At 44.9% G+C, this 71112-nt stretch overlaps 5 protein-coding genes across 7 annotated transcripts; 3 read left to right on the top strand and 2 right to left on the bottom strand.

The window, feature by feature from the left end:
• Positions 1–34958: 34958 nt before the first annotated feature.
• LOC109738994 (F-box protein At1g47340-like) lies at positions 34959–36068 on the bottom strand. Its single transcript, XM_020298078.1, has one exon. It carries the CDS (start codon positions 36066–36068, stop codon positions 34959–34961), a length of 1110 nt encoding a protein of 369 aa, XP_020153667.1.
• A 4133-nt stretch (positions 36069–40201) lies between these two features.
• Positions 40202–41272, top strand: LOC141042675 (uncharacterized). Its single transcript, XM_073511551.1, has one exon. The coding sequence runs from the start codon at positions 40202–40204 to the stop codon at positions 41270–41272; it is 1071 nt and encodes a 356-aa protein (XP_073367652.1).
• A 12052-nt stretch (positions 41273–53324) lies between these two features.
• On the top strand, positions 53325–58365 carry LOC109738997 (uncharacterized). Its single transcript, XM_020298082.4, has 6 exons — positions 53325–53483; positions 53561–53970; positions 54106–54399; positions 54886–55089; positions 55171–57248; positions 57497–58365. The coding sequence occupies exons 1-6, from the start codon at positions 53408–53410 to the stop codon at positions 58008–58010; spliced, it is 3576 nt and encodes a 1191-aa protein (XP_020153671.1). The 5' UTR covers positions 53325–53407; the 3' UTR covers positions 58011–58365.
• A 6-nt stretch (positions 58366–58371) lies between these two features.
• LOC109738995 (uncharacterized) lies at positions 58372–62978 on the top strand. 2 transcript variants are annotated; one of them, XM_040403378.3, is made up of 12 exons: positions 58372–58755; positions 58839–58991; positions 59524–59641; positions 59795–59922; positions 60036–60186; positions 60501–60679; positions 60920–61157; positions 61252–61341; positions 61469–61614; positions 61711–61818; positions 61928–62016; positions 62182–62978. In XM_040403378.3, exons 1-12 carry the CDS (start codon positions 58687–58689, stop codon positions 62753–62755), a joined length of 2043 nt encoding a protein of 680 aa, XP_040259312.1. In that variant the 5' UTR covers positions 58372–58686; the 3' UTR covers positions 62756–62978. The 2 variants fall into 2 exon arrangements, with proteins under 2 accessions (XP_040259312.1, XP_020153668.1); XM_020298079.4 differs by lacking the exon at positions 58839–58991 and having other exon boundaries at positions 58565–58755.
• Positions 62899–66463, bottom strand: LOC109738996 (C-type lectin receptor-like tyrosine-protein kinase At1g52310). Of its 2 annotated transcripts, none has more exons than XM_020298080.4 (4): positions 66183–66463; positions 65038–65466; positions 64374–64944; positions 62899–63825 (listed from the first exon to the last, which is right to left on the bottom strand). In XM_020298080.4, the coding sequence occupies exons 1-4, from the start codon at positions 66253–66255 to the stop codon at positions 63243–63245; spliced, it is 1656 nt and encodes a 551-aa protein (XP_020153669.1). In that variant the 5' UTR covers positions 66256–66463; the 3' UTR covers positions 62899–63242. The 2 variants fall into 2 exon arrangements, with proteins under 2 accessions (XP_020153669.1, XP_020153670.1); XM_020298081.4 differs by having other exon boundaries at positions 64374–64941; positions 66183–66459.
• Between the last annotated feature and the right edge of the window lie 4649 nt (positions 66464–71112).

The raw sequence follows: 71112 nt of genomic DNA, 5'->3' as shown, positions 1-71112 counted from the left end.
GACAACCTAGTTGTTTATCCTTGGTAGCCTCTCTTATGGGGAAATATAGTCTTGTGCTTCCATGAGCCATAGTAGTCCGCTACAGCCCGGTTCACCGGAGTCCTGCTAGCCCAGCACTACTGCTCCGGAACACTTGACTGGCCGGCATGTGATTCACTTCGTTCCTGTGTCTGTCCCTTCGGGGAAATGTCACGCGGTGACATCCGGAGTCCTGCCTAGCCTGCTACAGCCCGGTTCACCGGAGTCCTGTTAGCCCAGTGCTATAGCCCAGATTCGCACGCTGCTGACCGACATGCTCGATGTTGATTCATGTATGCCTGTCCCTGTAAGTTAGTGCCACTTTGGGTTCACGACTAGTCATGTCGGCCCAGGTTCTCTGTCATATGGATGCTAGCGACACTATCATCTACGTGAGCCAAAAGGCACAAACGGTCCCGGTCCATGGTAAGGCGACACCCATGGGAATACCGTGCGTGAGGCCGCAAAGTGATATGAGGTGTTACCGGCTAGATCGATGTGACTTGGAATCGGGGTCCTGACAGCTTTGGTATCAGAGCCTGACTGCCTGTAGGATTACCAAACCAAACTGGTCGAAGTTGAGTCTAGAAATGCTTTAGTTATATAAGGGAATTGATTGTGGAAGGGAACGTAAGGCTCTTTTTACTCCTTTACCTTATGCCCTTATGATCTGAGTCATCCTCTTCTCTTCTACGGGGATTAAGAACTAGGCTTCTCGTCTATCTATCAGGATCACGTCTTACTAATACGTAGACTTATAGGATTGATGTTTTCAAGCCTCAGTTCAGTTCCTACTACTTTTGTATGTTGACCATTGATCTCGGAACCTTGCTATTGTGATGTTAAGTGGCTATGCCACCATTTTGCAGGATGTCTCAAACCCTTTTTGAGCATTTACAGTCGTTATGCTATCCGAGTCATCCCAGGTTTCTAAATAGTCTGATGCATTTGCAAATCCCTTCTTTCCGTTCTCGATGTTCCTTTGGGCCAGATTGATCACACTAATCACCGAGTTGAGGTACCCCGTTGCCTCGGCATATATGTTGAAGCCATTATTATGACCCTATGCATCTTAGAGGATCACCTAGTAATCTAGCCATGCTTTGTATTCCCAGTGTGAGAAATTCTGGCCATTATTCTCGAAAGCATCCTGTGATGTTATCTAGGTAGTAGGTATTCCATTTCTGGGTTCTTGAACCCAAGATCCACTCCACTTACCTCATGTTGATAGTGTTTTCTAGTTCCTTTAGGGTATTAGTAACCTTTGTGATAGTCCTCGAGGTTCGTGGTATTTCCTTCTTCCAAATACCATGAACTACTTATGGCAGAAGTTCTTTTGAACCAAAAGATCAAAACCAGAGTACTCTTGATGAGTTCTCCATTCTACATTGTGAATCTGCCAGTTTTACCTTTCTACATGGGTTATCCAGAAGAAATATGTTGAACTCGTTCGACATGCTAATCTATGCATCCACAACTCAGAAAATTGTATGTTCCTTGAGTTGTCTCTCTTTAGCTGTATTCTGACCTCCATCTATCAATTGAGAGTCAAGAGTATGTGTGCATTCGTGTTCATCGATGCCTATTATTCTTGTAGTCCGTCAAGTCGTTCTATTCCGGTATGACTAGGAGAAACAAACTCCAGTACCCTATCCTTTTCTAGGATTGGATCAAAGTAGTTGTATTCCGCAGGTCAAATGCTAAACCAGCTTTTGTTCTGTTCTACCTTGGAGTATTACCCTATTTATGTCAAGAATATCATAGGAATTGCACCAACTCTTACGAATTATTGACGCAGTGATACTTCTTGCCATTATCATTCGTTCCTCAGTTTTCCGTGTTTTTGTATCCGGAATACTGACAAGCGAATTGTGATGTGTGAAATCAGTACTGCTAGCAACCCCGTTGCTTGGTAGATAATGGACAATAATTTCATTCTTAGCGTGCTGGTTATTGAATCATTATTCTAAGATTGATTGAGCTACCTGGTCCATATTCTTGGTGCACCCTTTGATCAATGAGTTAGGATTGTATCAATCCCTCGCTCTTTTGTTCATATCATCTTGCCTGGAAGGCAAGATTGTTCTCGAGCTTCATAACATATCGGTGGTTCGTGATTTTCCGGATATCTTCTCGGAAGTATTACCAGGTTTTCCCCTGACTGTTATGTTGAGCTCGTGATCAAGTTGGTTTTCTTATAAGCCACCCCTTCTCCAAGAACCTGTGTTGGATACCCTGAGCTAGTTGGTTAAGCTAAACAACAACTTGGAGAGTTGGAAGATAAAAGCTTGCCTAACTTAGTCCATTTAAAGGGATGTCTTGTGTTGTGTGTGTGTTGAAGAAAGATGATATCTTCATCGATTGGTCCTCGGGATCAATTGTTGGAGCTATTGTCTTGTCCATACTTTGATTTGAGCATGGGCTATCATCAAATCAAATCAGAACCAATGATGTTCGTAATATTGTCTTACTCGTGGTTGATCCCTCGAGCATACACCATTACATCTTTTGGTCTGACCAATGCTATCACCGTGTTCACTTAATCGTGAAACTCCATTTATATGGAAAACTGGATGAATTGTTGTTGAGCCCATCGGCAACATAATTATCATCTCCATGATTTGCGCTGAACATTAAAGCTAGTGTTGGAAACTTTGTAAGCAATGCCTTTGTGTTCCGTTCATGAAGCATATGTTGGATGAAAGAAGTGACTTTTTCTGATTCATGTGCATTTGGTGCAAGTTGCCGCCATGAGTTCGAGAAAGATTGTTTTTGCCTCCTCCGGAATCATCCCAAGTCAGCCATGCATGTGCAAAGTATTCTGTGGTCTGTTGACTGATCATCTTCGTTCCATATGAATTCCATAGCACACCAAGCCACTGACTGATCTGTTCTAGGAAAAGGAGTTAAGTGCTAATCCATGGTAAGGCACAAGACTTCGATATCCTCGATGATGTTTCCCCACCTGAACTCGGTAGTGTTTTGTTGTAAGACTACTGTGTGGTCATGCTTGTTCTGGACAACGTGTTCACATGCATGTAGCAGAACCAACTCATGTTTTGGAGCTTGCTATCGTAGTTCATTCCCGAGAATCTCGCAACGTCATCTTGTCGATTTGTGTTGCAACTCTTCTTTTCAGACATGTTGAGTCTGAAGCATCCTGTTTCTAACCAGATCTGAATCTCAGGCAGATATGATGGTTGGAACATTCCCAACATTTGCATTTTGTTCCCAGCTTGCACCCCGTCGTGCCAATTTCCCATGGACTACCCTTCTCGGTAATTTCTGGTCAGGATCATCCTTGAAAGTGGTCCTACCATGGGTCCCATCCATTTCCGATGATAAGCAAAATCATCCATTGCGTTGTCTTCAACAAGGTAGTCCACATCATCCATTCTAGTCTGGGTATGCCATCCCTTCTTACTACGCCAAATAATTGTGGTGATTTGCCTTAGGTTGGTATAAGAGTTTCAATGATCTCTGAATCAAAAGTAATTCTTTTTCCACTTAAGGGAATATTTCTGCAAGTCACCTTCCCTAAGGTGCCATTTTGGAATCATGGCAGATAACTCCTCGTCATCTTGAAATCATGCACCATCTTACTCAAGCGTGGAATTCTTGCCAACCAAATTAAACCTTCGTCATCAGATACTTACCGTCATCTCTGATGTGTGTTCTGTGTCTCAGCTCAAGAGATGTTCAACGCCTCATTCCGTGAGTTGATCGTGAGTTGCTCGATCTTTAAGAAGATCGATTCCTGTAGAGTTTCTTCTGTCGTCACTGTGTTGGACAAAGATCTCGAAAGCAAGGATGTCAAGATCAACATGATGAAAGCAGTCAACATTCTTATGAAGTGCAGGTGGATCATGAAGATTGTGTTAGTTTGTGTCCCCTTTGTCCTCTTACCTCACGTCTTGAATCTCGGGACGAGATTCTTGTTTAGTGGGGGTCAGTTGTCACATCCCTAGCCTTGCTATGCACTTGGACTAGCTTGGTTGTTGCATCATGTCTAAATTTATTTGAAAGTTGAAATGGGGATTGCTCAAACCCTAGCACCAGATCAAATCAACTAGGTTCAAATAAAAATATTCTCAATGAACCCAAAATGCCCTTCAGAAAAGTTCATCATTTTTGGATTGGTTTAAAACCTCTGCCAAAAAAGGTGCACATATTTCTAGGTCCATTTTGGATTTTCGAATTAATTCATAAAGTATTTGAATTTGGGCATTTAAATGCTATAAATAATTTAAATGCTCAAATAATTCTGAAACTAAATGAGGGTTGTTGCATATATTTCAAATAGTGCCCAAAATTATTTTCAGGATTTTACAAATGAGTTAGTATTTTTACTAATTCAAAACAGATCAAATAAATAGAAAACAGAAACAAATTGGCAGAGAGAGAAGAGAGAGAACTTACCTGGCTTACATGCAGCCCACCTGGCCTGGCACTGCTGGCCCAGCCCACCAGGCCCTCCACTGTCTTCAACCTCCTGCCAGTGGGCAGGAGGGCATGTGCCCGCCGTGCGCGCACACACGTGCGCCACCTCCTGCTTGGTTGGCCTCCCTGACCCATCTGGACGACGCCACGCGCCACCCCGGGCCCCTCTCACTCCTCCCCCGTGCTCATCCCCTCCCCTGTCCCTCTCGCGCGCACCACCGAGCGTTGCCGTCGTCGCCGCTTGCTACCACCACGACCACCTCCGTCCCTTGCCTTGTGGTCGTGTCCCCGAGCTCCGCCCAGACTCCAGCTACCTCTCCGCCAACCCACGCAAGCTCGGATGACTCCAAGACAACGCCGGGAGCCCTGCATAGCCGCCCACGCCGTCTTCCCCATCTCCGGCCGCCCGAGATCGCCGGCTTCGCTACGTCGCCGTCCGACCTCCCCCGAGCTCGCCGTCTACTCCAACCGACTCGCCGTGAGCCCCTACCTCCTCTCCCCTTGCTCCCGAGCTCCTTTTCTCGCCATGGCCACCATTCCGCCGGTGACCGATTCGCGCCGCCGCCTGAGCTCCTCGCCACCGTGGCCAGAGGCCATGTTCGTCGCTCCTAGGCACGTGGACGTGCTCCAGACCTCGCCAGGAACCCAACCCGCACCCCAACTCGCTCTCTCGAGCGCTGCAGCCGCGTCCCCGCACCCGGCCGAACTTTGGCCGCCGCCCAACTCACCGCCCCCGCTGTAGGACGCCACCCCAGCGCCGCCCGAGGCCACCAACGGACGTGCCTCGTTGCGCCGCTTCCAACGCGCCCGGCCGTGTGACCTGTCGTCGCCGGAGTTGGCCGGACGAGCAACCTCGTCGTGCTCTGTTTACGCCGGTGGTTAAACGCCGGCGATGATGATGTGGCGCCATCATTAGCAGCTAACACCACTAATTAACCCCACTCTCTAGACAATGACAGTGGGCCCTGCTGCCTAATTAAGCCGCTACTAGATTTCAGTTAGATTATTTAACAAAACCCGCGGATCCACGCGTCAGGGCTGACTTGCTGACGTGGCCATTGACCCGACCCCACCTGTCGGTGACCCAGACAGCACTGTGTGACTGACCAGTGGACCCCACTGGTCAGGTTTGAGCTGGTCAGCCACAGTTGACTTGCTGACGTCACAGTGACGCAATGCTGACGCGGTAAATATTTTCTTGGATTTTAAATAAATCAGAGATGATTTATTTATTTCAGAAAATACCCCAAACTTCTAAAATTCATAGAAAATAATCTATGACTCCAAATGGAATAAATTATATATTAAAAATTATCAGAAAAATTCAAGGAATCTGTTTATGGCATTTGCATGCATGTTTGAACAACCTAAGGTTGCTGTATATGGCAATTTGCATGAATGCCATTTAAATAACCACATGTGGAGTTTGAATTTGAACCTTGGGTTCAAACCAACTTCATTTAATTGTGTTGCTAGTTGCATTAGCTCAATGAACATCATATTGCCATGTCACATTCATGCATCATATTGTTGCATTGCATTGATTGTGTTCCCTCTTATTTGCCGGTGGTTGTCCCCTCTCAGTAGACGTTGTTCCGACGATGAGTTCGATGACACCGATGAAGAGCTATGCTATCTTCAGAAGTGCCAGGCAAGCAAAACCCCCTTGTTCATTCTGATACAACCCCACTCTCTCGCTCCTGCTCTCTTTTACTGCATTAGGACAACAACGTTTCAACTGTTACATGCTGTGGTAGTTGAACCCCTTTCCTCTGCATGACCTGTCATTGCCACAGTAAATAGATGAAACCCACTAGCATGAGTAGGAATTGTTTGAGCCCTAATGTGCCTACTCATTCATGCTTGTTTGTCATGCCTGCTATTGCTTAGAGTTGTGTCAGGTCTGACTCATCGGGGATGAATTGGAATGTGGTGAACATGTCCTACTGTTGAGAGCTAAGTGTGTGAACACGATTTGGTAAAGGTAGCGGTGAGAGGCCATGTAGGAGTACATGGTGGGTTGTCTCATTGCAGCCGTCCTCAGGAACTAAGTTATGTGTTTGTGATCCATGAACAGTTGCTACCACACATTGGGTTCCGGTAACTCGACCCCTCTCGGCTTATTAATCAACTCGATCTCTGTCCAAGAGTTGCAACTAGTTTCTGGTGTTTGTAGGTAGTGTTAGTAGTCTACCAAGTGGCATCCGGTACAGGTGGGCTTGCGACAGACTAGGCACAGTGGCACGGTGTACCAAGTGGCACCCGGATGGTGGGCTTGGGAACCCTGCTCACATCGTTTGGGGCCGTGAGCGACACCCCGACCGGATCTCCTTGCGGATGGAACCCGAATAGGCGATAAACCTGGACTACAAACTTGTGTGGTTAGTCAGGTCGTGGCCGACTCCCTCGTCAGGCTTCCGCTTGAAGGTTGCCGAGATACACGACGTGTACATGGTGGTAAGTAGCGAGAGCGTGTGTGAAGAAGTACACCCCTGCAGGGTTAACATGATCTATTCGAATAGCCGTGTCCGCGGTAAAGGACTTCTGGGTTGCCTGTACAGTTCATAGATAACTTGAAGTGGATACTCTAAAACTCGCAAGATAAGCGTGAGTGCTATGGATGGCCTTCTCGTAGGGAGACGGGAGCGTATCCATAGTGGTGTATTGATATGGTGAATATGTGGACTCGTGTGCGCCACCTCAAAAGAGTTACTTGCAGTCGTAGTTCAAGATAGCCACCGAGTCAAAGCTGGCTTGCTGCAGTTAAACTCCACCATCCCCTTTGATACTGATGCATATGTAGTTAGTTCTGATGTAAGTCTTGCTGGGTACATTTGTACTCACGGTTGTCTATTTTATGTATTTGCAGAGAGACGTCAGTCTCACTAGTAGTTCCGCGTGGACTTCGACATTTAGCTTGTTACCTCAGCTACGATCTTGTACCCTTGGGAGGGTCTTGTAGATAGTCAGGCTTCTCGGCTTATTTTCATTTGTAGTTGTCTGTACTCAGACAAGTTTTGCTTCCGCTTGTTGCTTGTATGCTCTGTATGTGGGGTCATGAGACCCGTGTTTGTAATACTTGGCCCCTCGGAGCCTAATGAATAAATACTTGAGTCGTAGAGTTATGTTGTGATGCCATGTTGTATTTACACATATCGAGCATATTGTGTGTATGATTGAAATGCTTGGTATGTGTGGGATCCGACAACCTAGTTGTTTATCCTTGGTAGCCTCTCTTATGGGGAAATGTAGTCTTGTGCTTCCATGAGCCATAGTAGTCCGCTACAGCCCGGTTCACCGCAGTCCTGCTAGCCCAGCACTACTGCTCCGGAATACTGGACTGGCCGGCATGTGATTCACTTTGTTCCTGTGTCTGTCCCTTCGGGGAAATGTCACGCGGTGACATCCGGAGTCCTGCCTAGCCTGCTACAGCCTGGTTCACCGGAGTCCTGTTAGCCCAGTGCTACAGCCCGGATTCGCACACTGCTGACCGACATGCTCAATGTTGATTCATGTATGCCTCTCCCCGTAAGTTAGTGCCACTTTGAGTTCACGACTTGTCATGTCGGCTCGGGGTCTCTGTCATATGGATGCTAGCAACACTATCATATGCATGAGCCAAAAGGCGCAAATGGTCCTGGGCCATGGTAAGGCGGCACCCGTGGGAATACCGTGCGTGAGGCCGCAAAGTGATATGAGGTGTTACCGGCTAGATCGATGTGACTTGGAATCGGGGTCCTGACAGCTTTGCCCTTAGCCGCCGCCCCCGTGGCCTGTAACGCGGACGCCGCCGCGTCCTGTGGTCGCCGGTGACGACCTCGCCGGCCTGATGTGCGGGCCCGGCTTGCCAGGTGATTAGCTTAAGGCTAATCACCACTTAACTAAACCCTGACACTCACAGTGGGCCCCTGCGCCCTAATCCTTAATTAGATTAGTAATAACCCCCGTGTTTAACACTATGACACTGACGTGTGGACCCCACACGTCAGGTTTGACCTGGTCAGCCACGTTTGACTCGCTGACGTCATGCCACTGTCATGCTGACGCAGTATTTGACTTTCTGGATTTAAAATAATTCAGAAATTCCAGAAAATGTTCAAAATTCAAAAATCACAGAAATTCAACCGTAGCTCAGATTGAAATAATTTATATATGAAAAATTATCAGAAAAATTCAATCTATCCATCTGTACCAGTTTCATGCATGACAAACCAACTTATACATGATGTATATGAGAAAACACATTTATGGCATTTTAAGAGACTTAATTTAGAGTTGCATTTGAACCCTTGGTTCAAATGGACCTCTTCCAAGTAGAATGCTAGATGCATTAACACAAACAACATCACATCTTCATGTCATGTTCATGCATCATATTGTTGCATATGATTGTGTATTGATTGTCGACACCGTTCGTTCTCGATAGGTCCTGCTCCGGAGAGTGCTCCAGGGTACCTGTCTGTGGAGCAGTGCCCCCCTGTTGATCTACCAGGCAAGCAAACCCCCTTGTTCATTCCGATACAATCCCACTCTCTCGCTCCTGCTCTCTTTTATTGCATTAGGACAACAACGATTCAACTGTTACTTTATGCTGCGATAGTTGAACCTATTCCTCTGCATCACCTATCATTGCCACAGTAAATAGTTGAAACTCACTAGCATGTGTAGGAGTTGATTGAGCCATGTTGTGTTCCTACCATGCCATGCCTGCTATTGCTTAGAGTTGTGTCAGGTCTGATTCATTGGGAATGGATTGGAGTGTTATGATATGTTCTGATGCTGAGAGTTAAGTGTGTGAACATGATTTGGTAAAGGTAGCGGTGAGAGGCCATGTAGGAGTGCATGGTGGGTTGTCTCACTGGAACCGTCCTTAAGAACGGAGTTCTGTGTATGTTGTCCAATGACTAGTTACTACCACACATTAGGTTCCGGTAACTCGACCCCTCTCGGCTTATTAATCACCTCGATCTCTGTCCAGGAGTTGCAACTAGTTTCTGGTGTTTGTAGGTAGTGCTATTTTTCTACCGAGTGGTACCCGACAGGGTGGGCTTGGGAAAGACTAGGCACAGGTGGCACGGTCCACCAAGTGGCACCCGGATGGTGGGCTTGGGAACCCTGCTCACATCGTTTGGGCCGTGAGCGACACCCCGGTCGGATCTCCTTGTGGATGGAACCCGAATAGGCGATAAACCCGGACTAGAGTCTTGTGTGGTTAGTTAGGTCGTGGCCGACACCCTCGCCAGGCTTCCGCTTGAAGGTTGCCGAGATACATGACGTGTACATGGCGGTAAGTGGCGAGAGCGTGTGTGAAGAAGCACACCCCTGCAGGGTTAACAATGATCTATTCGAATAGCCACGTCTGCGGATATGGACCTCTTGGATGCTTACGTGGTACATAGACAACTTAAAGTGGATACTCTAAAATGCTCAAGACAAGTGTGAGTGCCATGGATGGCCTTCTCGTAGGAAGACGGGAATGAATCCATAGTGGTGTATTGATGTGGTGATTAGTGGACTCGTGTGCGCATTCTTACCTCAAAGAAGTTACTCGTAGTCGTAGAATAGGTTAGCCACTGAGTCAAAGCTGGCTTGCTGCAACTGAACCCCACATTGCCTCCTTGATACTAATGCATGTATGATAGGATCTGATGTAAGTCTTGCTGAGTACCTTTGTACTCACCTTTGCTTTATTTATGTTTTGCAGATGAGACATCTATCTCACTAGTAGTTCCGCTTGGACTTCGACGAGTAGCTTGTTACCTCAGCTACGATCTTGTACCCTAGGGAGGGTCTTGTAGATAGTCAGGCTTCTCAGCCTTTTTCTTTTGTAGTTGTCTGTACCCAGACATGTAATGCTTCCATTGCTTGTATGCTCTGAATGATGAGTCATGAGACCCCTGTTTGTATTAAATGTTATGTAGCTCTTTTGGGCCTTTATCTATATGAGTTTGAGTTATGTTGTGATGCCATGTTGTACATCACATACTTGCATGTTATGCGTACGTGTGACGTGTATTGCTATGTGTGGGATCCGACAACCTAGTTGTCTATCCTTGGTAGCCTCTCTTATGGGGAAATGTAGTCTGGTGCTTCCACTGAGCCATGGTAGTCCGCTACAGCCCGGTTTACCGGAGTCCTGCTAGCCCAGCACTACTGCTCCGGAACACTTAGACTGGCCAGCATGTGATTCACTTCATTCATGTGTCTGTCCCTTCGAGGAAATGTCACGCGGTGACATCCGGAGTCCTGCCTAGCCTGCTACAGCCCGGGTTCCCGGAGTCCTGTTAGCCCAGTTGCTACAGCCCGGATTCACACGCTGCTGACCGACATGCTCGATGTTGTTTCATGCATGCCTGTCCCCGTAAGTTAGTGCCACTTTGGGTTCACGACTAGCCATGTCGGGCCGGGTTCTCTGTCATATGGATGCTAGCGACACTATCATATACGTGATCCAAAAGGCGCAAACGGTCCCGGGCCATGGTAAGGCGACACCCGTGGGAATACCGTGCGTGAGGCCGCAAAGTGATATGAGGTGTTATATGCTAGATCGGTGTGACTTAGAATCGGGGTCCTGACAGCTTTTAACCTGACCACGGCAGAAGATAGAGAGAGAATGGAAGTCATTCCCTATGCCTCAACCATAGGTTCTATAAAGTATGCCATGCTATGTACCAGACCTATTGTATACCCTGCCTGTGTTTCGCAAGGGAGTACAATAGTGATCTAGGAGTAGATCACTGGACATTGGTCAAAATTATCCTTAGAGGACTAAGGAAATATTTCTCGGTTATGGAGGTGATAAAGAGTTCGTCGTAAAGAGTTACGTCGATGCAAGCTTTTACACCGATCCGGATGACTCTGAGTCTCAATCTGGATACATATTGAAAGTGGGAGCAATTAGTTAGAGTAGCTCCGTGCAAAGCATTGTAGACATAGATATTTGCAAAATACATACAGATCTGAATGTTGCAGACCCGTAGACTAAAATTTATCTCACAAGCAAAACATGATCACACCTTAGTGCTCTTGGGTGTTAATCACATAAAGATGTGAACTAGATTATTGACTCTAGTAAACCCTTTGGGTGTTGGTCACATGACGATGTGAACTATGGGTGTTAATCACATGGTGATGTGAACTATTGGTGTTAAATCACATGGCGATGTGAACTAGATTATTGACTCTAGTGCAAGTGGGAGACTGAAGGACATATGCCCTAGAGGCAATAATAAAGTTGTTATTTATATTTCCTTATATCATGATAAATGTTTATTATTCATGCTAGAATTGTATTAACCGGAAACTTAGTACATGTGTGAATACATAGACAAACAGAGTGTCACTAGTATGCCTCTACTTAACTAGCTCGTTAATCAAAGATGGTTAAGTTTCCTAGCCATAGACATCAGTTGTCATTTGATGAACGGGATCACAACATTAGAGAATGATGTAATTGACTTGGCCCATTCCGTTAGCTTAGCACTTGATCGTTTAGTATGTTGCTATTGCTTTCTTCATGACTTATACATGTTCCTATGACTATGAGATTATGCAACTCCCGAATACCGGAGGAACACTTTGTGTGCTACCAAACGTCACAACGTAACTGGGTGATTATAAAGGTGCTCTACAGGTGTCTCTGATGGTGTTTGTTGAGTTGGCATAGATCGAGATTAGGATTTGTCACTCCGATTGTCGGAGAGGTATCTCTGGGCCCTCTCGGTAATGCACATCACTATAAGCCTTGCAAGCAATGTGACTAATGAGTTAGTTGCGGGATGATGCATTACGGAACGAGTAAAGAGACTTGCCGGTAACAAGATTGAACTAGGTATTGAGATACCGATGATCGAATCTCGGGCAAGTAACATACCGATGACAAAGGGAACAACGTATGTTGTTATGCGGTTTGACTGATAAAGATCTTCGTAGAATATGTGGGAGCCAATATGAGCATCCAGGTTCCGCTATTGGTTATTGACCGGAGACGTGTCTCGGTCATGTCTGCATAGTTCTCGAACCAGTAGGGTCCGCACGCTTAACGTTCGGTGATGATCGGTATTATGAGTTTATGTGTTTTGATGTACCAAAGATAGTTCGGAGTCCCGGATATGATCACGGACATGACGAGGAGTCTCGAAATGGTCGAGACATAAAGATTGATATATTGGACGGCTATATTCGGACACCGGAAGTGTTCCGGGTGATTTCGGAGAAAACCGGAGTGCGGGAGGGTTACCGGAACCCCCCCCCCCCGGGAAGTTATTGGGCCCTTAGTGAGCTTTAGGGGAGAGAGAGGGCAGCATCCAGGAGGTGCCCCCCCAAGGGAGTCCGAATTGGACTAGGGGAGGGGGGTGCGGCCCCTCTTTCCCTCTCCCTTCCCCTCTCTTTCCTTCCCCCTTCCTCCTCCTAGTTGGACTAGGAAAGGGGGAGTCCTACTCCTACTAGGAGGAGGACTCCTCCCCTCCTTGGCGCACCCCAAGGGCCGGCGCTCCTTTATATACGGGGGCAGGGGCACCCTAGGACACACAACAGACATTGTCCTAGCCGTGTGCGGTGCCCCCCTCCACCATAATCCACCTCGGTCATATCGTTGCAGTGCGTAGGTGAAGCCCTGCGCCGGTAGCTTCATCATCACCGTCATCACGCCGTCGTGCTGACGAAGCTCTCCCTCGACACTCAGCTGGATCGAGAGTTCGTGGGACGTCACCGAGCCGAATGTGTGCAGATCGCGGAGGTGCCGTACTTTCGGTACTAGGATCGGTCGGATCGTGAAGACGTATGACTACATCAACCGCGTTGTCATAACGCTTCCGCTTACGGTCTACGAGGGTATGTAGACAACACTCTCCCGCTCGTTGCTATGCATCACCATGATCTTGCGTCTGCGTAGGAAATTTTTTGAAATTACTGCGTTCCCCAACAGAGTCCTACTCCCACCGGGAGTAGGATTCCCCCCTTCCAAGTAGGAGTAGGAGAAGAAGGAAGGAGGAGAGAGGCAGGAAGGAAAGGGGGGCCGGCCCCCTTCCCAATTTGGATTGGGCTTGGGGGGCGCCCCCTCCTAGGCCGCCTCCTCCTCTCTCCCACTAAGGCCCAATAAGGCCCATACACTCCCCGGGGGGTTCCGGTAACCTCCCGGTACTCCGGTAAATGCCCGAACTCACCCGGAACAGTTCTGATGTCCAAACATAGCCATCCAATATATCGATCTTTATGTCTCGACAATTTTGAGACTCCTCGTCATGTCCGTGATCACATCCGGGACTCCAAACAACCTTCGGTACATCAAAACACATAAACTCATAATACCGATCGTCAACGAACGTTAAGCGTGCGGACCCTACGGGTTCGAGAACTATGTAGACATGACCGAGACACGTCTCCGGTCAATAACCAATAGCGGAACCTGGATGCTCATATTGGCTCCCACATATTCTACGAAGATCTTTATCGGTCAAACCGGATAACAACATACGTTGTTCCCTTTGTCATCAGTATGTTACTTGCCCGAGATTCGATCGTCGGTATCTCAATACCTAGTTCAATCTCGTTACCGGCAAGTCTCTTTACTCGTTCCGTAATGCATCATCCCGCAACTAACTCATTAGTCACATTGCTTGCAAGGCTTATAGTGATGTGCATTACCGAGAGGGCCAAGAGATACCTCTCCGACAATCGGAGTGACAAATCCTAATCTCGATCTATGCCAACTCAACAAACACCATCGGAGACACCTGTAGAGCACCTTTATAATCACCCAGTTATGTTGTGACGCTTGGTAGCACACAAAGTGTTCCTCCGGTATTCGGGAGTTGCATAATCTCATAGTCATAGGAACATGTATAAGTCATGAAGAAAGCAATAGCAACATACTAAACGATCAAGTGCTAAGCTAACAGAATGGGTCAGGTCAATCACATCATTCTCTAATGATGTTACCCCGTTAATCAAATGACAACTCATGTCTATGGCTAGGAAACTTAACTATCTTTGATTAACGAGCTAGTCAAGTAGAGGCATACTAGTGACACTTTGTTTGTCTATGTATTCACACATGTACTAAGTTCCCGGTTAATACAATTCTAGCATGAATAATAAACATTTATCATGATATAAGGAAATATAAATAACAACTTTATTATTGCCTCTAGGGCATATTTCCTTCATCTACATCAACATTGTTGCCCCTCCAATGATGTGTGAGTAGTTCCTACAGGACCTATGGGCACATAGTGATTAGCTATCTCTCTCTCTCTCTCTCATTCGTTATGATCTTCAATACAATGTTCTCTTCGGAGATCAATATGATGTAATTCTTTTGTGTAGTGCATTTGTTGGGATCCGATGAATTGTGGGTTCATGATCAGATTATTCATTGAAAGTAATTAAGTCTTTTCTGAACTTTATTATGTATGATTGTTATAGCTATGTAATGTTTTCCTATCTATGAGTTGTCTTTGGCCAAGTTAATGAGTAGATCTTTAGTGGAAGTGGTGCATAGTAGTAGGTTCAATCTTGCGGTGTCCTCACCTCGTGACAGAAGGGGTAGCGAGGCACATATTTGTATTGTTGATACTAAGAATAAAATGATGGGGTTAGGTCATATTAGTTGATCTTATTTTGTCTACATTATGTCATCATATTCCATACATTACTCTGTTTGTTATGAACTTAATACATAGAGATGCAAGCATAAAAGCGCTCTCAAAGTGGAGTAATAGTAGTAGATGCAGAATCGTTTCGGTCTTCTTGTCACGGACGTAATGCTTGTATACATGATCATGCCATGAATAACATTATAACTATGCGCTTTTCCATTAATTGCCCAACAACGGTTTGTTTACCCACTGTATGCTATCTTAATTAGAGAGATGCCTCTAGTGAAGACTATGGCCCCCGGGTCTATTTTAATCATATTACAAAAACCAAAAATACCTTGCCGCAATTTATTTTACTTTGTTATTTATCCATCGCCTACTATCAGATTTGATCCTTGTAGTTAACGAGTATAAGGGGATTGACAACCCTCTTGCCCGCGTTGGATGCAAGTATTTGCTCTTGTGTGTGTAAGTACCCTCTTGCCCGCCGTCGCCGTCCATGCACATGCTGCCTAGCTGAAGCAATACTAGTCTCCCTACATCTACGTCGCCAAGCAACTCGGCCGGAAGTCCCCGACCTCCGCCATTGGGGGCATGCGCCGTATTTGCGTCAACGTCAAACCGACACCGCTCCATTTCGCGGACTCGCCATTGTCGCAGCTTGTCCAAGCATGTATACCAGGTGTGGCTCAGCTCAATGCCCGCTCTCTATTCATGGGTATGTCTTCACCGAGGGAGACGGATTATGACAACAAAGACATGCGGCTATTGGAGATGGTCCACGACGACGGAGGCTGCTACGAGGACAAGCAAGTGGATGACTCGGAGCCGGCGGTGCACCCACAGTAGCATGGCGCGTACACCCAACCGGATTCGTACACTGGCTAGCAGAAGCAGGATAGCGACGGTGACCTTGATCCAGAGGTATGGCCGACCGATCAAAGAAGGGGGTAGAGGAGAAAACTGCAACATGAGGGAGGACGAATTGTTGTGCATGCGTGGTTGGCCTCCTGTGCATGCAACTTGTTCTTGAAGGTGGAGAAGAAGAACTATGTTCTCATGCATTGCTCGTTGAAGTTTAATGGGGCACTCAAGTGGCAACTATCCATTGCCAACTCTACCAAGACCACTAGCATCGGTTGTTGGGAAACATGGTAGACAACAAAATAAATCATACTACGATCGTGATCCCAAGAACATTAGGAAAATGCACTAGAGATTTAGATCAAATTGTTACCAACTTCGAGTTGCAGCGGAAGAATGGTTGGTGTAGATTATTGATTAAGTCCCTCGAATCGTTCAAGAACGATCCCTCGAATCAAAGATCGAAAGCACGACCTCTCCACGGATTACACGCGTTCGGGCAGTCCGATCCGGCAACGCTTCGATGTGCAGATCTAATCGGTGTTGCATAGTTAGAGGAGGGAGAAGAGAACCTCATGAGGCTTCTCTATTATGAGGATTAGAGGGAACTGGAACTATCACTAATCTAGATCAAGTCTAAATTAGAACTAGATCAACTAGAGCGAAAACTTCTATATGCAAAGGCCAAAAACCTCTAGTATATATAGGTGTAAGGGAGAGGGGGAGAGTGGCCTACTTGGGGAAGGGGCACCCCTCCTCCTGCGCCGGCAAGGAAGGAGGCGTAGTCCAACTCCACCTCCTAATTTGGCCTCCCCTAGGGCTGTAAATGTTTTGCTTTATTTGGTCCACTATACAGAAATCATAAAAATGTCATGCCAATGGAAAAAAATACCATGCCAAAAAGTAAAATTGTTATCTTCTTAATAATAAAACCTCCATCCTGTTCAAAATAAAAATGCCTTGCAAATAATAATAATAATTCCATGATCTCAATAATAAACTGCAATCATATTAACAATAAAATTGTCACCCTCCTAATAATAAAATGCCATGTTATTAAAAGAAAAATGCCATGCTTTTAATCATAAAAATTGTCATCCTCTTAGTAATAGAAAATGCCATGTTACTAGTAAAAAAATGTCATGCTCGTAATAATAAAACTGAAGGAAATATGCCCTAGAGGCAATAATAAAGTTGTTATTTATATTTCCTTATATCATGATAAATGTTTATTATTCATACTAGAATTGTATTAACCGAAAACTTAGTACATGTGTGAATACATAGACAAAACAGAGTGTCCCTAGTATGCCTCTACTTGACTAGCTCGTTGATTAAAGATGGTTATGTTTCCTAGCCATAGACATGTGTTGTCATTTGATGAACGGGATCACATCATTAGAGAATGATGTGATGGACAAGACCCATCCGTTAGCTTAGCATAATGATCGTTTAGTTTTATTCCTATTGCTTTCTTCATGTTATACATGTTCCTCTGACTATGAGATTATGCAACTCCCGAATACCGGAGGAACACTTTGTGTGCTATAAAACGTCACAACGTAACTAGGTGATTATAAATATGCTCTACAGGTGTCTCCGAAGGTGTTTGTTGGGTTGGCATAGATCAAGATTAGGATTTGTCACTCCGTGTATCGAAGAGGTATCTATGGGCCCTCTCGGTAATGCACATCACTATAAGACTTGCAAGCAATATGACTAATGAGTTAGTTACGTGATGATGCATTACGGAGCGAGTAAAGAGACTTACCGGTAACGAGATTGAACTAGGTATGATGATACCGACGATCGAATCTCGGGCAAGTAACATACCGATGACAAAGGGAACAATGTATGTTGTTATGCGGTTTGACCAAGAAAGATCTTCGTAGAATATGTAGGAGCCAATATGAGCATCCAGGTTCCGCTATTGGTTATTGACCGGAGATGTGTCTCGGTCATGTCTACATAGTTCTCGAACCCGTAGGGTCCACACGCTTAACGTTCGATGACAATTTGTATTATGAGTTATGTGTTTTGGTGACCGAAGTTTGTTCGGAGTCCTAGATGAGATCACGGACATGACAAGGAGTCTCGAAATGGTCGAGAGGTAAAGGTTGATATATTGGAAGGCTATATACGAACACCAGAATGGTTCCGAAGAAGATCGGGGATTTTTCGGAGTACCGGGAGGTTACCGGAACCCCCCGGGAATGTTAATGGGCCTATTGGGCCATAGTGGAGGAGAGGAGGCAGGCCACAAGAGTTGGCGCGCACCCCCCTTGCCCCAACCCGAATTGGACAAGGGGAGGGGGCACGGCCCCCCTCTTTCCTTCTCCCTCTCTCCCTTCCCCTTTCCCCTCTCCGTTAGATGGAAGGAGGGGAGGCCGAATCCTACTAGGAACAGAGTCCTAGTAGGACTCCCCCATCATGGCGCGCCCCCCTTGGGCCGGCCTCCTCCTCCCCCTCCTTTGTATACGTGGGCAGGGGGGCACCCTAAAGACACACAATTGTTTTTAGCCGTGTGCGGTGCCCCCCTCCATAGTTTACCACCTTGGTCATATTGTCGTAGTGCTTACGCGAAGGCCTGCGCGGATCACATCACCAACACAGTCGCCATGCCGTCGTGCTGACGGAACTCTCCCTCGACCCTCTACTACATCAAGAGCTCGAGGGACGTCATCATGCTGAACGTGTGCTGAACATGGAGGCGCCGTACGTTCGGTACTTGGATCGGTTGGATCGTGAAGACGTTCGACTACATCAGCCGCATTACTAAACGCTTCCGCTTTCGGTCTACGAGGGTACGTGGACACACTCTTCCCTCTCGTTGCTATGCATCTCCTAGATAGATCTTGCGTGATCGTAGGAATTTTTTTGAATTACTACGTTCCCCAACAGTGGCATCCGAGCCAGGTCTATGTGTAGATGATATATGCACGAGTACAACACAATAAGTTGTGGGCGATAATAGTCATACTTTGATTCGGCGGTATTGTTGGATGAAGCGGCCCAGACCGACATTACATGACCGCGTTCATGAGACTGGTTCTACCGATGTGCTTCGCACACAGGTGGCTAGCGGGTGTGTGTTTCTCCAACTTTAGTTGAATCAAATTTGATTACGGCCGGTCCTTGTTGAAGGTTAAAACAGCACACTTGACGAAAAATCATTGTGGTTTTGATGCGTAGGTAAGAACGGTTCTTGCTAGAAGCCCGTAGCAGCCACGTAAAACTTGCAACAACAAAGTAGAGGACGTCTAACTTGTTTTTGCAGGGCATGTTGTGATGTGATATGGTCAAGACATGATGAGATATAAATTGTTGTATGAGATGATCATGTTTTGTAAAAGTTATCGGCAACTGGCAGGAGCCTTATGGTTGTCACTTTATTGTATGAAATGCAATGGTCATGTAATTGCTTTACTTTATCACTAAGCGGTAGCGATAGTCGTAGAAGCAATAGTTGGCGAGACGACAACGATGCTACGATGGAGATCAAGGTGTCAAGCCGGTGACGATGGAGATCATGACGGTGCTTTGGAGATGGAGATAAAAGGCACAAGATGATGATGGCCATATCATGTCACATATTTTGATTGCATGTGATGTTTATATTTTATGCATCTTATTTTGCTTAGTACGGCGGTAGCATTATAAGATGATCCCTCACTAAATTCCAAGGTATAAGTGTTCTACCTGAGTATGCACCGTTGCTACAGTTCGTCGTGCCGAGACACCACGTGATGATCGGGTGTGATAAGCTCTATGTTCACATACAACGGGTGCAAGCCAGTTTTGCACGTGCAGAATACTCGGGTTAAACTTGACGAGCCTAGCATATGCAGATATGGCCTCGGAACACTGAGACCGAAAGGTCGAACGTGAATCATATAGTAGATATGATCAACATAGTGATGTTCACCATTGAAAACTACTCCATCTCACGTGATGATCGGACATGGTTTAGTTGATATGGATCGCGTGATCATCTAGATGTCTAGAGGGATGTCTACTAAGTGGGAGTTCTTAAGTAATATGATTAATTGAACTTAAATTTATCATGAACTTAGTACCTCATAGTTTTTGCATGTCTATGTTGTTGTAGATCAATGGCCCGTGCTACCGTTCCCTTGAATTTTAATGCGTTCCTAAAGAAAGCTAAGTTGAAATATGATGGTAGCAACTACATGGACTGGGTCCGTAACTTGAGGATTATCCTCATTGCTGCACAGAAGAATTATGTCCTGGAAGCACCGCTAGGTGCAAGACCCGCTGCAGGAGCAACTCCGGACGTTATGAACGTATGGTAGAGCAAAGCTGATGACTACTCGATAGTTCAGTGTGCCATGCTTTACGGCTTAGAATCGGGACTTCGAAGACGTTTTGAACATCATGGAGCATATGAGATGTTCCAGGAGTTGAAGTTAATATTTCAAGCAAATGCCCGAGTTGAGAGATATGAAGTCTCCAACAAGTTCTATAGCTGCAAGATGGAGGAGAATAGTTCTGTCAGTGAACATATACTCAAAATGTCTGGGTATCATAACCACTTGACTCAGCTGGGAGTTAATCTCCCTGATGATAGTGTCATTGACAGAGTTCTTCAATCACTGCCACCAAGCTTTAAAGGCTTGGTGATGAACTATAATATGCAATTGATGGAGAAGACTATTCCCGAGCTCTTCGCAATGCTAAAAGCCGCGGAGGTAGAAATCAAGAAGGAGCATCAAGTGTTGATGGTTAACAAGACCACTAGTTTCAAGAAAAAGGGCAAAGGGAAGAAGGGGGACTTCAAGAAGAATAGCAAGCAAGTTGCGACTCCCGAGAAGAAGCCCAAGTCTGGACCTAAGCCTGAAACTAAGTGCTTCTACTGCAAAGGGAGTGGTCAGTGGAAGCGGAACTGCCCCAAGTATTTGGCGGATAAGAAGGATGGCAAAGTGAAAGGTATATTTGATATACATGTTATTGATGGGTACCTTACTAATGCTCGTAGTAGCGCCTGGGTATTTGATACCGGTTCTGTTGCTCATATTTGCAACTCGAAACAGGGGCTACGGATTAAACGAAGATTGGCTAAGGACGCGGTGACGATGCGCGTGGGAAATGGTTCCAAAGTCAATGTGATCGTCGTCGGCACGCTACCTCTACATCTACCGCTGGGATTAGTTTTAGACCTGAATAATTGTTATTTGGTGCCAGCGTTGAGCATGAACATTATATCTGGATCTTGTTTGATGCGAGACGGTTATTCATTTAAATCAGAGAATAATGGTTGTTCTATTTATATGATTAATATCTTTTATGGTCATGGACCCTTGATGAGTGGTCTATTTCTGTTGAATCTTGATTGTAGTGATACACATATTCATAATATTGAAGCCAAAAGATGCAAAGTTAATAATGATAGTGGAACTTATTTGCGGCACTGTCGTTTAGGTCATATTGGTGTAAAGCGCATGAAGAAACTCCATGCTGATGGGATTTTGGAATCACTTGATTATGAATTACTTGATGCTTGCGAACCATGCCCGATGGGCAAGATGACTAAGACTCCGTTCTCCGGAACAATGGAGCGAGCAACTGACTTATTGGAAATAATACATACTGATGTATGCGGTCCAATGAGTGTTGAGGCTCACGGCGGGTATCATTATTTTCTGACCTTCACAGATGATTTGAGCAGATATGGGTATATCTACTTAATGGAACATAAGTCTGAAACATTTGAAAAGTTCAAAGAATTTCATAGTGAAGTGGAAAATCATCGTAACAAGAAAATAAAGTTTCCACGATCTGATCGTGGAGGTGAATATTTGAGTTATGAGTTTGGTCTTCATTTGAAACAATGTGGAATAGTTTTGCAACTCACGCCACCTGGAACACCACAGCGTAATGGTGTGTCCGAATATCGTAATCGTATTTTATTAGATATGGTACGATCTATGATGTCTCTTACTGATTTACGGCTATCGTTTTGGGGTTATGCTTTAGAGACGGCTGCATTCACGTTAAATAGGGCACCATCTAAATCCGTTGAGACGACACCATATGAACTGTGGTTTGGCAAGAAACCCAAGTTGTCGTTTCTTAAAGTTTGGGGATGCGATGCTTATGTGAAAAAGCTTCAACCTGATAAGCTCGAACCCAGAGGAGACTGTTGGGTACACCTTCTATCACAGATCCGAGGGCAAGATATTCGTTGCTAAGAATGCATCCTTTCTAGAGAAGGAGTTTCTCTCGAAAGAAGTGAGTGGGAGGAATGTAGAACTTGATGAGGTAATTGTACCTTCTCTTGAATTGGAAAGTAGTTCATCACAGAAATCAGTTCCAGTGATTGCTACACCAATCGGTGAGGAAGCTAATGATGATGATAATGAAACTTTAGATCAAGTTACTACCGAACCTCGTAGGTCAACCAGAGTACAATCTGCACCAGAGTGGTACGGTAATCCTATTCTGGAAGTCATGTTACTAGACCATGAAGAACCTACGAACTATGAGGAAGCGATGATGAGCCCAGATTCCGCGAAATGGCTTGAGGCCATGAAATCTGAGATGGGATCCATGTATGAGAACAAAGTATGGACTTTGGTTGACTTGCCCGATGATTGGCAAGCCATCGATAATAAATGGATCTTCAAGAAGAAGACTGACGCTGACGGTAATGTTACTATCTATAAAGCTCGACTTGTTGCGAAAGGTTTTCGACAAGTTCAAGGAGTTGACTACGATGAGACCTTCTCACCCGTAGCGATGCTTAAGTCTGTCCGAATCATGTTAGCAATTGCCACATTTTATGATTATGAAATCTGTCAAATGGATGTCAAAACTGAATTCCTTAATGGATATCTTAAAGAAGAGTTGTATATGATGCAAACAGAAGGTTTTGTCGATCCTAAAGGTGCTAACAAAGTGTGCAAGCTCCAGCGATCCATTTATGGACTGGTACAAGTCTCTCGGAGTTGGAATATACACTTTGATAGTGTGATCAAAGCATATGGTTTTATACAGACTTTTGGAGAAGCCTGTATTTACAAGAAAGTGAGTGGGAGCTCTGTAGCATTTCTAATATTATATGTGGATGACATATTGTTGATTGGAAATAATACATAATTTCTGGATATCATAAAAGGATATTTGAATAAGAATTTTTCAATGAAAGACCTCGGTGAAGCTACTTATATATTGGGCATCAAGATCTATAGAGACAGATCAAGACGCTTAATTGGACTTTCACAAAGCACATACCTTGATAGTTTTGAAGAAGTTCAAAATGGATCAGTCAAAGAAAGGGTTCTTGCCTGTGTTACAAGGTGTGAAGTTGAGTCAGACTCAATGCCCGACCACTGCAGAAGATAGAGAGAAAATGAAAGTCATTCCCTATGCCTCAGCCATAGGTTCTATCATGTATGCAATGTTGTGTACCAGACCTGATGTGTGCCTTGCTATAAGTATAGCAGGGAGGTACCAAAGTAATCCAGGAGTGGATCACTGGACAACGGTCAAGAACATCCTGAAATACCTGAAAAGGACTAAGGATATGTTTCTCATTTATGGAGGTGACAAAGAGCTCTTTGTAAATGGTTACGTCGATGCAAGCTTTGACACTGATCCGGATGACTCTAAGTCGCAAACCGGATACATATTTATATTGAATGGTGGAGCTGTTAGTTGGTGCAGTTCCAAGCAGAGTGTCGTGGCGGGATCTACGTGTGAAGCGGAGTACATAGCTGCTTCGGAAGCAGCAAATGAAGGAGTCTTGATGAAGGAGTTCATATCCGATCTAGGTGTAATACCTAGTGCATTAGGTCGAATGAAAATCTTTTGTGACAATACTGGAGCAATAGCCTTGGCGAAGGAATCCAGATTTCACAAGAGAACCAAACACATCAAGAGACGCTTCAATTCCATCCGCGATCTAGTCAAGGAGGGAGACATAGAGATTTGCAAAATACATACGGATCTGAATGATGCAGACCCGTTGACTAAGCCTCTTCCACGAGCAAAACATGATCAGCACCAAGACTCCATGGGTGTTAGAATCATTACTATGTAATCTAGATTATTGACTGTAATGCAAGTGGGAGACTGAAGGAAATATGCCGTAGAGGCAATAATAAAGTTGTTATTTATATTTCCTTATAGCATGATAAATGTTTATTATTCATGCTAGAATTGTATTAACCGGAAACTTAGTACATGTGTGAATACATAGACAAAACAGAGTGTCCCTAGTATGCCTCTACTTGACTAGCTCGTTGATCAAAGATGGTTATGTTTCCTGACCATAGACATGTGTTGTCATTTGATGAACGGGATCACATCATTAGAGAATGATGTGATGGACAAGACCCATCCGTTAGCTTAGCATAATGATCGTTTAGTTTTATTGCTATTGCTTTCTTCATGACTTATACATGTTCCTCTGACTATGAGATTATGCAACTCACGAATACCGGAGGAACACTTTGTGTGCTATCAAACGTCACAACGTAACTAGGTGATTATAAAGATGCTCTATAGGTGTCTCCGAAGGTGTTTGTTGGGTTGGCATAGATCAAGATTAGGATTTGTCACTCCATGTATCGGAGAGGTATCTCTGGGCCCTCTCGATAATGCACATCACTATAAGCCTTGCAAGCAATGTGACTAATGAGTTGGTTACGGGATGATGTATTACGGAACGAGTAAATAGACTTGCCGGTAACGAGATTGAACTAGGTATGATGATACCGACGATCGAATCTCGGGCAAGTAACATACCGATGACAAAGGGAACAACGTATGTTGTTATGCGGTTTGACCGATAAAGATCTTCGTAGAATATGTGGGAGCCAATATGAACATCCAGGTTCCGCTATTGGTTATTGACCGGAGATGTGTCTCGGTCATGTCTACATAGTTCTCGAACCCGTAGGGTCCGCACGCTTAACGTTCGATGATGATTTGTATTATGAGTCATGTGTTTTGGTGACCGAAGTTTGTTCGGAGTCCCAGATGAGATCACGGACATGATGAGGAGTCTCGAAATGGTCAAGAGGTAAAGATTGATATATTGGAAGGCTATATACGGACACCGGAATGGTTCCGAAGAAGACCGGGGATTTTTTGAAGTACCGGGAGGTTACCGGAACCTCGCGGGAAAGTTAATGGGCCTATTGGGCCATAGTGGAGGAGAGGAGGCAGGCCACAGGAGGTGGCGCCCCCCCCCCCCCCTCTCCTTCTCCCTCTCTCCCTTCCCCTTTCCCCTCTCCATTAGATGGAAGGAGGGGGACCAAATCCTACTAGGAACAGAGTCCTAGTAGGACTCCTCCCTCATGGCGCCCTTGGGCCGGATTCCTCCCCCCCCCTCCTTTAGATACGTGGGCAGGGGGGCACCCCAAAGACACACAATTGTTTTTAGCCGTGTGCGGTGCCCCCCTCCACAGTTTACCACCTCGGGCATATTGTCGTAGTGCTTAGGCGAAGCCCTGCGCGAATCACATCACCAACACCGTCGCCACGCCGTCGTGCTGACGGAACTCTCCCTCGACCCTCTACTGGATCAAGAGCTCGAGGGACGTCATCGTGTTGAACGTGTGCTGAACACGGAGGTGCCGTACGTTCGGTACTTGGATCGGTTGGATCGTGAAGACGTTCGACTACATCAATCGCGTTACTAAACGCTTCCGCTTTCGGTCTACGAGGGTACGTGGACACACTATTCCCTCTCGTTGCAATGCATCTCCTAGATAGATCTTGCATGATCATAGGAATTTTTTTGAATTACTACTTTCCCCAACAAAAAATTTCATCCTCTTAATAATAAAAATGTCATGTAGTGATTATAAAAACTTCCATGCTCTAAAAAACACTGCCACTTGAGAAATTTAAAAAATATAGAAATTGCCATGCTACATATAGGATGCACATAGCAAGTAGGAAAAAAGTCTCTAAAAATAAGGTTTTTTGTTCTTTTAAAAGTGGAAAATTCAAGATTTTTTAAGAAAATAAATAATAATAATAATCAAAATCACGAAAAAATATCTTTAAATACACGTAGAAGTATAGTGGTAAGTGCACCTGCCCTCTCTACGAGAGGTGGTGAGTTCGAACCCCATCTAGCACACCTTCATCATGGAATTTTTGGAGAAAAAACACCTTTGGCCAGGAAGCAGCTGATAGGTAACGACTCTAACAATAATATGTGGCGTTCACTAGGGTTGTCCTCTTTGCGAACATTTTTTAATACATGATAAAAAATCATCATTTTTTAATACATGGTCAACAATTTTATAAACATTATAAACATTTCTTAAATTCTTGATTAACATTTTTCAATTACTTATCCACTATTTTTCAGATGCTTGATTACATTTTTCAAATGCATGATTATATTTTTCAAAGATACCAAGTTTTGAAAAAGTGAACATGATTGAAACACTAACCTTTTTCAAAACTCTAAATATTTTATGAAAACACAAAGATTTTTCAATAAGTTTACGAATTTTGTGTTGAAATGTCAAACATTTTTTATTTTTTTACATTACAGCATTTTTTAAAAATTGTGAACAATTTTTGAAAAACACAAAAAAAATTTGGAATTGTGATTTTTTTTCAAATCTCAAACATTACTTGAAAATTGTGAAAACAAATTAAATAATAAAAAAGTTTTGTTAATTTATTTGGAAAACACATATAAACTTAAATTCCAAAAATTAATGCAAAATGTGAATTAAATATGGAAAATACGAACATTTTCAGAAAACATGAACATTTTTTCTTAAATCTGAAACATTTTACAAAAAAATATTTTTTAAAAAATACAAGAAAATAAGAAAGAGACGGATAAAATGAAAAACAAAACCCACTAAAACCTAGTGGAAAAAACTTTAGAAAATAAATAAACAACAACTGCTCAGGACCCTTCGACAGAGTTGAAAGTTCCCAAAACCGGATAAACATTGTGTCCTGCAGTGAGTCTTGTTTGCAGTTCCGTCCATTAGCACAGTTAAAATAATTGAGTAGAGATAAAGGGACCGTGCAGGATTTGTTCCTAGGACCTCCTGGTTATAGCGCAGTGCTACTCTATTATTCTAATAGGGGGCAACCAACTTGAACAAAAAGACACGGGTTTTCACATGCTTTCTAGGGCTTCTTGTTTTTCTCCAGTTTTTCTTCCTTTCTTTCTCCCTTTTTACTGATTTCTTTCTTTCTTTCTCGGGTTTCAATAGCTTTTTTCGTTTCTTTTTATTTTTCTTCGGTTTTGTTTGTTTCTTTTTTGTTTTTTTATCTGACTTTCTTTTTTGTTTTTCCTCGGTTTTCATTCTTTCTCTACATATTTTTGGTGCATATGTAATATATTTTTCTAATACATGTTTAACATTTTTTAAATACCTGGTCAATATTATTTGAATACATGGTCGATATTTTTTCATACACATTTAACTTTTTTAAATGCTTTATTAACATTTTTAAAGTATTTTTTCAACATTTTTCTCCAATGCTTGATTAACAATATTATGTACATGATAAAAAATTATTAGTTTTTAATACACGGTCTATATTTTTGGTGTACATATTTAACATTTTTCACCCTCGCATTTTTTCAAATGCTTGATTAACATTTTTTAAATAGCTGTTTCACATTTTTTTTCAAATGCTTGATTAAAATTTTTATATACATGATCAAGTTCTTTAATACATGGTCAAATATTTTCATATGCACATTTAACATTTTTTTAAATGCTTGAGTACATTTTTCCAAATACTATTCCACATTTTTTCAAATTATTGATTAACATTTTTGAATACATTATTAAAGAATATCATTTTTAGTACATGGTCAACAATTTTATAAACATTATTAACAGTTTTTAAATGCTTGATTAACATTTTTCTATTAATTATTCAACATTTTTCAAATGCTTGATTGCATTTTTCAAAGACAAGTTTAATTTTTTTCTCAATACATGATCAACATTTCTTGTATAGAGATTCAATATTTTTCAAGTGCAAGTTAATATTTTGAATACATGGTGAACATTTTTTATTTACACATTTAACAATTTTTAAATACAAGTTTATCATTTTCTGAGCACTTGTTCTTCAAATGCTTGGATTAACATCTTTTAAATACATGGTCTACATTTTTCTATACACATTTCACATTGTATTTTTTTCTATGCATGAGAAACAGTTTTTCTATACACATTAGACATCTTTTAAATGTTTGGTTAACATTTTTTGAAATTTTTGGAATATAGAATATCTGGAAATATAAATAATGTAAACAAAAACAAAAAAGTAAAAAATGAGAATATGGCATGTGGCCTGTGATTAGTGGCGCGATGGGCCGGCCCAATATGGAGCTCGCCTTCAGCGAGACTTCCTCTCATCTCGCTGTAGGCGAGACATATCAGCGCCCAGGATTCACCCCATGCCTTGTATGTATATGACTTGGACTTGTACTTTGATGGGTTGCTCGTACGAGAGTCTCATCTAGACGAGGAGAAATCGATCGACATGGTTTCGATAGGAAGGAGAATGCAATTCCCTCGTACTTGGGAAACACAGTAGAAAACAAAAATAATCGTCATACGATCACGATCCCAGGAATACTATGAAGATGCATTAGAGGTTTAGAACGGATTGTTACCAATTTCGAGTTGCAGCGGAAGAATAGTTGGTGTAGATTGTTGATGAAATCCCTCGAACCGTTCACGAACGATCCCTCCAATCAAAGATCAAAAGCACAACCTCTCTACGGATTACACGCGTTCAGGCTGTCCGATCCGGCGGCGCTTCGCCGTTCAGAGCTAATCGTCATTGCATAATTAGAGAAGGGAGAAGTGAACCTCATGGGGCTTCTCTATTATGAGGATTAGAGGGAACTAGAACTTGCACTAATCTAGATCAAGTCTAAATTAGAACTAGATTAATTAGAGAGAAAACTTATATCTGCAAAGGCCAAAAACCTCTAGTATATATAGCTGTAAGGGAGAGGGGGAGGGGTGGCTGAATTGCGGAAAGGGCACCCCTCGTCCAGCGTCGGCCAGGGAAGGAGGCGGAGTCCAACTCCACCTCCCAATCCGGCCTTCCCTAGGGCTGTAATTGTTTTGCTTTATTTGGTCCACCGTGCAAAAGTCATGTCAATGGGGAAAAAATACCATGCCAAAAAGTAAACTTGCTATCCTCTTAATAATAAAATCACCATCACGGAGAGCAGCAAAAGGGCGGACGAGCTCGCCTGATCCTGTTATTGTGGATCAATAGCACAACGTCTTTGATGGATCAGCATTTATTGCAGGGGGGAGTCCTGGCGAGTATACGAGGCAATGGAACGGTGCATTGCCGTGACGGCGTGGAGATGGACCACGGTGCAGGATGTAGGTGTGAAGAAAGGACCGGCACAGATGGAACACGGCATCAGCGGGCGTGCCAGCCAAGTGCTACCGTACTGGATTCAGGTCATCGTTTTCTCACGCTGACAGAAATACCTCCTTCCAACTAAAGAAAGACAGAAATACCTGGTAAACATTTAATGAAACGGTGGACCAATGATGCCAGAGACGTGCTCCCGATGTACTTGCAAAAGTATCATATTTTCCGGGGATGACGTTTTGGCTCCGGGAGCATTTGCCCCACATGAACAATAAAATTGAAAAAAACTAGCAAATATTTTCAAAAATTCTGATACTTTTGGTAGACATTCTTATTAGTGCCGTAAGCATGGCCAATAATCTTCATGTGAAACGGAGCAGTAGTGTTTCCTCAGCGAAACACAAATTTGGGTGTAACATTTGGTGTTTGATTTTTTTCTGCATTCCAAAATGCTTGACCTTTTTACATAAAAAAAATACTGCAGGTAGCATTTGTGTGCGACTATGAACACATAAATTTTTTGTTGGGATTTTTTTTGACATTTCAAAAATCATTTTCTGTATGTAGGAGCACGATGCACGCGGGAGCCGAATTGGATTTCCGCATTTTCCCTATGGTTCAGGTAGGGCATCTTGGAAGCTGGCCCTATAACGGACACCACATTCGTCCACGGACCGGGGGTGACTAGTCCGCGGACACTGATGCGGGGCGGCCGGCCCCGCGTATAATTTAAATTGTATTTCAACAAACCTGCAAATAAGACGGAATTCACTTAAGTTTGATCATAATTTACATAAGACGGATGATATTTCGTCGTCGCCATGGCTATATAGTAATCTAAAGAAACTACATGCAATTGCTATGGTCCAGTACAAGGCAATATGTACATTAAGTTGCCATGGCTATAGATGTAACTTAAGTGCCATGTGGCAACAGAAATTAAGTTGCCATGGCACCGAAGTTTTAAGTTGTCGCTAAAACTCATGCAAAGTTGAAAAAGGTTGTAAAATTAAAAAGTTTCCATGATGGTAAACAATAAAGTGGCTATGCCATAAATGGTCAAATTGCTATGATCCAAAAATAAATAAAAATGCAATACTTTATTTAACAATATTTCCATGCTCTAAAATAACTATCATGTGATTTAAGTTATCATGGTGATATATTTTATAGTTGCCATGGTACAGTGCCAAAAAACACATGCATTATGTGTTAATTTCTTGCACCGCCCAACAAATCACCATGGATTCTGGGAAAAAATCAATCCGGGCTTGCTAGATCGCATCTACCTCTCCTCACGAGAAACTCGTCCCACGACAAGGGTCTTCTTGCCTCCCGGCACAGTGGACCTCGGCCCTCGCCGGTGGGAGGGCTCATGCTCCATTTTTAGGTTTTTTTAGGGTTGATTAGGGTTTGTGTCCTACTCAAGGAGACGGCGGCGACTCCATGTAGTTAGAATAAGGTCCTTCCCGCCTAGTCATTGTTTCGGCGTTGCGTACAACATTGTCGGAAGGCGTGTCGAGGTGTGTCTTCGGTGGATCTTGTGGGATTCGATCGGTGTTGGTCTTCGGTTGATCTCCATGGATCCAACATTGGTGCATCTACGTTCGCGTGTCTGCACGTTGAATTCTTCTGATCTACACTTCTATTCATCAGTGGCGGTTGCTATTTTGGTGCGCTAGTCCTATGAGGCCTTAGCACGATGACTTCCCGACTGTCTATTACAATGAGTTTTACCCGGTTCTGATAAAGGAGGACCGATGACGGCGGCGCGCTTCGACTCGCTTCAGTGGTTGTAGTTGTCGCCAGGTGGTCAATTGACCTAGATGTACTTTTTATTATTTCTAGTGTTCTTTGTACTGCCATGACAGTTGATGAATGGATTGAAAGTTTTCTTGAAAAAAAACACATACATTATAGAAAATTAGAAAGTAGCATGGTCCGATGATAACTGTAAGAAAAAAATGTTCTCTAGATAATGGCAAGTTTAGAAAATTTTGTAGTGTGCAAATGGCAAACTTATATAGAAGGAAAAAGTAGCTCGTTGGTGCACGGAGATGCGACAATGGGATCGGTGGCTGGCACCGTGTGTGCGATCAGTGATCAGGTGCGTACGCATGTCATTACGATAGCAGTACTGGCCGTGGTAGAAAACGGAGCTGGCCGTCAGGTCCAGCACCGAAGCGACGACGTTACCGCGCATGGTGGGCCAACTGGATGCAGCATTAATCAAGCTCTGCACCTGTGTCGGATCCATATGACAAAGGACGGTGCAAGACACCGAGACCAGGCGAGGACGAGCGCTCCTGTGTATTTTCGCACCATCATGTTCAAAACTAAAATGATAATAAAAAATCCATGATCTCAGTAATAAACCCCCATCATATTAATAATAAAACTGTCACCCTCCTAATAATAAAATGCCATGTTATTAAAAGAAAAATGCCATGCTCTTAATCGTAAGATTGTCATACTCTTAGTAATAGAAAATGTCATGTTACTAATAACAAAAATGCCATGCTCTTAACAATAAAACTCTCATCCTCTTCATAATAAAAATGCCATATACTGATTATAAAAATTCCATGCTCTAAAAATAAAACTTCCATTGAGAAAATAAAAAACCTAGAAATTGCCATGCTACATATAATAAAAATGCACATATCAAGTAGGAAAACCACCCTCTAAAAATAAGGATTTGTTCTTTTAAAAATGAAAAAACAAGATTTTTGAAGGAAATAAATCAATAATAATAATAATAATAATAATAATAATAATAATAATAATAATAATAATCAAAATCAAAATCAAAATCAAAATCAGAACAAAATTATTCTTTAAATACATATAGAAGTTTAATCGCACTTGTTCACAACCATCCACTTAGTATAGTGGTAAGTGCACCCGCCCTCTCTACTAGAGGTAGTAAGCTCGAACCCCATCTAGCACACCTTCATCATGGAACTTTTGGAGAAAAAACACCTTTGGCCAGGAAGCAGCTAACAGGTAACGACTCTAGCAATAATATGTGGCGTCGGCTCTGCACCGAGATTCGTGCAGCGGCAGGGAAGCCATTCATCGGGGTTGGCCTCCTTGCAAACGACCACCAGATAGCATTCCTAATTATAAAAGTTCACTGAAAGTACAAAACATCTTATCTTAAATCTTAAACATAATAAAAAAATAGATCGAGATTCTCTACTACCGCTAGAACGAGCCTCCAACGCTTCGCTCTCGTCGCTCCTCTGCCGGAGTCGGCTTGACTTTGTTGATGACACTCGAGAAGTCTTCGTGCACGTGCCCTAAGGACCAGCGCCTTGGAACCGCAGTTGTGACCGTTGAACTATTGCATAGATCTGAAGCACCTGACACCAAAATTCGCCACATGACGAGAAACCCTAACCTCATCGCCATAAGGAGATGGCAGAAATCTACATCAAAGCTCGGTCAACTACGTCCACACAGGAGAACTCGAGGAGGATCAGAATCCGGAAGACAAACTCAAAGCTAAAGCGCCGCCATTCGTCCAAGCGTCGCACTTGCAAGGACTTAAAAAGTCCTAACCTAAAGTAATAACCAGAGTGGAGGCACCGAGATTTCCCTCCATGCCATCGGCCGCTGGAGCGACAAGCAGAGGGGAGACGAATCCACATGCTCGACGATGAAGCCTAGAGGGGAGAGTTTGCCCTAGCCGCTTAGGGTTAGGGAGGAAACAAGAGGAAGTCTTCAACAGGGCGCCCGACCTTGGCTAGCCCATTCGATCCTCACTACGGGAAGTAGCGTACACCGTTTCTGTTTTCTTTTCCAGCATATTCGTTGGTTTTTAATCAGTGTAGAGTGACCCTTCTAGCAGTGGTTTTCTGAAAATATGATTTTTTTTTTAACCTGAGAGCAACCTTTGAAAAAGTGAACATGATTGAAACACTAACATTTTTTTTTCAAAATTCTGAACATTTTACGAAAACACAAATATTTTATAAATGTTATTTTGAAATTTCAAACATTTTTGAACAATTTGTTACATTCCAAACATTTTTTAAATTGTGATTTTTTGAAACACCAACAATTTTTTTGAATTGTGAATAAAATTTGAAATTCCAAACATTACTTCAAAATTGTAAAATGAAATTAAATAATACGAATGTTTTTTTGGAAAACATGTGAAAACTTAAAATTCCAAAATTTTATTGAAAATACGAACTAAATAAGGAAAATACGAACATTTTCAGAAAACACGAACATTTTTTCTGAAATCTGAAACATTGCTCAGAAATTCAAATATTTTAAAAAATATAAATAAAAAGACAAGAAAATAAGAGAGAGATAGATAAAATGAAAAACAAAAAACCGCTAAAACCTAGTGAAAAAGCATTAGAAAATACTCCCTTCGTTCCTTTATATAAGGTGTATTTGTTTTTTGAAAAGTCAAATGAGTGCAAGTTTGACCGAGTTTTTAGAAAAATATATCAACATTCACGACACAAAATTTATATGATTTGATCCATCATGAAAAGTAGTTTCATATTTTATCTACTAAGTATTGCAGATGTTGTTATTTTATTCTATAATCTTGGTCAAACATTCAAATAGTCGACTTGCACGGAAACCAATACACCTTATATTAAAAGGTCACGGTGAACTTGAACAAAACGACCTGGGTTTTCAAACGCTTTCCAGGTTTTTTTGTTTTTGTTTTTTCTTGTTTTTCTCCGGTTTTTCTTCGTTTCTTTCTCCCTTTTTACTGGTTTCTTTCTTTCTTTTCCTTGGTTTTCTTTGTTTCTTTCTCGGTTTTCAATAGCTGTTTTCTTTTCTTTGTTTCTTTCTCAGTTGTCATGAGATGTATAATCAATCATAAATTTGTTCATCACATTTATGCTACACTTTCTTGGAGAGATGCCACTGGTAAGTTATGGATCCCAACCCTTCATTCCTTGTAATCACGGCTTCAATCACTTTTTTTTACTGTTCTTTAGGATCTGAATGGTTTTATTTTTTGTTTCACAAATCAATTCCAAACATATACACTTATGCTTGTACTACAAATCTTAGTGAGATTGACAACCTCACTAGATAAGTCTAGTGACCAAGAACAAGTTCTTAATTGTGTGCATGTACTGATCATTGACCGAGCACCCCATAGATTGATAATCTTGGTTCTGCATTGAGGGGGAACTTACTGTTTGTTGCAAACCCTTACTCTATGCCCCCCTACAATTCCCTATATAGATAACACGAGGCGGGAAGAGTGTTTTGCATCGTTGTCGGGGATCGTTCATCACAAGTTATTGGCCGTACACTCAATCATTTTACTTTTCTTACTTACTTTTAATTGTCTTTAGTTTGTTTTTCTCCACTCCAAAAAACTCGAAAACCACAATAAGATTTAAATTCCAGCAAGTATTATTTCTTGTCTTTTAATTGTGTGCATGTACTAGTATGGCAGAGAAGAATAAATTTAACTGTACACGGCCAATCGAGAACAAGGATACTTCATACACTAGGGTGCAGTGTGTACGCTAAAAGATGAAACCACTTTATGTTCTAGTCTAATTAAGGGAGAATTTTTTTATACACATGCATGATAGCTTTATAACTTCTCTTGTGTTAATTATATATACTGAAATAACCAAAACATTTAGAAAACAAAGTAGATTGACATACATATGTATATAGTTAATTATTGGCCGAGACACGACGATGGAAGCGAAAGTTGCAAATGGCAATTCTATCTCCAAGCTGTTTTGGTGCCTTCATAACATGCGTGCTTGTATTGGTGCGAGGATCGTAAATTTGAAGTATCACTGATTGGGCAGGACCATGGCATTGCAGTAGAAGCTTCCCACCTCCAGGCATCACCATCAGCGGCATATAACGACTAGTATATGGGGTCATTGGGATCGAATAGGCCTTGATCCAGTTGATCTTACCAGAGTCATCCAGTGTCCATATGTTTGTGCTTCGACTGTCTTGTTTTTCGGCTATAACCATGCACAGAGCGCCGTTGAGCTCGCTTATACAGATTGCTGCTGTTTTCCTCCGCATCTCTAGGGGATTGCCTTTCCGTGGCCCTTTAATCATGTTGGCCTTCCATTGCTCGCTCTCGATGTCGAAGCACAACAAGGTTTCACGCGTCTCATCTGCCAAGAAGTACATAATGCCATTGACAGCGACCGGGGAACCCACATCAGTGGGCACACTGATCGGAGGCGGCAGCGTCCGCCTCCAGGCTGATGATGGGTCGTCTCCTAAAGTGAGGACCTCACAAGTTCTTTTGTCCTTGGCAATGCGGACCACCTTGTATTCATCAGACGAAATGGCACGGCCGAAGCCATAGATTTCATAGCGAGCCATGGCAATGAATGGATGCACTTCGAGTGTCTTCACCTCCATTGGTGGGCAGGTCAGGAGAACCTCCCCGGTGGCCGGATCTACTACATGGATGCCGTTTGACGGACCGCGGCTGAGGGCGATGAGGTCGTCGAGGCTCGACGAGCACGTGATCCCAAAACCTCCGACGACCCTGATGACTCTGATGACGTTGCCTTCCATGTCCATGAGACGCATATCACGGCCTGCGGCGGGTTTTTCTTGTGGAAAGTAGCCGGTGTCGACGAGGAGCGGGCCGTGGCGGGACCTGTGCGCCGCGGCGAAGTCCGGGGCGGAGATGAGGTCGCGCCACCCCCTTGAGACGCATCGGAATCGGCAGACGGACCTAAACGGCGTCCGGCAGAGGATGTCGAAGATGGTGTCGTTCGATAACGGCACGGCGGTGGTCTCCGACATGCCGTCGTCGTCGCCGACGCCGTGATTTTGATCTGTTGGCTAAGTCAACCGGGTTGGTTGCATTGCATTGATCTGTTGCGGTGGACAACCAAGGAGGTTGGCTTCCCCTTACGGCGGCACAATATCCTCTTACGGCGGGCATTCCATTTGGACTCGTACGTTAATGGGCTGCTTGCTGTACGCGAGTCTCATCTCTTCCGTTTCCAGCCCAAACCTACCCCAACAAGGCAACAAAGGCAACAACGGAGAGACGAGGAGAGATCGATCGATCGACCATACACGACATGGGAACTATATTGCTTCCCTCTCGCTAGGGTTTTAGCTTCTCCCGAGGTGATTTTTCGCCGCCGTCGAGACCTTGTCCTTCCTCCCCCGATCAAACTTGGGATAGATTCGAGCTGATCACGGGGCGATCCTGGATCACCGCCCGGCCTTGATCGATTCCCTGGAGCGAGACGGGAGTTAGGGTTTCTGCAACACCCGATTGATCTACGTCGGGTTAGGGTTCAGGTAGCGATGGCAGTGGTTGGATCGGGGGCGTCGGAGGCGTCCGGATCAAACTCCACTTGCGACTTGGCGAAGATGATGGCAGAGCTGGGGCTCCGAGAGGAGGACCTAGACGACGTCGTCTACGAGGAAAAATATGCGCCGCCAGAGGCGGATAGGTGGATGGCGGTGGTTCGTGTGCACATCGACAAGCCATACAGCCAGTACTGGTTTTTTAAGAACATGCAAGCGGCATGGGATCTAGCGCAAGATTGCAAGTTTCGTCCCCTCGAGGACAATCTTTACACAGTCCGGTTTTTCTGCCTAGGGGATTGGGAACGGGTGACGATGGATGGACCGTGGAACTTTAGGGGAAACACAGTCATCCTCTCCCCCTACGACGGAATCACTCAGCCATCTAAGGTAGCTCTGGACACCTTAGACATCTGGATCCAAATCCACGATGTCCCGGATAAGTATGCTCATCTGGTTCAAGCTTTGGTCGGCAAGGTGGGCAAGGTTCTGTTTACTGAAACTCAAACACAAGATTTTGCTGGCAACTTCTATCGTGTATGGGTTCAGATTGATGTTTTCAAACCGCTCAAGAACGCGGTATCGATGATCCGGGACGGCCATCGCTAGATTTACAGGGTGAAGTATGATAAACTTCCCGATTGGTGTGCTGTGTGTGGGCATCTCGGGCATGTCTTCAAGGAACACGGGGATGGAATACACGCTCCAGCTGCTTTGGTCTTCAAGGATCTGCGTGCCTCGTGGGCGATGCAGACCGGGGCTGGTCCGGGAGGTGGACGTGGATGCAGAGGAGGTAGAAGAGGAGGTAGAGGCGGTCGTGGCAGAGGAAGGAATGCATCGCAGGATGGTTATGGAGAGGATCCCTAGGAAACCGAGGAAGCAGAAGGAGACGACTTGGAGATGGTTGCAGCAGAACACAATAGAAAGAGGGGATCTGAGCAGAGCGCGGGGCATGTAGCATTATCGGGCAAGAACCAAATGACAACAGAAAGTAATGTTTTGGCTCTCCCACCTCCTGTGGTTCCCCCTAGCCCAAACTCTGTACAAGACCCAAAGAGGACGAATACGACTAATGAGTCAGAGAAGAACAAGGCACGACCTAAGCTGAAGTTGGCGGGCCCGCTGGACGGGTGCCGCCGAGGACAATGAGTGCATTCTGCTGGAACTGTCGCGGTGTGGGCAAAGCCGCGACAGTCCGAGAGCTTCGCGATTTCGCGAAGAAATTTGTCCCTACCCTGCTGTGCATAGTGGAAACACAAATTGATAGCGCTAGGGTAGAAGCTTTGGCAGGAACTTTGGGTTATGATAATGCTTATGCTGTTAGTAGTCAAGGTAGAAGTGGTGGTATTGGACTGTTTTGGAATAATTCAATAAAAGTTGAGATTCTTGGTTACTCAGTTTATCACGTAGATGTATCTGTAGAGGAACACAATCAGGATAAGTGGAGATTCACGTGTGTATATGGAGAAGCGCAAACACACCTGAGGCATCAGACTTGGACAGTTTTGAAAAACATAAGCACGTTGTACTCATTACCTTGGCTGTGCATGGGAGATTTCAATGAGGTTTTACATCCAGATGAGCATGAGGGAGTTGGGGAACGAAGCAACGCCCAAATTCAGACTTTTCGAGACACTATGGATATTTGCATGCTGCTAGAGAAGGGCAATTTTTGGACGTTTGAAAAAAAAGTTACTTGGGGAGTTACACGAGATGTCGACTGGATCATGCCATGGTGAATGCGGCTTGGATGAGTAGGTTCCCAACAGCTTCGGTCACTCATCTTACAAGCTCCACCTCCGATCATGCACCGCTGTTGCTTGACTTTGGCAGCCAAGAGAAGATGAATGTTCAGTGATCTTTTAAATATGAAATTATGTGGGAATCGCATGAGGGCCTCCGGGACCTGCTTATGACCGGGTGGGATACAGGACCGCCCTGTCTATTGGTGGAAGATATGAGACAGAAAGGGAAAAACATCTCCAAGGGCCTTGACAGATGGAGTAGAGACACATTTGGTAGCGTCAGAAAGGAAATTAAGCAGCTCAAGACGGCACTGGAGGGACTCAGAGGAGATCCGTTGAGGACTGGTCCATCTCATGCTGAGTTAAAAATCAACAAAAAATTGATTGAGATGTACCACCGAGAGGAAATCATGTGGCGTCAAAGGGCAAGAATTGAGTGGTTGTCTGCTGGGGACAGAAACACACAAAAAATTCATCTTCGAGCAAGTCTTCGAAGGAAGAAAAACATGATAAAGGCGCTACAAAATTCTCTTGGAGCAGTGGTGGTGGACCCGGCAGAGTTAAAGGCCATGGCTAATGATTTTATCAAGGTTTATATGCATCAGAGGGCACTCAGAATATGCAGGAAGTACTCCAACATGTCCTACGGAAAGTTACAGCTGAGATGAACACCCTTCTATGTGCCCCTTATACAAATGAGGAGGTCAAAACCGCTCTTTTTCAGATGTTTCCAACCAAGGCGCCGGGGCCGGATGGGTTCCCTGCCCATTTTTACCAGCGCCATTGGGATATCTGTGGGGAGGAGATAACAAATATTGCGCTCAGGATAGTGCGTGGAGAGGAAAGCGCGAAATGCATCAATGATATTGTTCTGGTTTTAATACCTAAGGTAACAAATCCAACAGTCTTATCTCAATTCAGACCTATAAGCCTTTGCAATGTTCTGTATAAGATCGCATCCAAGGTGATAGCAAATAGACTGAAAATCATTTTGCCTGATATAATATCTGAGGAGCAGTCAACTTTTGTCCCCGGGAGATTGATAACGGAGAATATCATATGTGCTTATGAGCGTCGTCATTTTATGAAGAGATCCAGGTCAAAGTCAAATAGCTTCTGTGCCCTAAAGCTAGACATGATGAAGGCTTATAATAGATTGGAATGGTCTTATTTGCGAGCTATAATGACAAAGCTGAGCTTTGCAGGGAAGTGGATAGATATTGTTATGAGCATGGTCTCATCGGTCTCGTTCTCGGTTTTATTCAATGGTGAGAAGCTAGAGTCTTTTAAACCTTCCAGAGGTATCCGGCAGGGAGATCCCATCTCCCCCTACTTATTCTTGATTGCAGCAGAGGGCCTTTCGTGCCTCCTCAAATCCAGTTCTCAGTCATCGTTCGCAGGTATTCAGGTGGCACCAACGACTCCAGCAGTTAACCACCTTTTGTTTGCAGATGACAGCATGTTGCTCTTCAAGGCCAATGTAGAGGGGTCAGTTGAGGTGTCAAACCTACTGGACACTTATTGTGGTGCGTCGGGATAGAGAATTAATCATGAAAAGTCTTCCATATTTTTTAGCAAAGGCTGTCCGGGTAGCACAAGGGAGGCGATCAAAAACGTGTTACAGGTCCATAATGAATCCTTGAGTGAGCGCTACCTTGGAATGCCAACAGAAGTAGGCCACTCAAAAAATGGCACATTCAAATATCTCCGTGACCGGGTATGGGAGAAGATAAAGGGCTAGATGGAGAAGATTTTGTCCTTGGCAGGTAAAGAGGTCTTAATTAAATCTGTGGCATAAGCAATACCGGTCTACCCCATGTCATGTTTCATATTGCCACGACGTCTCTGTGAGAGTATCACTTTGATCATATGGCAGTTCTGGTGGGGCAGCAAGAATGGACGGAGGAAACCAAGCTGGGTGTCATGGGAAACTATGACAAGACCGAAACACATTGGGGCTTAGGCTTCCGTGACCTTGAGATCTTCAATTTAGCATTACTTAGGCAAGCATGGAGGTTGTTAACTGGCGATACTTCTTTGAGCGCCAGGATACTAAAAGTTGCATATTTTCCAAGTTGCTCTCTGTTTGATGTCGAGCTGGGGTCAAGGCCTTCACAGATATGGCGCTCGATTCTGGATGGCCGTGATATCCTACCGCAGGGAGTCATTAGGAGAACTGGAGATGGAAAAACCACGGAGATCTGGTCCCAGAATTGGATCCCAAGAGATAGTTTCAAGAGGCCCATCACTTCTTTGCTTCCGAACCCGCCGATGATGGTGGCCCATTTGATCGTTGCTTCTTCTGCATCATGGAAGGAGGACCTGGTTTGGGTGACTTTTACACACTTTGATGCCGAGGAGATTCTGCGGATTCCCTTGTGTACACGCATTGTCGATGATTTCTGGGCATGGCATGAGGAGAGCAGAGGAGGTTTCAGTGTAAGATTGCCATACAGAATGATATTAAGGACAAAGTTGAACCGGGAAGCCTGGCTAAATGAAGAGGAAGGACCGTCTAGTGATCAGCAAGAGCAAAACAAGTGGAGCAGAATTTGGCATATCAAGGTTCCCTCAAAGTTACGAATGTTTGTGTGGCGTCTGGCGAGACAGTCTATGCCAACTGGTGATCTTTTGAAGCATCGTAACATGGTGACGGAGGACACATGTCTTAGTTGTGGGGCTATGGACACGTGGAGACATGCTCTACTAACCTGCCCGATGTCGAGCAGCGTGTGGGCCTTAGCGCCGGAAGAGCTAGTGCAGCACCTGGTGGAGAGGCAGGAGATCAATCCGAAGGAGTGGCTGTTTGCGTTACATGAAATATTAGACAACAATAATTTTGTGAGGCTGATTGTTACCATCTGGGCCATTTGGGGAGCACGAAGAAAGGCGATCCATGAGAATACTTACAAGTCGCCTCATCCTACTGATGGGTCATAACTAGCTATCTCGCAGACCTCCAGATTATTAATGGGATAACACATAGACCGTCATCGAGGGTGCACGCAAGACCGACGCAATGGCAAGCTCCATGTGAGGGGTGTGTCAAGGTGAATGTCGATGCGGCAGTGTTTGGTCAGGCAAGGTACGGAGCCGTGGGGGCGGTATGCAGAAACTCCGATGGATCGTTCCTTGGAGCTTCAACGATGTTCTTCAGGTACATTGGTGATTCCCAAACTCTTGAGGCTCAGGCTATCAGGGAGGCACTGGCTTTGACGGATGACTTATATCAGAGGAGAGTACATGTTGCATCCGACTGCAAGGTGGTGGTAGACGATCTGAAGAAGGAAAACTCGTCGGAATATGGCGCCATTATACATGAGATAGTCCGTCGAGCGGATGATTTTGAATTTTGTAAATTTAGTCATGAAATTAGGAGCTGGAATTTTGAAGCTCACAACTTAGCGAAGCATGCTTTATCCCTCAGGGTTGGCCGTCATGTTTTGTTAGGGCACCTCGGAGAACTTTCATTCGTCCCTGTAAACATTGTGACGTCTTAATAAAAAGCTTCGTGAGGTTGTCTAAAAAAAAACACCATGCACGACATGGATGTGGCGGTAAGGAAGGAAGAAAGGGAGGACGACATGCACGACAGGAGATGGCCGTCCACGCCGGCGCACCCAGCAAGTTTGTATCTCTCCTCTCGATAATTCAATTCGGTGCTTAGGCCCATATACACTCGGTGAATAGTAAAAAACCGTAGATTCAAAGAGATCTGATTTTTTTTATGATGCAAGATGCTCAAATGCGTGATGTTCGTGCAACATTTTCTTGCCGTAACAGATGATGTAAAACCGATGCCCTATAACTTTCAAACTTTAAACATGGTCATTGCATATTTCAAAATTTCAAACTAAATGTTCAACATTATTAAGCATTTAGGACGTCGTAGTCCATCACTCGATAACCACTCTACTAAATAACAACACTATGATTCGTGACGTATCCGGAGTGGCGGCACGTTTACGGTCCTGTTTTACAATATCTAGTGAAATCATCGTCCGTGTCGATGTAGATGGCCCCTCCGCTGGAGGGGACTGGCTCGTGGTCATTGTCGGTAGACGGCTTCACCTCCTCTCCGTCATCGTGTGAGCCCTCCTTGTCGAGGTACTCAAACAAATCATTGACCTCGGCCTTGATCCTACGAGCATGCTTCGTGTTTTCCTTCTTCCTGCACTCCTTGTTCTTCTTAGCGTAGAACGCAAGCTCAGCCGCCACATGGTTTGGATCGGTCCCCACCGGTACGCGGACGAATATGGTGTTTGATTTGGCGTGTCAGTGTTGGAGATGCTCTAATTGATCTATATATGTTCGTAGATTGTTACATTTAAATCATGTTCATTGTCCACCTGTGCTTCATCACCCATCATTACCGGAATCCTCAACTTTGGCCAGCGTCGGCTAGTTTGTCAGTGCATTACGCTGGGCACCTGGCAAATACGTCTTTGCCAAGTACTCCCTCCGTCTCATAATGTAAGATATTTTTTGAGACTGTACTAATGTTAAAAAACGTCTTACATTATGGAACGGAGGGAGTACCTTTTTTGCACTATGCAAACAATGCTTTGCCGAGTGCTTTTTTCCACTTGACAAATATTTTTTTCTTTTCTTTCTTTCTCTTTTGCTTCCTCTTATTTCTTTTCTTTTATACATTTTTTTTCTTTTTTCCTTTTATGTTATGTTCTTTTCTATATTATTTTATTATATATTATGTTTTACTCACCCTTTATCTGTTTTTATATGCATTGAGTGCATTTTTTAGGTATTTAACATAATAGAACATTTATACTCAATTACATAACTCACCTGTTGCGGTTTGTTGAGTGCATAATGTTGGGCACTCGGAAAATAAGTATTTGCCGAGTACCATTTTTTGCACTTTCCTTGCCGAGTATCATTTTTTTGCACTCGGCAAATAATTGTTTGCCGAATACTTTTTCCCATTTGGCAAACACTTTTTTCCGTTTCCTTTCCTTCCTCTTATTCCTTTTCTTTTATACATTTTTCCTTTTATGCTATGTTCGTTTTTTATTATTTTTTTATTTTATTTATTTTCCCATCTTTATTTATTTTTATATGCAATTAGTGTATTTTCTAGACAATCAGGTAATATAGTAAAAGTTTGAACTGCAAGTGCATAAAATAGTTCAGAAAATTGGGTTAAAATTTCTATTTATATTCTTGAATCTATGTGTAAGCTTTATACAATAAAAAGAAATTAATGGCAAATGTATGGGTGGGTCAATCGTGGCTGTCACGTTGACGTACCTTGGACGCTCGCAAAATCATTAGTGCATGCAGCGTAGCAAAGTAGCAGGCCGTCTAGCGGCAGACGGTGTACAACTAGGGCACCTGTGGCAGGAGTTTGTATGTGTGGCAGCCACCGGTGATTTGGCCGGTTGTTTTGGTTATTAATGGTATTCCAACTCAAAAAAGGAAAACAAAATACTACCAGCGACCCTAAAAAGAACTATCAAAGTATGGCACGCAGGCGGCTGGACTCTGCCGATCCTGCCTTGTACGGTTTTTGTGGACCCTACCTTGTACGTATTCGATTAGGACTCGTTAATGGGCTCCATCGATATATATACTAGCCGTAAATTAACCCAACCCAATATTACGTAGAGCAAGAGAGAGAGAGAGAGAGAGAGAGAGAGAGAGAGAGAGAGAGAGAGAGAGAGAGAGAGAGAATCAAACAATACGTCGACATGGATGCCAGTTGTGCGACGGCGAGGAAGGAGAAAGAAGAGAGGGAGTATATATCAATGCGCATGAGGAGATGGTTGAAGGAAAGTTGGAACCCTAACGAAGACAAAAAGGACCTCTACACCGACAGGACGTGGAAAACCAACGAGCTCAGTAAGTACCCTCCTAACTGCACTTTTTCCCAACTGATCCACTCCTGCAACAGAGTATATAAGCAGTTAGTATTAACTGTACATACACACGTCGTCAATTCAGCGCGCATCCCACCAATGTATTACACCGACTGTGGCGGCTGCTCTAGAGAAAACCAGCAGATATTTTCCATTAAAGTGGAGTCGATAAGAGGAGGTTTACGGTGGCCGCTAGACGTGTTTGGCGTTGTCACCGCGCGCGATACTTTGCGAATGGAACACAAGCGTAACATTGTCTTCGCTCGTTCGAGGAGTAATTGTCAAACCATCACAGAGCAGGTAACTCATTATGTTCCTAGTTTATCAAATTTGATTGATTCAATTTGTCCTTGACCCATGAAACGTCATTATATACTTACTAAATTAGTTTGTGTGTGCAGTGTCCGTATCTAGAACTCACAGGTCCTACTCGTGCTGTTGTGGTCGATTTTGACCCAGGGAGCTTTGAGGTTGTGCTCAAAGTTAAGGGCGCAACTGAATCTGCTGATAGAGACCTAAGTTTTCTAGTCCTGCCATTAAAAGAATGTTATCAATATCGTAGGTATTATACTAGTAAACATAGCACACTGGAGTTAACACTCCGCCGCATTGATCGTTCCGTGGAGGCGACAATCAGTATGCGACTCGCTGCTGGTTCATCATGGCCACGCGGTTTCCAGGGTGTATTTACCGCCAGTATTGCCAGTATAGATGATGCTGAAGTTTCCTTGCTTTCTTTTGAAGATGATAAATTGCCAGTTATTGCCGATGATGGCATCATCAAGCTGACACGACGCGTTGTCTCCGTTGAACGCGAGCATGGGGAGCTGAAAGTTTCTGCCACAACATGGTGTGCAAATGATGAGCAAGATGCTATGACAAATGACATAGTTTTCACACCTAGGTTCGCTGGTAGAAGTTGTGGTGTGCTTAACGTTGGCACGTGTAAGATCCAAATCACTGTGGCCTGGTCCCTTTTTGACTGGTAAGAAAAATTGTGATGCATACACTTTTATTCAGATTGCTTTGGGAATACATTTGATTCAACAATTGACCTATTTAATTTAAGGATGGGACTATGGGTGGGGCGCCGCACTGCTACCAGGCATTACGTGTACCGAGGCCATGGAAAAACGCCTCCTTGCCGGGTCTGTTTCATGTGCTCATGCAGTAGGATCTCCCGGACCACTTCGTCTTCATCGACTTTGCCATAGATCGATCTTGGCATCTTGCTAGCTTGCACGAACTAGCTAGGATCGAACATGTATATATACCCACGTACAATCGAGTCCATGACTAGGTAGATCACGGATGCATGCACGCCAGAGCATGCCTTGCGTACGATACGATGAGTTGTTCTCCGATGTCTAGGGCATCCAGAATCCAGATGTGCCCTATTTATTGTCCATCTAAATGACATAATCAAGTATAAAAAGAAAAAAATACACGCACGAGTCTTCACGTAAGATCAATGATATAGGACTTAGATGTGTGTAATACTTATGACACATCTAGATGTGAATACTGTTTTTTCGAAAATGAGGCAAAAGTTTTGCCTCATCTCATTAATAAAGAAGAAGAGAATTGCCCGGTTAATTAGCGGAAAACCAGGCGAAAACAGACACAAACACCCTCGTCGACCGTCATGGCCCTCGGCGTAATCAAGATGAAGATCTTCGAAGACTTGACTTACACTTGAAGGCATATTTGAATGATTGACATGCTTATCTCTAGATTATAACCGACCATGTGTAAACCCTAAATATCCCCGATGCCTATATAAGCCATGGGATTTAGTCCGTAGAGACATGATTACAACGTTAGAGCTTAGGAACTCCTGTTGGCGCCGTTTCTTCTTCCTCTAGACTACCTCACGTAGCTCTCACAAAGACAGAAGCAGACTCAAGAATATTTGTGGCCGTAGCATCACACTGCCGGCCTTTTCCTTTCTATTCTCTTGTCACCCAAAACAAACACGAGTTACAATCCCTATATAGCACATGCGCACACTCGTTCAGCCGCCACACTCGGCCACCGCTGGCACGTACGCACGGCCAGCTAACCCACTGACCAACCACGTACTAATCTGGAATCGCTCCATGATCCAGACGAAACTGCCGGCTAGGTAGCTAACTAACTTATGCATGTGTTCTTTGGTCCCGCAAAAAATGATCTTTTTTCCCCTAGGTCTACCTAGGGTTCCCCTATTCCCCGGCGACGACCGCTAAGGCCAAACAACGAAGGACACGAGGACGCCGGGACAAAGGCGAGCTGGCTGGAGCCTGGAGGAGTCTGTGGGGCTGGTCCCTGGGAACGTCGTGACGAGACACCGCTGGGTCAAGAAGCCAACCAGGGAGAGCGGCCACCGCTGATATATGACTTAGATGTGTAATACTTATGACACATCTAGATATGAATACTATTTTTTCGAAACGGAGGCAAAAGCTTTGCATCATCTTATTAATAAAAGAAGAAGAGAATTGCCTGGTTAATTAGCGGAAAACCAGGAGAAAACCGACACAAACACCCCCGTCAACTGTCATGGAACACGACAGCCTCGAGGGAACACACAGCCAACCTGGCTACTAGCACAAGCCACACACACACACCACCGAAGAGAGAGCCGTTATCAAGGTTGCCCACTAGGATCATCGTCATCACTCCTCCTCGAGCCAGCGACTCCGACTTCACCGAAGAGCAACCACCAAATACAGCCTCGCCGCAGTGGCCTCGCGAAGTCCATGCCGGCCCATGCCAAACAGTTGACTCATAGCGTAGAGATCGAGGAATTGGCAGACCGGTATGAGATGCTTGGGTCGGCGGGGCGGCAAGGTAGCGCATTAGTACTGGAGCTTAGAAGGTGTCGGCCAGCGATCTGCGGGTTGTTACAATGTTTCAAGGTTGTTGCAACTCAGAAGTGACTATGTATGCTAGCCGAGTTACATATGGTCAATATAGAAAAGAGTCTGCCATTAGTGTTGGATCTAGAAATTAGTCATGTTCTTTTACTTCCTTTTTATGAACCAAAATCTTGCTAAGTAGGTCAATGATATAACATCACACTAGATCATGAGGTATATACATGTCAACGCAACTAATAATCCACAACAAACATTACATCATGTGAACAATCACTCGATCTAATTCATCCATAATCCATTCATTCATCTAAAAAATGCATTCATGCAAGATTATATATCCATATAGCATACTTATACTTAATTCATAAGTTCGTAGACAGGAAACAATTAAGATCATTTAGCATGTGGGCATTGATCGATGTTTACCGTACTAAAGGCCACCAAGGCGCGTCATGAAATAGGTTGGCCAGTCTATCTCCATAGGCACGATTACATTACAATCACGAAAGCGATCCGTTACCTCTTCTAATGTCGCTGTGTCGAGATGAGCAATGTACATGCCCCCGCTGGCGTAATCCGTGATGAGCAGCGTGCCGCTCCTCTCTCTCCCGACAAAATGCATGACGGACATCCACTCTGTTGGATGACCTCGGTCAGTTTTTGGTCTATCACCCTAGTGCGGAGCCACTCTGCATCGCCATCTCTGCTCCGGTCTTTGTTGTCTTGTTGTTGTGTCCAGATCTCTAGCTGGCGGCCACGGTACACGCAAAGCGACAAGAGTGCGCCGTCTACGGTGGTCGAGAGACGGTTCAAACGCATGTGGTCAGCGGCACTAAAAAAATAGCGCGCTATAGCGTCGCTAATAGCACGCTATAGCGTATTGAGAATTGTCTCGCTAAATATATTGGTGTACAACGTCTTGCTAATAGCACGCTATAGCGCGATATAGCACGCTAATAACATATTTTTAGGTCGCCGCTATTTTGCTGTAGCGCGCTATTTTTTTCATTGGGTCAGCCATAGTCGGCGGGACGAATGGACACACGAGCTTCGTCAGGGAGATCCGTGGCCTGTCTCGACGTCGACGTTGAGGACGTGGAAACGGTGTGAGTTGCTGACGCAGAGCCAGTGCGCATTGCCTCGGCACATCACGGCGATCTCCTCCTCCATGAACCAGATCTGATGCTCCATCATGTTGAAGCACTTGGCCGGCGCGCTCCAGCTCCGCTCGCTGGAGGCGAATCGGTGGAGGTTGAACTGCGACTTGTACTTGTCGGCGCCGATCATTTGGACTCTGAAGGCTGGCCTGCCGTCGCCGCCGGAGCTGCTCGGTATGATGGCGCGGCCGCAAGGGTCAGAGTTGCCGAACCGGCAGCTGCATTCCAGCTCGGGCAGCACGTCCCACCTGCCGGCGAGCGTGTCGCACACAGCCAAGCGAAGGACGTTGGGTTCCAGGTCATCGTCGCGTGGGTACAGGCGCACCAGGAGGAGGCCGCCGCGCGTGACGAGCGGCACAGCACGGTCGACGACGGGGGCGTCGGCGCTGGGGACGAAGGACGTCAGTGGGCGGCGATAAGGGCCAAACAACGACGAAGGCGACGACGGCGCCGGGACGAAGGCGAGCTGGCTGGAGGAGTCTGTGGGGCTGGTCCCTGGGAACCTCGTGACGAGGGATCTCTGAGTAAAGAAGCCAGCCAGGGAGGGCGGCCACCGGCGCCGGAGGAGGAAGGAAGGCTCGGCTACGAGGCGCCGCCAGTGCTTGCATGTGGCGGCGCAACGGAAGAGGGTGACCACGTCTTCAATGCGCAAGAGGATCTCGCGGACCACGTCTTCAATGCGCAAGAGGATCTCGCGGACCACGTCGTCCGGCGGAGTCTTCATCGACTTTGCCATAGATCGATCTTGCCCCTACCCAGGGGCGAATCTACTAGTGGGGCTCTCAAGGCCCAACTCAGCCACATGCCAGCCCAACCCAACATATATTTGCATGATACAAACTTGCATAAACTTTGAGCCCACCCTCTATTTTCTGTCTAGATTCGCCACTGCCCCTACCCTGCTACGAACTACTCCCTCCGTTCCTAAATATAAGTCTTTGTAGAGATTTGACTATGGACCACATACGGATGTATATAGATGCATTTTAGAGTATAATTCACTTATTTTGTTTCGTATGTAGTCTATAGTGAAATTTCTCTAAAGACTTATATTTAGGAATGGAGAGAGTAGCTAGCTAGGATCGATCGAGTATGTACTTCTGCAACAACGGCAACACATGTAGTATATATGTACGGTAGAGCACGTGACTAGCTAGGTAGGACACGGATCCATGGGTGGACGTATGCTAGACTAGAGAGAGTTTGCCTTGCGTACGGTACGATTGATGCGACCAAATTTCAATAAATCTGTGTCGTCGTACTCGAACTAGCTATCCTTTCCTTTTCTCCAACTGGATCGAGCAATTTATACGCTCCAATAGAACTTGTGATCGAGGTATTGCTTATTGTTTATTGTTTCATTGTTTTTTATATAGATCACCGTTCAAGCTGAATGGTAAGGTCTTATATTGGATGTAATTTAGGGGAGCGCTACGCGTTCGGCGGATGATGAGAAATGATCGACCACTTGGCCGGTCGTTGGATGGAACGAGAATGACTATCCGATCTCCTCACCAGTGATTTGCAACAAGTCAATTCTTGCGCCCAATCTATGCAATAGGGGACTTGTTGCAAAAATACCCGAACCGTTATTTTTCTCAGTTTGTGCCATTGCAACAATATCGTTGTTGTAAAACTCCTTTACAACAGGACCTGTGTTGCAGAAGCATCTCTGACTCTGCAAAAAAAACATCTCTAGCTTGTGGCTGTGCTGGTCACCATTGCAATAATGGCCTTGTTGCAAAAAAAAATAGCATACAACCATGCAGATGGGGAGAGAAGCATGTGTTGCAGTTGTTGCAGAAGTACACCAGAGTATCCTTGCAACCTTTGTTGCGGGAGCACGCCGGCGAGTCCCAGCAACCAGGTCTCGCCATCCCCAGCAGTCGGCCTGCAGCGCCTGAGGGACAACTGGCAATTGCCTTGCGATATCCCAGTGGTCCTGCCTCGAGGTGCCCACCTGCTCGACCCCGCAGCACCCAGGATGAAGAGAGTCCACCATGGAAGGAGCTTGGAAAACACACACACACACACACAAAAACAGAGCCATTGATGGGGTTTCAAAAATGGAAAGAGTTGTGGTAGAGGAAGCTGCAAGATAGGAAAGGAGATTGAGAAATAAAGAGGATGAAGCGGCGGGCGGTGGAGAAAATAATGAGTGGACTAGAACTATCCAAAGTAGATAAGCACAAGTCCGTGTGCTGCTATTTGCAGGGACACGTGTCCAGCGGCGCATGCAAATCGCTGGATCCGCGGGGTGATTAGTAGTGTTTCCGTAATTTTTACGTCTCTCCGGTATTTAGCTCAATGTTTTAACTAAATAGCAGTAAGCACAGATACTTGTATTGAAAAGAGATCATGTATATACCTTTCATTTACTTTTGCACCTCACTCTAGTAATTAACAATCAACGCGATTTGAGATTTTATATAACTAACTAACCGCATGACCTCATTGCAGAGCTTGTCCCTCCCATGTGTTTCACCGACAACCCTCCCAACAACCGCGATATCATGCCCAGATATGCCTTCCAGATATTTTCCATCAATATCGCGTCGATAAGATCGCAAGCATGTTATTATCTACGGTGGCCGCTTGACTTGTTTGGCATAGTCGCGACACGTGGATGTCTTAGACAGATCGCAAGCATGTTATTATCTACGCTTGTGTAAGACCTAATTATGAAACTATCAAAGGAGGCAATTAGCGGTATATATGTTCCTAGCTTGCTTATCGTGATTGATCCATGATTAACTACCCATGCTGGCGAGACATTTTAATGTAATATAATTGTTGCATGAAGAATATGTACCTAACGCTGTCGGGTCCTACTCGTGCTATCGCCATCTGTTATAATCCTGGAGGGATCAAGGTCATGCTCAAAGTGAAGGGCACAACCGAAACAAAGGATAGAGACCTGAGTTTTCTAGTCATACTGTTAAGGAATCATAGATATTGTTGTTGCGGTGGAGACTGTACTAGCAAGCGTAGTACACTGAAGTTGGCATTTCGCCACGTTGAGTAATCCGTGGAGATGACAATCAGTGTCATCATCACTGGGTTGTTTTCAAGGTGCATCCACTGCTGGTACGAGTAATGCTACATCCATGTAAAAAAAACGTGTTTTACGTAACCTGCCACATGGACAATTGTGATTGAAGAAGGGGGAGGAAGGGGCCCCACCCACCTGAAAATCAGGGGGAGGGGGGCGAGAGAGTTAGTGGGAAGGTTACGTAAAACGTTTCATAAAGCTACGTAGGTTCGGGATTATCGCTGCTGGTACTGCCTGCATTGATGATGCAGAAGTTTTGTTGCATAATTCTAGAGGTGGTAAACTCCGGCTGCTAATGATGGCATAATCAACCTTGCAAAGTGTGTTGTCTCTGTTACGTAGATTCCATACTAGAGAACGACTCAAGTTTCCATCTGTGAATAGATGAACGGAATGTTATAAGAGATGGTATAATTTTAATACCGAAGTATTTGGTTAGAAGTTGTGGTGCGCTTAATGTTGGCGCATGTAAGATGCAAGTCGCAATTGCTTGGTCCGTATTTTTGTCCTTACATTGTCTAATCTTCAAGGATGATGTCGGCTGAATAGTTTGGTTTGCGATGCTCCAAGTAAGGACTTGCTACTATTTTGTCAATGTATTGTGTTGCTCAGATGACTATTCAATCAAAAAAAGTTTAAGTGATGTTCCCTATGTTCATAAGACCTAATAATAATTATTTTTAAATTTTATAGTTTGACTACTAATTTGAGTAATACTCCCTCCATACTTGTCATCAAAATGGATAAAAAGGGACGTATCTAGAACTAAAATACATCTAGATACATCCCCTTTTGTTTATTTTGATGACAAGTGTTTCCGGACGGAGGGAGTAATATATAATTATTTATGCCATAAAAGTATAGCATTGAATTTGTATTTTGCCTCCATGTTCACTTCTCTTTAACAACATGGGTCTATGGTTTCCATTGCAGCCGTTAGATCCTAATCCAACGTCTTGACAAAAACACTTGTAATAAACTATAATAGTTAGTTTAATTTTGATAGGGGAGCATCAGAACTTCCAGTGAAAGGTGGCGGCGGCAATGGAGAGGATCCTAGTGGCCTCCGCCATGTGCTGGAGCATCGATCTTGACAAAGGGCCTCCGCTCCCGCAACCACGGTAACCCTCTCATTCATCAACTGTGTTCCTCTGCATAACATCCCCTCACCCTCACCCCCTCCCTACAAGCCTCGAGGCGGCCGCCCTGCACATCCACGATGTCGTCACACGCCTGCCATATTTCGATATTTACTTGACCATCACTTATATACCAATAATATATGGTATGCAAGCCTGAATAAAGAGAGTAAACAACAATTGTTGCATATTTTGTGCATCAAGCATTCAAAATGGTACATAAATAGGAATGACCCTTAGAGCATCTCTGGCAGATCCCGCAAATCGGTCGTCCGCAATAATAACCGCCGATATAGCGGACGAAGCCCATTTTTTTGTCCGGAACAGATCCTGTAAATTGCTCGTCCGCTTTTTTTGAGGGATCCTGCGTAGTTCGAACCGATTCCGTTATATCTAGAGGAGTCCTCGCTCTTTTTACAGACACCTGTAAAATAAGTAACCATTGGCGGGAGGGAACGTTTAGCTCCCGCCACTGTCTTTCGGCCGTCGCCCGCGAGCTGCTGCCTGCCGAGTCGGAGCTGTTGTTCGCTGGCTCTCATTGTCCTCGGCCACGGATTCCTCGTCGAAACGCCGCCACGACTGGACTCGAGCTCTGGAGCACTCCCCGCGCCCCTAGTCGATCCCTGGAGCTTCCCGAGCACCTCCTCATCGCTTTGCCCAAGCCAATTTGGATGGGGATATACCGGATCTGCTAGAGATGCTCTTATATATATATGTATAAATATCTCGAATTAGCGTTGTTCAACCAAGACCTGCAACCATTTTTCTTGCATCACTCGCTAAAGCAGGGTCTATGCCAATGTTCGAACCCAATCCTGACCGCGGTTGACCGTGGAAGAGACGTAGGTTGTGGTCTATGGGTGCCATCGCAGCCGTTAGATCCCGATCCAACGTCTTTAGATAAACGCTCGTTTGATAAACCGGACTAGTTAGATTAATTCAAAAGGGGGAGCACCAAAACCTCCGGCGACAGCGGCGGCGGCGGCGGCGATGGAGAGCATCCCGGCGGCCTCCGCCATGGACTGGAGCATCGACCTCGACAAGGGACTCCGCTCCCGCCACCTCGGTAACCCTCTCGACCACCCGACTCTCTTCTTCTCCGCACCACCCCCCAGCGCCTCACCCCGACTCCCCTCCCTCCAGGCACGCGCCTCAAGGCCCTCGAGGCCGCCGCCCCGCGCATCCGCGACCTCGCCGCGAGCCCCGCCGTCCCCGCGGCGGTGGCCTCCGCGTTCGGCGTCCTGCCCGCCGAGCCCCGCATCTTCGCTGAGACCATGCTCCTCCGCCTCGCCACCGAGTTCAGGACGGCCGCCGACGACTCCGTCCGGGCCCGCATCGTCCGCGCCCTCCTCCCGGCCCAGGGCGCCGCGTGGGCCTGCGCGGAGCCCGACCAGATACTCCGGAAGGTCGCGGCGGCGCACGGCGCGGCGGGGACCCCGCGGGCCAGGGAGCTCGCGCTGAGGATGTTCGGCTGCCTCGCCGGCCTCGCCAAGGACAGCGTGCACGTCCGCTCCCTCGTCCTCTCCGGCCTCCGCTCCTCCAATGCTGCCGAGGTCAGTGCCACTACTAATCACCATGACTGACTGCTTTATACTCCTACTTCCTAGGATCAGGCCACTGATCTTGCAATGCACATGTTTGTTACTAGTAAGCAATTTGTCAGGGTTCCTGTGCTTCTCCTTTGGCAGGTCAAAGCGGCGTTATTTGCGGCCGGTTGCTTTTGTAAGCTTTCAGAGGACTTCTCATACATCACCCTTCAAGTGCTGGCTGGATTAGTCATCTCACCAACATCAGAAGCCCAAGTTATTATGGCAGCAATTAAGACTTTCTCGAAGCTTGATTGTACGTTGGCTGTTATCCGTAGAGTTCACGAGGTTGGAAAGCAGATGGTTCTAGGCAACCTGGAAGATGTATTCAAAGCGGAAATTCTCTTCGCACTCTCCAGACTGGCGTCCAAGTCAATTGTTTTGTTTGGTGATCAGGTAATGTAACCCACAAGTTGCAACTAAATTTCTTAAATTCATCTCTGGAAGTATGTTTTCTGAATCCTGATATGTCATTAAGTTCATTTTTCCATAAGCATATCTTAGTATTTAGCTGTTTATTTTAGTTAAATATACTTTCTCCTCAATTTACATTTGCTATCATTGAAATATTGCTAAGTGGGAACGTATATTTACTTTCCTTTAAAACTTTTAGCTTTCCTATGATTCACTGAAAGATGTTTTCTGCTTTTCGGCTTTCGCAACTAAATAAAAACATTACACAAATGAGGTTCAAAACATCTTATGATTCTCTTCTTAGTTTTGTGCTGCTGCAATCTTAATTTGCAAGGCATGCTTTTATCAATCCTCTATCCGAGAAGCTGGGGGCTAGTGACGAGGCATAAATAGCAAGTTATCATCGTTCTCCAATTGTCGATTGATTTGGAACTAACTTTATTTCCTTGGTTAAATCTGCTATTGCAGGTGGCACTTCTGTTATCATTTCTGGGACATGAATCTTTACTTCCTATGAGGACTATGGTTTTGAAAAGTTTATGTTTTATGTTTCGCAGAAATGCTTTCTATCTTCCTAGTGCCAGTACTGTTTTTGGCACATTATTACAACTAATTGATGATGAGGATTTCCCACTTGATTGTAAGCGCTATGCATTCAGAATTCTGCAAAAGGTGAACACTAGCTAATGGACTTTGCTCATTCTGATTTAGACTTATCTTTATTTTTATCTGATTGGAAAGGGTACTTTTCAGATTCTCTGTGTTAAAGATCCAAGCATCCGTCATATCAGTGCTTCTGAGTTATCTAAGCTTGCTCTGGCTGCTAAAAGGTTTTTGCATTGTTCTTCCTGGGAGATGCAATATGATGTTCTTGAAATTCTTTTGGATATCTTCTTTTGCTTTCTCAAGCAAACAAAGCCACATCAGACTATAAGCACTCTGGAGAGTTCACCATTCTCATACATTGGATACCCAGGAATTTCGAACAACATGCTGTCAACCCATGAAGAAACTAGTGAGGATGAAAGATCTCTGAATAAGATTTTAACAGCAATAGTGGATAATATAATATATCTGGCCAATCAACTAGCGAACTGCAGAAGCAAGGAAGTAGCAACTGGACATATATATGTGTCCTCCTGTGAATTAGAGAAATACAAGGCACTGTTTAGCCTTCTGCTAAAGCTTGTTTCAGGCTACCCTTCTGCTGCTTCTGCTGCTCTTGATAAAGTAAGATGCCTGATGAAAGAACTTGCTCAAATAAATGCTAGTCATCACTCCGGAGTAGCAGCTAGTTGTGTTGAATCATCTGTTGAACCAGCGGCTGGAAGTATCAAAGCTTCTTGCATGGAAACTGACACTGATATGGCAAAGTTAGCTTCCACTGAATTTTGTAACAAGAAGAAATCATCTGTAGTGCATGATCTAATTCTGTGCACGCTCAAATTTGCAAATGCTTGCCATGATATGTGTCATAAAACATTTGCCTCTTCCTGCGATCTTCACCATAGTGTCAAGGGGCTAACTGAATGCGTGCAGCAGAACGCCTCTCAGTATTGCAGCACATATGAATTCTTCCGTCTTATAATGTGCGCGCACATCTCATGGAGTACTTGTAAAATCAGAGATGGTAATAAAGGATCAGGTGATTCAAATGAGCACCCTAAGATATTCTTTACTCCTGCTTGGATAGCACATGAACTGTGCGCCCTTCGGATGGCCAAAATGCTTACAAGAAAACAGAGCTACTGGGAAGCCTATAGGTCTGCTATGTACTGCTGCCATGAAGGTCTCTGGTTCACAGCATCATTTGTCTTTAGAAAAGTTTCAGCTGGTTTTGAGTCGGGCACCTTTGGTTTTTGGTTCAAATCATTGCTTCTTTTTGCTGCCGGAGAACTTGAGATGAAGCTATTGCTTTTTCCTTCAGCAATCAGTAAGTTGGTTGGTGAGCTAAATACAGAGATAGATCTTCATGAGGACCTCTACTGTGTCGAAACAGATGTTGACAGTACTCTTGCTGGATCTATAGAGTTGCATGGCTGCCAAGAAAAAATCACTGGTATTTGTGAGAGAACATGCTTAGCAAATGATGTCCTCACATCTAATGCCTCTTCAGACCGCGAATTCTTCTTCCAGAGGTGGTTCATTAGTCTGAGAGCGTCTTTTCTTAAAATCTTAACTGATGTTCTTGGCATCCTTAATGCACATTCTTCTGCTCCCAAAGACATATCGCATCATGAATCTTCAAGTGTAGCCATAGGGAACAACCAAGTCCTCCTAGCTTTGACTAACTGTTCTTCAAGACTGAGTGACCTAGCAAAGAGTTATGATCTGCTTGCTGCATCCCATGGGGACATGGATCATGAAAGCTTTACTACTATCGCCAGGCTTGCTTTCATGTGCTCACTATTGTCATTTTGTACTGCGTTTTCTGTAGACTTCTCAAATGTACCTGGCAGTTCAGAGCCTTGCAGGCTTCCAGAGAGATTTTCTTATGCTTCAGTCCTACAAGATTTACATCAACGAGTGGATAGGAATGATAGCCAAGTTTTCTCACAACTGCGGCAATTCATGTCTGTTTCTTCTTTTGAACTGGACTCTGTACACTTCAGCACAAGAATGAATATGTCTGGTAATCTGGAAAAGGATTCCTATTCACTCTTCAAGTTTGCTGTGGCATCTTTGCTTCGTGCACGCGCAGATGCCAAAGGAGTGACAACTGGAGAGGACGCTCTACATCATTTGCACAGAGGGATGCAACTTCTGTCTAGCATTTTGCGGAGGTTCATGGAACTGCCTTTCGTACTTCCCAGACACTTCTTCAGCGTAAGGTACATATAATGCTGTACCCTTGAATTGCTTTGAGTGAGACTGAGATCATCCTATTTTTTAGTGGAAGTAATTATACTATGCTGGATGAACTAACAAGAAGGCAGATTCAGATAAGAACATAAGGGTAGCAATTGCGATTCCATATTTTCTGTAGCATGTAAAACCTTTTCTATATATAGGATAAAGTCAGGACACCTGAATTTGTATCTTCAGCAATGCATAACATGACATCTTACATTTTATGCAGGCCTTGCCTTGGCGCCGAGCTCTTCATGTTCGATTCCAACCCTGCAAACAAGGACAGGATATCAGTACCGCGCGGCTTCCAGCTGTCCCTGACTCTCTGCTTGAAGTGGAAGCGCGTGCTGGAGCGAACCCCCATCCGCATCGCGAAACTGTACTGCATCCTAGCCACAAGCCCATCGTCGCCCCTACACATCGCGGGAACGAGGAGCAAGCAGTTCGAGATGCGCAGGACCACCTCCGAGATGGCCGTGCTGCACTCCAAGCTGCTGCAGCACATAAAGAGCGACCTGAGGAAGACCAGCCACAAGGAGAATTCCCACACCGAGCTGGTGGCAGCGTTCGCGTGTTTCAAACCAGCTGGCTCTGGCCAGGGGTTCTCAGACTGCCTGCTGGACGTCTCCTCGTTTCCTCGCGGCGAGTACCAGATCGCGTGGCAGGCGTGCTGCGTGGACGAGAACGGCCGCTGCTTCAGCTTGCTGCCGTTGAATGACGGCGCCGTCTTCTCCGTCCAGTAGCCCTGACTGACAGCCCCTCAGGCTCGGCTGAAGCTCAAGAGTGTTGGTTGTGGAAGCTATGTGTGTGGTCTGTGATGTAGAGCATGTCCATTGTTGCTGGGTAATCCTTGGCCATATATGCTTTACAGAGGCTCCCAACTGTTATCCTGTGGTTACTTCACTTAACATCATCAGGCCATGTGCAACATGGATGTGAGGAATTCAGGCTTTTAGTGTAGTTTGGAGCCACCCATGTGATTGATGTACAGAAGATACTAGCATAGATGATGCTAACTGCTCTAACTGATGAGATCTCCGTATGTGACTTGGGCTGCTGCTTGCCATATATGAATCCATACAACTTGGATATGATGAATTCCGGCTTTGGATTCGTCCCTCTGATCTGATGTGTCTGTCTTTGCGTTCACTCAGATGAATTCAAATCAAATCGAACACTCCCATTCGAATCCGAAACCGGGCACGCAAACGACGCTTTCAGCAATGCTGGATATATGAATTCAAGCTTACCGTGGTGCTCCTCTGCCGTGTCCCGTTTCAGTAGGTACTAATAATTCAGATTTGCCGCTCGGGAGGTCTCTGCTTGGTTCAAAATTTCGAAACCACGCACGCACACGCCAGGTTTGCTGCTCGCTCGCTCGCTCCTCGGCGCGGAGCGGACCGGACCTCGCCGCCGGCCATGGCGCTGCTCTGCTTCCTCCTCGACCTCCGCAACATCCCGCCGCCCATCCTCGGCCTCCTCAAGCAGGTACCCGCTCCGATTCCTCCCTCCCCCTTCCCTCCGGTCCATCAGTCTCCGAGCCCTAACGGCCGCCGCGCCCGCGCGCGCAGTGCCTGCTCCACCTCGCCAACCACTACGCCGCCGCCCCCTCGCCGCCCGCGGCCTCCGCCTCCGCCGCCCCGCTCCCGGACCGCCTCGCCCTCTGCTACGTCCACCACGCCGCCGCCGCCCCCTCCGGTTCCTCCTCCCGCTCCCCGCCCGAGGTTCGTATCCCCCCTCCCCACTACCCGCTGCATTTCGGTGGTGCGTTCGATCCTGCTGGCTATTTCGGTGCTGCGTGAATGATTGCTTAGCTTCGAATCGAACCTCTCTGCAACTAATTCATCCAATTGCAATTATCGCATCCTGAATTTCTGATACGCGAGCTCTGCCGCTCTAGCGCCGCTCGTCTTTCGAGCGCCAGTTCACCGGCCTCTGGTTGCCGGTGTGTGGTGTCTGTAAAAACTGGCGAATTAACCACCCATATAGGTTAACTGAATCATGCATTTGGTGTCAGATTGCTATTGCCATGATCCTCTGACGCCTTGGAAAGGCGAATTGCCTAACAGCCTGCACTGAATCACGATCACTAACCCCTGGAAAAGGTGAATTGCGTTAGGCCCTGCGCTGAATCATGTTAGCCGCTGACGCTGTCGCACTGTTACACCGCTGATTAGTCTCGATCCCAGATGCATTCCTTCTGCACGCTTGTTCTGTTCCTTTCATTTTTTTTACTAATACAACAAATTCCATCAGCTCAAGATTGCGTATAGGCCCGGGGAGAAATTCAGCCTTCGAGATTTCCACCATGCTGTCGAAAACTTGCCTCTGGATGGCTTCCTTCCTGACCAACATGGGTCTGTGCCAACTGGAGGTATGGCTTGGATGATCTTTATGTTCGGCATATGATGGTTCTGCCCATAGAAAAAATGAACTGAGCAGCATAAACACAGTCAATTTGCCTCTTCTTAGTACAGGGGATTATCTTGAGATAGGAAATTTATCTGACTGCATTTCTTGTCTGCAGACGTGTCACTACAAAATCTGTTTAGCAACAGGGCCATCTATTCTTGGGCCACTGATGACATCTCCAAGAAAGTGATTGCAATATGTTTTTCTGCACAAAACACGGAACCTCTCCGAAGATCACTTATGGTACGGGTGCTGATTTCTCGATTTCTTTCGAAAGGGATTGAGTACTGCTTCGTGCACAAATTGATTCTCATGATAATGGCATTCCTCTAATTATTATCTATATTTTTCATCAGGAAGCATCGGAACAGTGTATTACAGTGGAGTTTGTAATGTTGGAAACAGAAACTGCTGCGTTCATGTATGATGATGTTTCTGAAAACTCCAGCAGTTTCATACACAGAATCAGTGACCTTGAAAACTGCGTCGTTCGAAGATACAGTCCTGGTAAGGAGGCATCATGAGTGTAGGGATCATCTATTGCTCTCGTTATTTTCATGTTTATCTTTAGACAATACGGTCATCTTTCTTGGCCATGTTGATACACATAACACGGTCATCTTTCTTGGCCATGTTGATACACATAATATGATCATGTAGCTTAAACTGTGATATTTTACCTTTTCTATATTATGATATTTGATTGACATCCCAGAGTTAGTACTCCCATATAATGAGTTGCTTACACTGAATAAGTTAACTTTTCACACTTCTTCCATCTAACACTAAGACCCCTAAAAGCATAAATGTTTGGAATGCAGAGACCCAAGTTTTGCATGGGCTAGTCAAGAGGTGGTTAGAAGAGCTGAAGGATGACAAGGAAGAGATGATGCAAGCTGTATTGGTGTTCAGAGCTCCCATAATTAAATCTGTTAATCAAGTAACTTGCAGCATATATCCATCAGCAAATCAGATCATTGATGGTTTTCCATATTGTCAGGTAATATAATTATTTAAGCACGCCGCCTTTGACTACGAATATTCAGTTCTAGGCATACAACAGAATGAATGTGGCGCTTTCTTTTGACTGTTTCATTTCATCCTGTGCATGCAAATTTGATGTTTGTATCTATCGATTTTAGCTTTTCGTTTGACAAGATAATAGTCATGTTATAATACTTCATTTCGTCTATTTGTTAGTCTCTTCAAGGGTTATGCTAATGTGGAACACGCTAAACAGGTATGCAGGTGCCATGGTCTCCCCATAGATGACGTTACCACAAATAAGGCAAAATGGCTGTGCCCAACAACAAGCCGCCAACTTGCAGCTTCTGATGTTACTGATAGTGCCGTGAAGATTGGAGATCAGACTGTATTGTTTCTTTCCACTTCAGGAGGTGGGTCAAACATGCGACGAGCCTCTACATCCATTTCTTTCGATGTGATTGAGCGCACTGACTTAGCCTCGCTAAATGAAGGTACCCACTACTCTTGACTACTGAGGCATTATACTCTAGTATATCGAGACTTTATCTTTACTCTGTTAACTTTAGTGATAATGTGTGTTGGCAGGAGTCATAATGGGGAAATCTCATGTTGTGGTTCCCAGCTCAAATGATGAAGTTGCTCTAACTGATGAGAGCTTGGATCAGAACACCCAGAGTAAGTATTTCCATATTGTCTGTGTTGTGCATTTTTCCCAGACCATCTTTACTTTATATTGCAATATACGTCAGATGTGCAGTTTCCTGGATGCTCCCAAATTCTGAGTATTGTGTATGTCGTGCAGTTTTCTATGGTCTGTGTGAAACTCTTTTCAAGCTCGATCAGGGACTTGTGTGCTCCTCTGCGTGCAACACTGAAACAATGAAAATTGGAACCCTTGCCTGTTATTATCTCCTTCAGCCATCTGAAAAGGGGCCAATGCTTCTTAGGGTATAGTCAGTGTCCCCTGTTTTATCGCAATGTAACCTAAGGGTTTGTGCTTTGTTATTGCTTGGCTCTGATGGTAGGAACATGTTTGTGCTGTAGAGGCTTGCTGGATCTGAAGAGATACTGCCTCTCCCGGATGTGAGTCGACCTCGCAACTATACTGTTAGCATGGACGCCAAGAATTCAATTGAAACCTCTTTATCGAAGGTATGGCCATTGGACCGCAACAGGTATCTCTGGTTGCATGGTGTGGTTGCCATTGGTTTCTCAAGTACTATGTTACTACATGCCTGCTAACAACTTGGAGGTGTTTCAGATTGCTGTGAAGGAATACAACCCTCTACACCATGAAAGAGGTTTCCACTCGAAGCTGAATTCTCTGGTCAAGGATAGCCTGCAATTCGGGTACCTCATTCTCAGTCATTACTTCAAATTTCCTAATGCTTCACTTGGCATACCATTTTTGAGTTCTTACTTGGTTTTGCTACCTGGCTGGCTGCTAAGAGACTACATATGTTGACACGAAGTCTGTGAAGTTGTGATTGACTCAACTTCAACTTCACTTCGCAGGTCAATTGCCCCAGCCTATGCTGAAGATGCCACCCACCTTGACTCCTTCAGTGAGCCACAAATACCAGCATTGCAGGGTCCCAGGGGAAACATGTTCATGAGCCAAAGGGACAAGGCCAGAGACGCCGACCGGATCTACGCGTTCAGCGAGCCGCAGACGACGACGCCGTTGTTCCGAGCTCCGAAAGACAGGCTCCCGAGCCAGCCCAAGGAGAAGGCGTCGCCCAGCATCTCGGAGGAGTGGGAGAAGCTCATCATCATCGACGACAATGACGATTTCTGCACTCCGGTCTCCTCTTCCAGGGCCACATTCCCCAGGCCTCCGGTCTCCACGCTGCCGTCTCCGGTGAAGCCACTGGACGAGAAGACCTCGAGGATCCTGGAGCGGCTGGAGGCCCCCAAGGCCAAGAAGCAGAGGGCCAGCAAGCCGCCCGGTGCCGGCGCCGCGACGGCGTCCGGCCGCGGTGGTGTCAGTAGCACACAGGGGAAGAAGCCGCTGCTGCCGTTTGAGCCCAGCGCTAGCCAGCCACTGAAGCCTACCTTCAACAGGGTACGGCGAAAGCCTGTTCCTTAGCTCCAGTTGACTCTGCTGTGCAGATTAATTAAGAACCTTCTACTTCACTAGTTACTTCATGAGTTCGTCCAGTGTAGCCCTATAATGATATTCTCAACATGTTTTTGTTCTGAATTGTAGTAACTATGAAGCTCAACAATAAGTTGGGAAAGGATGTGCCACGAACCACTGACATCAACATTCAGAGAATACATAGATAAACAGCATCTACTGAGTAGACATCGAACAATTCATGTTGCTTGCTAAACTCAGACATGTTGAGATCTAAGGTAGAAATCAGCTGGGGTACAAATGGCCCTCGACGACGATGGCAAGCACGAGGGGTTTAGACCTCCAGGACCCTACTCTCCCTAAGTACTTGCCCACAAGAAAGTCGTTGCGCTTATGGTTACAGGAGGCTCTTGGGTCACTCCACGCTGCAAGAAATGCGCTACCTAATGGCTGACGATGAGAAGAACAGCACAGCGGTGTTTCTAGACCGATGGTTTCAGCGAGGTGTCCGGACCTCCAATGGCAGCATCGGAGAGGTCGCGCTGGTGCTGGTCCCGCTCCTCAGCTGCTCAGACGCCGCTGACTTTAGCTCAAGCTGCTGCAGCTGATGGACGACATGAGACATCCTTGGCCGCACCGAGGGGACATGCTGGGTGCAGGCGTAGACGAGGTCCACGACCTTCTGGATCACTCCTATCTCCGGCAAGTCGTTGATGAGCGGGTCCAGCAGCTCCAGATGCCGGTGTGATTGGACCAGCGGCGTCGCCCATTCGAATATTGTCTGCCATCCAGCAGATTCAACCGACTGCGCTGGGCGACGGCCACTGATGATTTCTAGAAGCAGCACGCCGAAGCTGTAGACATCGCTCTTTGTTGTCAGCTCGTTCCTGTAAATGAACTCGGGGGCAAGGTATCCGTATGTTGCCGCCTTGACGGTCCGCTCGTGCATTACTTCCCACGGCACAAACTTGGACAGCCCGACCCCCATCAGATGGGAACCAAATTCCTCGTCGAGAAGGACGTTGCTCGCACGGATATCACGGTGGACTACCTGGGGCTTCACCTTGTCATGCAAAAATCTGGATTGGAAAAGAGCACCAGTAAGTATGCGGTCATTATTGGTACTAATATGGTCATGATTAAATGTAAGGTTATGGGGACAAAGACAGCCAAATGTCTCAAATTAATGTTAACATGTTTAATTAGAACACAAACAACACGTGAGAATTAATATTGCTTGTAAATATAAGGCTGCAGCAATCATTCTATCTAGTCTGAAATTAATAAATATGTCAGAGAAACCTACAACAGTACAACGGTGAATCTGGAGCTGACTTATGCAATTATATATCATAATTCATAACCTAACATAAACTAAGCATGTCCAGCATTTTCCAAAGAATTAAACATCTGTAGGCTACAGCTACAAGTTCCATTTAACGAGCAACCATAATAGGATAAACACAGCAAACAGGCATCAATATTACGAAAGAAGAAACTGAATGAATAAAAATAATTGCAGCTTAGACCACAGGAGCTTCATGCTTTATCAGTTATTACTTTCCAAACAGTTAAGTAAAAAATAACATTTCTCAGAGTGGAAGAGACAAGAGTTAGGATGACTTACGCAATCCCCTGTGCAAGAGTTGTGGCAACTCTCATTCTCGTTGCCCAATCAAGGCTCCGCCCTCCTCTGGGAATATGATGCAGCCACACATCCAACGGACCATTGGCGACAAACTCATAGACAATAAAGCGGTCGCCATGATCATAACAACATCCTTTTACAGCCACCAAGTTAGGATGATAGAGCTTTGCGACTCTACTGATCTCAGAGTAGAAATCCTTTTTCCTTTGTAGGCTGGATCTCTTCAATCTCTTAATTGCTAGTTTGGATCCATCTGGCAAGGTTCCACTGTAGGTACCACCTGTCTTGGCATTTCCGGGCAGCCGGTTTCCCTCACTGAAGTTCTTGGTTATCGATCTAAGCTCTTCACTGTTGAACACTTTCCACAGCGGTGGCACTAATGCGGTAGCTGAAGCGCCGGAAGCTTCACGTGATCTTTTCCTTTTCTTGCTTCGCTTGTAGACGAGCAGCCAAACCACAACAGCTAGCGTGGTTGAGAGAATCAAGCCGCTTACGACGATGAGGACTATGAAATACTCCTTGTGGCAGTGATCATGGTAGCACCTATCTTCTGGCATAAATCAGTGGGTGTCAGACTGTTAGTGCAACTAAATTATCATGCAACGGAACAAAAGTACTTCAGTGTTACCAAAAGAAGACTCACCGTGATTCATCATGCAAATCAGCCCATGTGACTCGGCACACTTCTTTCCGGTAAGTGCAGTGTGCTTACTGGTCACCAAAGTGCACATATCGTCGCCGGTGGCTAGACCGCAGCGAGCACCGGTGCAATTGGGACGCAACGGCTCACCGGGAAATGCGGTCCCGTTCCAAGAAGACGAATTGTCAGACCATTTCCAGCCAACAACACCACTAGTGGTGTTGCGGCGACGTCCTCCAACCCAGCACCCGGAGGAGGCAGCTCCACAGAGAGACCTCGCGAAATTCAGCTCCTGAACTGATGATAATGCAGCCAGATGACCGCTGAAGTTGCGGCAGAGGGCTTCGGATCCGTCCCAGGAAAGGGATGTTGAGATGTGCATGAAGCATTTGGCCCGATCAGGACTGATTTGCCAACCGTCGGGGCATGACGCTGCAGAAAACAGAAAGTATTGATATTAATAACCTTATTATGGGAAATATGATTGGATTGACAACGGAATCTAGAGCTTCTTGAAACAGTTATACATGTGGTTGCATACAAGTCCGAAATCCTATTACCAATCTCTATCTTTCTTTGCAAGGTATGACCAACTCATCTGCCCAAAATGGGCTGTGGCTGCCCAGAAAGAGTCGAGCCATTTCAGGTACATCAGAGCGGTTCTGACAGGAGCATAATCTAGAGTGCAGGTTTTGTGCCAGAAGCAGCACTAGAGTAAACCATTAGGAAATAATATATTATGTGGATCTAGTTAGTGACGCTTGATAGTTGTCGACGGCCACGCCCACACCAGCACCAGTATATATATCAGATAGGGGGGACGAGGTGCCGCAGATTTGCTGTTTTTGTGCCGGCCTTGGCGAAGCAAAATCACATGTTTTGGCGAAGCCGGGAGACAAATTTATTTACTATTTATCTTCTGATTCGTGTGCGCCCTTTGCAAAGAAAAGACGGCATGTGACAAATTTATTACTACTATCAATCAGACCTTGCAGATGACAGGAAAAACAGCTCGACTCCGAACTGGCCACGCGCGAGGTTCTCGCGAGGAACAAGCAAGGCAGGAGCACACTCCTGGGGAAGAAGGCATGGATCTGTCTAGAGAGGAGTGAAGGGGGAAAAGAGAAGACGGTGGCAGTAATACTCACGGGTATGAGCCAGCGCGGGCGCGGCGGCGGAGAGGAGCAGCGCGGCGAGGGGGAGGGCGAGGGGGAGGGCCATGGCCGGGCCCTCCCTTGCTTCTTGCTCCGGTGGTCGGTCTCCCCTCCTCCGAGGGGCGGCGTTTCTTTCTGCTCTGCTCTGTTCTCACTGGGATGGATGGGAAAGGAGAGGAGGGAGAAGGGAACGGGTGGGCCCACCGTCTTGACTGCTCGCCATTAATTCCACTGCCTACCACACCTGGCCCTGGCTGCCGCCAGTTGCTCTGCCCTTTTTACTCTACGGTCATTCAGGTCTTCTTCTTTTTTACCGCGCGTCACCTACCCACGTGACAAGGGCAATTCGGGAAAGGCTGAAAACATAATTACCAAGTTTTTTTTAACCTAACGTAATTACCAAGTTTAAACAACACTGAAATAAACATGCTAATGATGGTTGAGTAGAACTACATATTCCATTAGACAAACTGATCATAAAGGTTATATGCATGGTCACCACGCGAAACATACATAGATGCATTGCAGTATTGCACCTAGGACTCCACGAGAAATACAGCTAGACTAGTGGTTGGGGCGCCTGTGGGTGGCGCCGCTTGAGAGGATGTTGTGCGCATGTTTTCATTTAAAAAAGACGGAGTCCTCGTCTTCATCTAGAAAAACATTTTTAAAAAATCCTCACCTCCATCTAGAAAAAGAAGTAAAAAAAGAAAAGAAAAAAAATCACCAACGCAGCCTAACAGTGAGCGCCACTTTGCGTAGCCCTTCATTTAAAAAAATATGTCAGGTCATCACCTTCATCTAAAAAGGAAAAAAGCATTTAAAAAAACTCTCACCTCCATCTAAAAGTAATAATATCTCAAAAGCTTTTTCACTGCGGCCAACCAACTTGCGCCATGTGGCATAGCTGGTTGGCCGCCCTTCACGCGATGCTTAATGGGGTTTAATTTCACCCATGAAAGGATTTCATGCCACGCTGAAACGTCGTCCACCATAGTCCTCTACTGCACCGAGGCAACGTTGAAGAAAGCGGGGGAACCGCCGTCATATCAAGATCCGGAAGAGCACCATCGCATACAAGGATGCTCTTTGGACCGATGAAGCAAACCACTGCAAGATCGGTTTGTGCATACCTAGATGGTTGAGTAGTTTCTGCATGCACTACTTTTCCAAGATCGGTTGCCCTTGTATTTAAGCTCGACCATGTCCCTTGGCCTTTGGCACTCCCTTTTTCTATGGCGGCACAGAACTAATTACTTTGGATTATCACAAATCCAAGGTGATATTTTCTTTGTGAGAATGTTTTGATGAATGTCCTACCACATTGTCTGAAACTACAAATGGGTTCACTTAGGTGTCGTGTTCCACTATGTGCTATAATCACTTTGTCCCGTTATAATTGCCATTTCCACCTTGACATGTTCTCTTTTTACCTATTTGCGCTTTGCTCTCGGTGGTGATAATTATTTCTATCAAAACTTGTGATGATTGAAACGTAGATCCATGGAAAAGAAAAAATAATTTGATGGGATTGAAAAAATTACATATTTGAATTTGAAAAAAAGAGTACATGCTTGTAGGTTGCACTGAAGCACACATACAAAGAATCATCCTCCCATTAGAATTACTCAACAATAATGCATAGATCTTCAAGATTGTTAGGTTGTCGTAATTTTGTTAAATATGACACTTCCGTTATATATTTCAATGAGGTATGATTTTGGTCTAATTTATCATTATGTTACATAAGCGTCTTCTGACCAGAAAGACTGCACATGTGGAGTTCAGTGCTCCAAATGCAAGAGCCATGCAATGATGTGCACTGAGAATGTATATTCTCTTTTGTAGAGAACTTTTTATTACTTAATGACTACTTTAATAGGAAATTCTGATGCATTATCATTCTAGATTTCTTGTGCAAGGACATGTTTTGGCACAAAATTATGCATAATTATGGAAAGACTTAAAATAGTTTATAACCATACAAGAATTAGGCTTGGGCGGAAGACATGACTCTGACAAACTATCTTCAACATTCTTTAGCTATTTATACAGAAATGAATCAATCAAATGTGTACTAAAACATAACAGAACTATAGAACTATTTTGTCCGATGGGTGGGTGAGGGGAAGAGGAGGAGTCTAAAAGGCGGCGACCTCTAGGACAGTTTTGGACGGCTAAGGATAAGGAGGAAAAACCACGAGCAAAGGCAAGATAGAGTTAATGGAGAGAGTGTGTCCCCGAGCATGCCCCATAAGTAGTGTGCCCCAGGTGAGGTAAAACAAAAATCACAATTTATACAGAACTTTAATACTTGTTTAAGTCATATATTTTTTGAATTACAATCACATCCAACTATCATGACAAATTTAAATTATATTTGGCAATAATATAAAATATATTTAAGTTAATCCCGCTTAAATGTAAGAAAATAAGAAACGACAAAATTACATGTATTCTTGGATCAATTTATGAATTTTGTATCAAGATAGTGTATATGTATGTGTGTATCGTTAACTATCTTAGTAAAGTGTTCCATGTGTGGTATAAAAAGATATTAATAGCAACCTTTATGATTAGATATATGAAAATAGAAAAACCTAGAGTACATAAAATGTTTACAAGGAGCTGGTTTCTAATAATTGGCACACGACTTTAATAATTTTTTCGAGTCAAATGTGTTCAACATATTGCGGCGATACATAATCTGTTAGTAGTTGAACAACATGACTCTAGTTAATATAACATTTAGTACTGCTTATAAAGCATTTAGAGAGACTATAGGAGTTTAGTTAATAATCTAGTGATATGCTTCTTAGAGCATCTACAACCACGGTTGCCAAATGCAGCACCCTATACATCCGTGGACAGTGGTCACCCCCTATTCCTCAGCTTCTGCAGTCGTACTCCTCAAATGTTCGCCCCCAAATCCATACAATCCATGCAATTATGTAGATAAACATAGCAATATAGATCAACATACATATATAGCATAATCTAGACCCAAAAGAGCAAGTTTTTGTACAATAGAACCCAACAAACAGTTCATCACCGGACAAATAAACTAGATGCACTAAATAAACTAGATAGCTAGATAAACAGAGAGGGGCGCCAAACATCACCATTTCCTCGTCGGTCCCTTCCCCTTGCGGTCATGGAAGCAACGGTAGTACTCCTCCATGTAGGCATCGGCGACGGAGGGGGGGTCATCATCCTTGCTCGTCATGCTGGATAACGAAGAAGAAGAGGAGACGATGCCAGCGAGAGGTTGCACGACACAGACCCGCTCCTTCACAAGCCATGCCTCTTTCGCCGCGGCAATCAACTTCTCCTTTGTGACACCTCGGACTCTTCGACGACGAGCCGGAGCGCCTTCATGTTCTTGCGAAAGAGGCGTCTCACGTCCATCTCTGCATTGGTTAGTGACCGGCAGGAGACCTCGCGCGAGATCTTCTCCTCCGCATCGACCAGAGCGGGCATCACGTATGAAAGGATCGATATAGTTGACTAGAGGGGGGTGAATAGTCAACTAACAATTTTTAGCTTTTCTTTACCAATTTAAACTTTGCACAAAGTAGGTTGTCTAGATATGCAACTAGGTGAGCAACCTATATGATGCAACAACAACAAGCACACAAGCAAGCAAGGGATATAACACAAATAAGCTTGCACAAGTAAAGGCACAAGATAACCAAGAGTGGAGCCGGTGAAGACGAGGATATGTTATCGAAGTTCCTTCCTTTTGAGGGGAAGTACGTTTCCGTTGGAGCGGTGTGGAGGCACAATGCTCCCAAGCCACTAGGGCCACCGTATTCTCCTCACGCCCTCACACAATGCGAGATGCCATGATTCCACTATTGGTGCCCTTGGAGGCGGCGACCAGACCTTTACAAACAAGGTTGGAGCAATCTCCACAACTTAATTGGAGGCTCCCAACGACACCACGAAGCTTCACCACAATGGAATATGGCTCCGCGGTGACCTCAACTATTTAGGGTGCTCAAACACCCAAGAGTAACAAGATCCACAAGGGATTAGTGGGGGGAATCAAATTTCTCTTGGTGGAAGTGTAGATCGGGTCCTTCTCAACCAATCCCTAGAAAATCAAAAAGTTTGATTGGCTAGGGAGAGAGATCGGGCGAAAATGGAGCTTGGAGCAACAATGGAGCTTAGGGATGGAAGAGGTGAATCTTCTTGGAGAAGAAGACCTCTTTATATAGAGGGGGGACACATCCAACCGTTATGCAGCCTGCAGCCCGCATCTGGGCGGTACTACCGTTGCCGGAGCGGTACTACCGCTGTGGCAAGCAGGCATAGGGCAACCAGGGCTGAGGGAGAAGTAGACGCACTAGGGCAGTACTACCGCCGATAAGCGGTACTGCCGCTCCCTACAGCCGCTGGAAAACAAAGGAGGGCAGCGAGCTGAGCGGCAGTTGGAGTGGACGTAGGAGCGGTACTACCGCTAATAAGCGGTACTACCGCGCCCTACTGTCGTCCCTACTACCACTCCCCTGCGTGGTCCTTTACGGAAACCCGGCATGAAAAATCGAGACCACAGCAGGGGCGCTAGTACCAGCGACACTAACAAGCGGTACTACCGCCGATAGGCAGTACTACCGCCCTGACCGTGGTACTACCGCTTAGCACTCAGCACCCCTTGTTTTGCACAACACGGATACTCCAAAGAAGCAGGAAGAAGGCGAGGGTGCAAGGAGAGTGTGTACGTGATGATTCCACCCATACTCTTCCGAAACGGATCCCCTCTTGATAGTACGGTTATCCCTACGACTCAATTCCACCGAAAAGAAACGAGGGAAAAAATCCGTCTAAAGTGAAGTCCTCGAGGGGAAACAATCGCATAGTGCCCTTATATTAGATAACCTGAAAAGCTTAAACAAACCAGGGAAAATTATGCCCTAACAAT

The sequence above is a fragment of the Aegilops tauschii genome, chromosome 3 (genome assembly GCF_002575655.3).
Source record: "Aegilops tauschii subsp. strangulata cultivar AL8/78 chromosome 3, Aet v6.0, whole genome shotgun sequence".
In the NCBI taxonomy this organism is placed as follows: domain Eukaryota; kingdom Viridiplantae; phylum Streptophyta; class Magnoliopsida; order Poales; family Poaceae; genus Aegilops; species Aegilops tauschii.
The sequence above is the reverse complement of the archived record's forward strand: the minus strand, read 5'-3'. Positions and strand labels throughout refer to the sequence as shown.

What these genes read in the sequence shown, in the direction of transcription:
- LOC109738995 (XM_040403378.3), top strand. Translation starts at nt 58,687, where the DNA reads ATGGCGCTGCTCTGCTTCCTCCTCGACCTCCGCAACATCCCGCCGCCC. An exon ending in CTTGGATCAGAACACCCAGA is followed by an intron (nt 61,342 to 61,468) that starts GTAAGTATTTCC and finishes TATGTCGTGCAG; the next exon opens with TTTTCTATGGTCTGTGTGAA. An exon ending in AAGGATAGCCTGCAATTCGG is followed by an intron (nt 62,017 to 62,181) that starts GTACCTCATTCT and finishes TTCACTTCGCAG; the next exon opens with GTCAATTGCCCCAGCCTATG.
- LOC109738997 (XM_020298082.4), top strand. Translation starts at nt 53,408, where the DNA reads ATGGAGAGCATCCCGGCGGCCTCCGCCATGGACTGGAGCATCGACCTC. An exon ending in GCTCCTCCAATGCTGCCGAG is followed by an intron (nt 53,971 to 54,105) that starts GTCAGTGCCACT and finishes CTCCTTTGGCAG; the next exon opens with GTCAAAGCGGCGTTATTTGC. An exon ending in TTGTTTTGTTTGGTGATCAG is followed by an intron (nt 54,400 to 54,885) that starts GTAATGTAACCC and finishes CTGCTATTGCAG; the next exon opens with GTGGCACTTCTGTTATCATT.
- LOC109738996 (XM_020298080.4), bottom strand. Translation starts at nt 66,255, where the DNA reads ATGGCCCTCCCCCTCGCCCTCCCCCTCGCCGCGCTGCTCCTCTCCGCC. An exon ending in GCCCGCGCTGGCTCATACCC is followed by an intron (nt 65,467 to 66,182) that starts GTGAGTATTACT and finishes TGTTTTCTGCAG; the next exon opens with CGTCATGCCCCGACGGTTGG. An exon ending in ACTCTTGCACAGGGGATTGC is followed by an intron (nt 63,826 to 64,373) that starts GTAAGTCATCCT and finishes TTTCCAATCCAG; the next exon opens with ATTTTTGCATGACAAGGTGA.
- LOC141042675 (XM_073511551.1), top strand. Translation starts at nt 40,202, where the DNA reads ATGGCAGTTCTGGTGGGGCAGCAAGAATGGACGGAGGAAACCAAGCTG.
- LOC109738994 (XM_020298078.1), bottom strand. Translation starts at nt 36,068, where the DNA reads ATGTCGGAGACCACCGCCGTGCCGTTATCGAACGACACCATCTTCGAC.